At 40.8% G+C, this 72,089-nt stretch overlaps 1 long non-coding RNA gene and 1 pseudogene across 1 annotated transcript; one reads left to right on the forward strand and one right to left on the reverse strand.

The window, feature by feature from the left end:
- The first annotated feature begins 18,041 nt into the window (after positions 1-18,041).
- LOC119726603 lies at positions 18,042-20,239 on the forward strand (annotated as a pseudogene).
- A 7,941-nt stretch (positions 20,240-28,180) lies between these two features.
- LOC119739125 lies at positions 28,181-29,209 on the reverse strand. Its single transcript, XR_005272539.1, has 4 exons — positions 29,112-29,209; positions 28,849-28,914; positions 28,576-28,639; positions 28,181-28,320 (listed from the first exon to the last, which is right to left on the reverse strand). It is a non-coding gene; the product is annotated as an uncharacterized LOC119739125 (long non-coding RNA).
- Between the last annotated feature and the right edge of the window lie 42,880 nt (positions 29,210-72,089).

Raw genomic sequence — 72,089 nt, forward strand, 5'->3', positions numbered from 1 at the left:
AAAGAAACACGGTGATGTTTTGCAGCAAGCAAAGTTGGTCTTTGTTTTATCGTGTAGGACCATTCTCAAAACTAAAAGCATTGGAGAGGCAGTTTGGAATCAAATGCTTCAAAAGCAGAAAGATTTGTCACCAATGTTAATAAACAATTACTGTGTGGATCACCCGGGCGAAGTGGTAGTTCTTGTCGACGACTGCAATGACAAAGCTGACGTCGAAGGTGTAATTGAAGTCCTTAATGAACAGGGTCTTCTTGGATGTAAAATGGTTATGACAACAAGGTATGGGCAGTGGGCAAAGGATATCTGTATAGAACGAAACTTACGGCATGTTATTAACAACGGGCTTAAGGCAAGTGATATAAATCAGCACGTAACCAATGTGTTGAATATCACAGAAGCAAGTAGCTGTAGTGACTCGGATACTCTCTCTGAGTATTTGCGTGCAGATATTCTGCCGCCAAGGCTTTCCTGTCTTCCAGGCATTCTCCGCACTTTGTGTAAGTTGTCAGAGTGGACAAAGGGAACAGCCTTCAAAGATTCACCAACCATGACCGATTTGATTACCACGTTAGTGCGATGCTTGTTTGACAAGAGTCAACCAACTGCTGAACAGGATACACACATTGGGGAAGAAAGATACCCAAAAGACAGGCTTACAAATGAACAACTTACTGTTGTGGTTGGACTTGGTAAGGTTGCCTTCTTCAAGATCGTTGACGGCTCTGGAAATTCTGTTGCTTTTACCAAGTCTGATTTTGTTGATGCATCCGAAAATGGGCAGAGTATCCTCGACATTGGTGCGAAGGTGGGCCTCATCTGTTGTGATGAGGAGGTAGACTTACAGTCTGAAACAAGTGACGAGCCTTCGTCATGGAAAGGTAACAACTGTCTGTGTTGCACCCGTGGGGATGCTAGCAAACCAGAAACTGGAACCGAGAATGCGGAGTTGCTTCCGCTGCAACATAAAGCTGGTGAAGTCGAGTTTGCACTGGAGGTTCTCGAAGAATATTGCGCTGGTATGTACATGTCACACACAAGAGAAGACATCTCCACATTGATGGATGCAGTCAAACAAGTTGATGTTCTAAAGAATGTTGACAAACTGGCCAACGTGTTTGCTTTTGGAGGAGGGGGAAGTTCAACTGCTTGTTCTGCACTCGTGAAACATCTAGTTAACGTTATCACGGAGTCTCGGCCAAGAGTACAGAATATTTCAGACGTTATACAGTTGCAGAAATTGAGGGAGTTGTGCCTTCAACTGAACTTCGAAGGCAAATGCGATGGTTGTATGAACAAGAAGCTGCGTTCACTGCTAGTCTCCTGGGGGTTACTGCTGGTTAATATTTCCGACCACAAGTTGCGACTTCTTACCTATCTTCTGAAGCACGATGAGCCAAAGAGTACAGAATTAAGCTTGAATCTAGAGTCAATTGAACTGTTTCAGTTTGAGAAACATGCTTTTGATGAGATTGAGGAGTACATGAGTACTTTCGCTTTGAGGGCAAACAAGAACATACAATTTGAGGTCCTGGGTAACCTAACTTCGAAAGAACTGAAGATGCGTGATAGGATAGAGTCAAGAGACAAGGATGAGCCACTCTTCCTGAGCAAAGAGTTGAAAAATACTCACAATATCTACACTTTGGAGTCCGTTGCTCTGCACAATCTTAGGCAGTCGGGAGACCGTCGTTTGTCCAGCTCGCCTAAAGATTTCGTTGCAAGTCTTTTGAGTGTGGTAAATGTAAAAGAAATCGTTCTCATCGGGTCGATATTGACATCAAAGAACATTTGCAACTTTGTCAACAGCCTTGGGACCTTTCATCATCTACACAAAATAGATTTACGATTGAATGAGGAGATTGATGACAAAGCCTTCCTGGCTATAGTGATGTCACTCAAAAAATACCCATTCCTGACTGATCTCAGGTTGTCTGTTTCCAAGGTAGAAAGCGTTGGGTTCGATCGAGCAAAGAGAGCCATCACAGAAAACCCTGGCTGGTCAGGCTTGAAAACTCTGTATCTGCTTCATGTCGCCATGCCAATACCATTTGCATCGTTCCTTACAGCCACTGTTAAGCACCTCAAGCAACTGGAATACCTTCACGTATCAGGATGTGAAGGTCATGACAACAGTGTACTAGAGGAAATTCCCAAGGATTTTGAGAAAAGCATGAACGAATCAAAGCTTACCGAAAACGTTGAGTTCGTTTTCCAACGGATGGAGTCCTCGAAGACAAGGGTTCCATTAAAGATTCCAAGGGAAAAGGGGCCAAGCAAAGCACATGATCCTCCTTTTGGAAGCATTGTAACCGAAGCTCCACTCTAAACACTGTGTTTAGCAATTTAACACAATTTTGCTATCACTTTGTAAACATGTTTAGAAGCTAAACATTGCGGTCAATTCTTAAACATCCATGCTCAATTGCTAAACACTATCCGTCCTCCCTGTTAACATGTTTACAACCTGAATGATAACAGAAAAGTGTTTAGAAAAGTGTTTAGGCTTAATTGTTAAACACAGTTTTTGCAGTGTAGGTTCGTTTCTTGATTAACAACAATCAACTTAAACATTCTTAAAAGAATCAGTAAGATTTTAGGCTTTGCATTGTCGAGATACTAATGAATGAAAGGTTTGCGGAAACACCAATGTGGACATGATTTCTTAACTAAGAGGATGGGTAAAAAAAAAACCAAAAAAAAAAACAACAGACGTATAAATTCGACGTTTCGGTCAATTTGCTCTGACCGTCTTCAAAAGAGTGCGTGTCCGTCTCCTGAATACGGTCAGAGCATACTGATCGGAACGTCGATTTTATACCTTTGGTTCTTTTCAGAACCATTCTCTTAGTTTGAGAAATTATTCCCACATGTTGTTTCCGCAAACCTTTCATTCATTAAAAGAATCAGTTCGGTTTCCACTTTAATAGCGGACTTGTTTTCTGTGACATGCTTCATAGTTGTTTCAACCCGTAAGGTTCCCTTATGACATAGTGTTGATGTAAACCGTGATGTCTCCTTGTTTTGTTTTGTTTTGGTTTGTTTTTGTTTTTGTTTTTTGCTTGCATTGGAATACTCATAGTGCATTTCTTTTGATGGGATACAGTCCATTGAAATACCGGGCAGGTGACCGAGGGATTGTACTACTTGAATAAGATGAATGTTTCAATGAAGTTTGCAGAGTTGTATTGTTCCCGGTGAATGGAAATTGGCCAAGGTAACTCCTATCCACAAAGGTGGTGTACTTCATGACCCTTTTCAATACCGACCTATATCAGTTATATTCGTACAGTTAATGACTGCCTAGCACAGGAACAACCGGTCTTCAGACCTCTTCATTCCCCACAAACAACACCCCTCTCATACGTTTTACTCAAGCAGGTAGACAGTGGTACATTTATTGGAGCAGTGTTTTTAGATCTTCGTAAAAATGTTGACACTGTCAATCACACAATTTTGCTTAACAAATTACACAATATAGGCGTAAGAGGTCTGGAGCTCGACTGGTTCCAGTCTTACCTTCATGGAAGGACACAGGTAACTAACAGTGGGAAAGTCTTATCGAACAAATCCGATGCTATCAATTTTGGAGTACCACAAGGAACTATCTTGGGCCCATTGTTTTTTTTGTAAATTTATTAATGATATCACGTGAGTGACTGAGCATACTAGAATTGTCCTTTATGCTGCTGACACTTCTTCTCCTTTTTTTTAATCAAGTAAAGATATTTACCATATTAACTTGTATCCAGACCGTGATCTGCAGAAAAATCAATTTGGCTCATTGACAATAGATTAAAATTGATAGATAGATAAATTAAAAGCATGTTGAAAATAACATTTGCCTGGAACAAGTAATCACAAGATAAATGGATAGAACATATTGACTATTATTGCATCTTCTGTCTCTAAAACAATAGGTATTTTGAATGGACTCAAAAATGTCTTACCTACACAAACCCTTTGTTTTATTGTGAAACGCCTTATATTTCCTCAGTTTAATTATCGTGATCTTATATGGAGCTGTGCTTTCAATATATCGTTACAACCACTGCTCGATGTACTTTTGAACGAGAGCGGGAAGGACTATTCTTAAGGTCTCACCTAGAACATCAGCATCAGCTGTACGTAGTGAACTAGGTTGGAATACTCTTAGCAATGTGGTTCTTCCACTCGCTAGAACAGAAAATGGAAGAAGAACTTTTAACTTCAGGGGTGCCAAGGCTTTAGAATAAATTACCGCAACATTGAAAATCTCCACATTTAACAAGTCTTAATCGCTTTGTCAAACTACTCAAACAGCTCAGTAAAAAAAAAGCCAAAAATAAAACGCACAAAAACAAATGGGGGGTGTCATCTTGCAGTGATTTTTGTATTGTATTGTAAATGTCTGTTGATCTGTGGAATTCCTATTTTATTTAAGTTTAATTAAATGAATTTTTAACATTCTTACATTGTACTTTTCATGTTTTAATCGTATTTTAATGGTGGTTTTGTGTGAGCTTTACTGTTTATCACCAAACAGATGTGTATGCGTGCGTATTGTTAGCCAAGATATGCAATAGTGGTAAAGTGATGGAGCTGTTAATGGTTCTATGCGTTTCTATGTATATTTGTTTTGTTTTTAAATAATTTTGTTATCGACTTAATGTCACTTTGTACAGGATTTGTACCGTATTGAAAACGCAAAGTAATTCTTATCAGGACGTTGAAGGTTTTGCATATTGCTTATGGAGATCTATTGAGATCTTATTATGCTTCATGAGTCTTTAGTTGTACTATGGCTTCAAGCCCTTCTTTTTCTTGTTGTGGTTTCTGAGTGATCTTTGCGTAGCTACTTTCAAGTTCATGGACCGCACTTCTGATCAGTGACGTCGTTGATAATAACATAAATCACTTTCGAGACTCTTTTCGTATTGATTTTGAAGAACACCTGCATTTCCAGTCAACATCGATGAAAAACAATTGGCATTACAAAAGAAATAGCTTTCGAATAGTTATCGTGAATTTATACAAGTTGTGTAATTTCTATGATCCGAATAGTTCCAACTCTTCATTGGTGCTTCCCTTCACTAATGTAAACAAAACAAATACCATTTGAATCTTACAAACCTTTCCGTGGATTTCTCTTTTATTGCTTCAGGTATTTTTTGTTTCCAAAAGCAAACTGCAAAACTGAATATTAGGTGATAATTGACAATAACGTTCACATGATGCAAGACGTGTTTTTGGCCTTCAACGTATGGTAAGCAATCTTTGATGCGACCAGTATTGGTTGAAAAAGGTAGATTTGGCACAACAAGCTACCATATATTTAAGTATTAAGATCTAATGCTTTTTTGTTTCAATACGATGGTACATTTATTGACTTAATTAATCAAAATTACGCACTGTTTGTGAATACAAATATCAAACTTCGATTGATATATGTTTATTTGTCTTTTAGTATATGTAAAATATATGTTAAATATCTCATGTACTGTTATTTTTCCTTCTCCAAAATTACTTGTAAGTCTACTCAAATTTAAAAACAATCATAATATTTATGTATAGACCATGTGCTCTGTAGCGTCATGCCGTGAGGCGACCGCTAGGCAAAACAAAGTTTGCCAAGATTAAGCCACTCACTTTTAAACCACTCACATTTTGAAGAGATAAACATGCAATGCAGGAAAGAATTGTTTCCTCATCATCAGGCATAAAGTAGCCGCAACATTCAATTTTATACAGTAATGCTCAATGATGGGTATTAACGGAAGTCAAATATGCCCACCGATTAAGAAATCTGCTTTTGCCTTACTGTGCATTTTCGTTGTCTGTATTTGAATATAATATCAAATGTTCCGTTGTAGAATGACTGACTCTCTAGTTTTTGATCTTTATTTTGTTTCGGATCTTTAAATGTATGAAATCAAAAGTGTTATTCAACATAAAATTGTAAACTGCACATACATGTATATACAGAACATCCAAACTTCTACGTGTTTACAGATATCATTGCTTAAAGTTAAAAAGACTGGATTTGATTCATCTTGCTTGTTGTGCCATTGTTTCATTATTCGATTTATTTGCTTTGTAATATCTCAGAGTAAACCTGAATTTGTGTGCACTTTACATTCCGCATGTGCTTTTCTTAAGATTCTAACAACAACTGAATTATAAGATTTGAGGCTTTGCATGGTGGAGTATCAGTATCGTCAGTCTCCTGACGATGACTAGAGCAGGCTAGTCAACACGTTAAGACCAAAGACAAGTTCCTTTAGAACTTAAAACAGGACTGTTCTTATCAGAACAAAAACTACTAAGCGAAGTTGACAATAAGCAGGACAAGTTCTTTTCAGAACTAAATATATCCTAAGCAGTAGTTATTACCACATGGTGTCACCGCAAACCGAAACAATAACAACTGAAATAAATGTCGTTATGTATTGTACAAGCCAAGTATACCAAGCCCTCGTTATCATTCCTTCTTTCGCCTGGTTTTTTTCATCCAGTCCTTTAAAAGTTTGTCCATTTCACTCTTGCAAGCACGAAGTAACATTAGCGATTGGAATCAAGTCTAAGACGCGGTCACGGAAGCACGGAAGCACCATACTGGAACATGCCACAACGTACCACGATGCGCCATTTCATCTTTAACAATCAAAACCGAATAACTGTCAAGTGGTCCACTGAAATCTATGACTTCAAATACACCTGATTATTAGCCGCTACATCATTGGTAGTATTGAAGCTCCACAGACTGTGTAATAAACTTGACCTGATTATATTACACCCAAAGCACTTAAACTTTTTTTTATGAGCAGTAGGTAAGTTCGTCTCTTATAACAGAGCATTAGAACTAAGCAGTATAAAAACTCATTTGTTTAAACAGCAAGTCATTTTAACAAGAGATATTTCAAAATATCCTTCTGTTCTCGTTTAATTTTGTATTGGTTTTATTGCTATTTTTTATTAGTAGTTATGGTTGTCTATGCCATTTTCAATTTCCTCAAGTGTGATAATATAGTTGGTATCTGTTTAAGTATCAATAAAGGACTTTGGACCTTGTTTATTGGGCATAACAGAGGTGAGCATGCGGCATTTCCGCTCATGTCAATACTTCCCGTGGCTTTTGATCTTGATTCTGAACGAAATTCTAACGTTTGCAAGAACAAAACATGTCTTCTGAAGTAGTAAGGTCAACCGCAACAGCGCTGTGACATGCCCTTGAGCTTTTGTGATCTTGGTGAGTAGCTGACTGTTTTTCGTCGCTTCATTTCGCATGAACGATTATTATAGTCAGAAGTGGCGTAAGGCAAAATCTTATGAAAGGCTTCTACTTTTTTTCCATTGCTCTGTGGTTAGGCATAGCTATGGCTGCTTTATCCCAAGATAGGAAGACCTGGCACAACGTCATGGATCAGAAGCCATCACACAGTTCCCAGCTGGTGTGGACGGCTTAAAGAAAAGTAAGTAAGAGCTTGGTGTTCTTTTCCTTCCACAGACCTAGCTGCTTACGGACGAGCTTGTTGACCAAAAAGGACATGCTTCTAAGCCCCTGTTGCTCAAATGTTGGCTGTACAGTGTTGAGAGCAGAACATGCCCAGCCAGTTCTGGTAAAGCAATATTCTTTTATACCTTAGTCCCGATTATATGTCCAAATAAAACAGGAGCTGGCAAGCCTAGAAAAGCTGGTACCAATGCGCAAACAAATTATGGAAAATTGATAAAGAATAACAACGATCTGTAGAATACGCTGAAGTGTTATCGTGATGGAAAATGAAATGTAACAAGACAAGTGTAATTTTCAAGTGACAGTTAATCAGCGACAGACTTGTCGATCAGTGAGGGAGTGAATCCGTTGTTAAGATACTAAGAGGATGGTAGGTTTCCTCGACCAGCAATCACAAACATTACCTATACACGATATTGATTGTTATATAACCGACATACAGATCCTTGTCATTTGATTGGTGGAACTCACATCACGTGACATTCGTTATTGCTCCTATTCATGCCGCGGCTCAAAAAGTACTATCCGCCCATGGGGAATGGGAAATACTATTCAACAGTTAGGATCATGACGCAGTATGTGTCTGCAAATGCATGCTGGTGAGCGCGTTCAGCGTTGCGCGTAGTACGTATTGTTCCAAAGAGCCAGCGGTACAGCGTTGGGTTCAAACATTTTAGTGAAAGGGTGGTTTGGAATAGAGAAATACATTTTCCTCCAGTTTTGTATAGAAAAAAGTTCAAATATATCATATGACAAGGATCTATATGTCAGTTATATAAAACAAATATTGAGTGGCCTTAAATTGTGAAATGGGAGGAATATTATCGCTCGGTAAAATCTAGACGTTTCCATTTCAATCGGCTTCGCCTCGTGAAATGGAAATTCCAGATTTTAACTTGCGATAATATTCCTCACATTCCACGCTGAGCCTCTCTATATTTGTATAATGATAATCATTTGTTGTGGCCTTTTTCTAGTGGCCTTCTTTTTGAACTTTTTCATAATAGTAAAACAAACATATTTACAACAACACCGCCGCCTTGCATTCCCACCTACTACTACACGCATAAAGATGTATTCGTACTGTGGAGTACATTTTCTAACGAACCAGTCTAAGTTTTATCAGTTAGTAAGTTTTTCTCCTATTGTTGCGGTCGGTCTCCCAACCTAAAGTCTGCCTCGGCCCTCTGAAATTGACAAGCAATATACGGGCCTATTGATATGGATTCGTTTTTGTTGTTGTAGTGTACCGCTGTCGCTTCGAAGATGATGGGTGGAAACACACGGTATTAATAAACAATTACAGGACAACAGGAATTATCCGAATAAAGTCCGAATAATGAACTTACAATAAAGTAAAATAGCTGTTTATATAATGAAATTTTTATATACTGTTTTACATACTATACTACATATTTTTCCTTTTCCTTTAAGCTACACATTTGTCTGATTCATTAAACAATTCGCTCTCATCAACGTCCCATCAACGGGAAAAACACATTTCTCTGTCGCAAAATACTGTGACTGAGAAGCAGGACATTCTCGCAAGAGTACCGCTTTGTAGGGGCATATTTGCAATTTGCTGTGTTTGTAATTATGTGCTTACGGGATGTTAAACTTTCATCAAAGTCGTACGGAGGGCGTTGTGCGAGCGAAATGCAATTTCAACATCGGCAGAAACTTGAATATGCTGCATTTCTAAAAAAAAAGTTCTCTTAGAAGCGAGTCCACAGTGCAAAAAAGTCCCTCCACTTCACAAAGTATACGCTATACAATTATGAACCCAGAAAGCAACCAATGAAAAATGTTCATAAAATTTCGTGTATGGTCTAGCTCATGTACCGTAAAGACCTCGAAAAATCTCTGAGTATTTACATAAGCATGCAACCACTTTTTATGCCTGTATTCATCAAGTTGTAGGCCTTCAACAAGGTTTTTTCGAGCTCAAGATTTTACAATCATGAATAATTATTTTGAAAAAAAGTAGAAAAGCTTTACCAATTAAGGCAAAGGACGTTTGAAAAGGCCTTTTTTGCGATTATATTGTTTGTAATTATTTTGTAAAGTAACGATCGTAAAGAAAAAACGCCAATTATTCAACATCTTTATCAAATCAACTTTTTTTCTACACTTAATATTTACAAAAAAAGATTTTTAAAATAGTTTTTGAATTACCTATTGACTGCCCAACAAAATACGTAAGTTACTTGCAATGTAGTACATGTAATTGGTTTGTTCAACTATATTTTCATTTTAATAATTACAGGATCAATGATACCGTATTTAATTTGCAAAACTGGGTAGTAAACAAGTTTTCATTGAAATACCTTTATACATTTTGTGTCAGTTTGTATTCGGTGTTTTGAATCTTCTGAGGATGTACTAGTTTTGGTCCAAGACTAGATTTGACTTTCCCCCTTAAACAGCTGGTCCTTGACAAGTAGGCCTCTGCCAACAAGATGAATCAAATTCAGTCTTTGTAAAATTGGCAGCGCTACCAAGGAAGCTCCGATCATACCCCACGCGCGCTGCATGTATTCATATCGAGCTATGCATGAGCGTCAGGTATGCTCAGAATTTCCTAAAATATGGGAATAAATATTAAATTCCAGTCGCCGACCAAGACTCAGGATGCATTCACTTGATGCTTTACCAAATTAAATATTGTTCTGATAATTTGAAAACACGAAAAATTATGTTATACTCTACTGATAAAGACACGAAATACTGACAATATTGAAAATACAAATTGAACGATGTCAACTTTCAATATGAGAAAATAGAATTGTGATTTAGATTTACACCAGTTAACATGAGAGCTCCTTTGTTTCAGATTGCCTGACTTTGTAAAAAAAAAAATGACAGAAAAAAATCGCAATTTTCACGAACTGTATAATATATCCACGAGGAAAACAAATCATATTAAGATGCTGTGTGTAAGTTAAACTGAAATCTTTCCCCAGTCAAAAGAGTGTATTTATTGGCTGGTCAAGTACATGACAATTGAAAGCAACTTAACCTTCTCAACTTTCAATCTGTTTTTGATGAAGTCTGGCAGAGCTGTGACAGAAGCTTCTGCATGTCTCTTGGTGGTCGTTCGTTCGGTTGGTCGGTCGCTCAGGCTGTCCCCGAAAATTGACGAACAATATTTGACCAAAAATATTTAACTAATTGACTAAATGCCATGCCGTCGTCAGTAAATGCACTCTTGATGAAAGTTTTCGTAACAAGGGTTTTGTTTTGATAGATGCGCATGTGCGTTTATTTTGCATATATGTCTGTCTCCTAAAATTGACCAAAATAAGCCCCTTCATTTTTAAATAAACCTACCAATTTGAAATAAAAAAAAAAGAAAAAAAAAGAAAAATTAAAAGGCCTACTTAAAGAGAAGATACAACATTTGCAAACATCAAAAAACAAAATAATCAAATTATCACAAAATATTTTACTGGATTGTTAGGGAATGACTGTATGAAGGATCCTGTAAAATCGTGGCTCCTTGCGTGCTGAAATTTTCAAGAAAACTTCTTTTATTCCCAACGCTTCAAAAACTGCTCCAAATTGTTCATATTTAGTTATTCTGCACATTCTTTGCAATTGATTACACACTTGTGAATGGGTATGAGCCTGCTAGACAGATTCTTTGACCTTACGATTCCCCGAAAGTCTACAAGTTGCTCCATTTCATCTTAAGTGGGGTCAGGGAACCAGACTACAAGAACATGCATCATAGTTAGTTATCTTGGATTTTCCAGCATCTCCATACCCAAAACGTGAAGCAAGTCAGTTTAACAATATTTTCTATAACACATTTATCCTCCAGATCCATTTATTTTTGAAAATTGCAGCAAAAGCAAATGTTGTATATTCCCTTTAACCAACATTGTTTGTAACAATTCGGAACTATGTTTATAAACAGTTTGTAAAAGGATGCAAAATATGTGGGGTAATGTCCCCAAAATTGATCAAAAGTATGGTGTTCCATCATGTGCCATCGGCGTCGCACTCGCACTTGTTTTTCACTTGTGCACAATCGGGGTTGTTGTCCCCGCAGTTGGGGTTTCATACAGATGTGGCATTGAGCTAGTTCTAGGATCCGTGGAGCCACTGCGTAGGGCATCCTCGTTGATGACTGTGCTGTATTCATGTAACTCTTCCAGCACGACCTCGTGGTCAGGGTTGGACGGTCTTGCCGTGGGTATCTGGTAGCCCTCGTCATCGGTGTTCTCTTCCAGGGAGTCAGCCCTTGCTTGGTCATTGGGTATGGCAGGAGAACCCTCTCTTTTTCTACATCTTAAGATATCATAAACAAAACAAAACTAAACAACGTACGTGAAATTGTGGTTGATAAGTGCAATGTCATCCATGAGTAGCATAAGAACAATTTTGTGACAAGAAGCAATTTGCAACCTAGGCAACCTTTCCTAGAAATCTCCAAAGAGGAAAACGGCAGACACATTTTCAATTCATTGTCATGTTCTGAATTTCCATAATCTGGTAAAGAAAATGTATTGTGTTTTTGTCAAGGGGTCACGTACTGAGGTGATTCTATTGCTTTGCAATTCATCGTATAAACCACAAAGGGAAACTGATTAGAAGTTTTATAATTATTATTGTTAAAATAATGTGTCCTTTGAAAACGTTATAATATACATGGCCATCCGGGTGATTTTTCCAATGAACTTGTAAATAAGCCTGTGTAGGCGTAGACGTACTGTCCGATTGCCTATCCGTACCCATTGCTTTAGTGTAAAGGAGATAATAGTTACCTGGTGATGGAACAGTAAATGCCAATTGCGATAGCACTGGTGACCAGGATCGCTGTACTCAGGATGACGAGAACCAACCTTACATCTGTACGATGGAATTCTGAAGAAAACGTGGGCATCATTAATTAGTCTTAGTGAACAAGCTGCTAAACAGCATAAGGGACCGGCCAATATCAGTCTTAGAGCCCAGGGGCAGACCAGTCAATCAATTCCCATAGGGCACAGTGATAGTAAAAACAAATGTTACGCGCACTTCTAAAAATATTTTAAATACTCATAATTCCGCTAAGGCACCCATCAAATAAAGCTTGTATCATAATTCATTATCTTTCATTTTCTGTTCACTTTTTTTTTTGGGGGGGGGTGGTAATACCAAGAATTTTGGGAGAAAATCCCATCAAAACATGATTACCCCTAAAACTGGTCCTGTTGCCCATCGCCATTTTGGAAAAAAAGGTGTGCGCTCCATTGCAAAATAGAGCAATTTAGGACCCAGTTTAATCCGAAATTCGCAGAAGTGTCATTTACCAAGATCAGCCCCTCAACAATGATGTATGTAGACATTCTGTATTTGTACATGACCCGATAGTGCCTTTCCTGTTAGACACTGGTTCCGAGGTAAACAGCCTGCCGATGGTGTTCTTCGGATCAGTTTCCCAGACAAATCTCTGCAGCCGTCCCCTACGAAACTCAGTGGCTTCTTCGGTGGTAAAGCTACCACTAGGCCAGACCAAATTGATGTGAAAGGTGAAAGGCAAGACACTGCCGTTGCAGTTCTTCAAACCTAGAAAAAGGGGAACCAGTCATTGGAAAGCAAGCCTATGAAGGATTGGGACTGTTGAAGCGCGTCTACACACTTATCAGTCACGATGGTGTGTTTTAGGGTCCCGACTAAATGCACAACCATCTAGTGACTATAAAGATTGCAGAGAACATCACATCCTACTACTCTGCAGAGTTGTAACGAGTCACTGATTTTTGTGACTCGAGTCGAGTCGAGTCATTTTAAAGAAGTGACTCGAGTCGAGTCGAGTCATTAGGTCAACAAGGTCGAGTCGAGTCGAGTCACAGAGTGTGGTCGAGTCGAGTCGAGTCGAGTCAAGTATTTAGCTCGAGTCAATTCGAGTCACAAATATTTGAACACTAAATTACAATACAAAGCAACAAACACAAGAGAGAAAAAATACAGGGCACCAGTCTATTACGGAGATCCAAAGACATAAAATATGCTGTATGGTACCCAACCAACAGTTTCCATTGCTAGCTCACGTCACAGATAAGAAGATGTGAAACTTCGGTCTTATAACTGGTTTTGCTTCGGGCTTAGATTTTGTTGTTCGCTGATCGCTGACAACGTTGAAACCTAATTGCCTTATACAAAACTGTTTCTGATTATTTAAAGGTGGGCCCGTCCGTATCTCTTTTTTGTGTGTGAAATCGGGACATGAATTTAGCCAGCGTTCCACCAAGAACTTCAAAATCGCCCGAAACCAATGATGAAACCACGGATTGAGAAATGCGTTTTAAGTCTGGTTCCGGGTTTAGCATTACATGCTATAGAACCACAATGTGGGAGTCCGCGACACGGTGTATGTTTGTTGTTTCATTATAGAGGAAGGAAACAGACTGCCGCTGTATATAAACGTACATTATTCGCGAACATTAACGTGACGTGAACAAAAACTGGCAACGCGAACGGCGCAGCGTAAGTCATTGCAAATATTTTTTCGCAAGTAAGTTTTGCTTTTATTTTGGGACTCGGGTCTTATTAGCCTTCCTCGAGTCGAGTCGAGTCATTCTGATGAGGGACTCGAGTCGAGTCGAGTCATTTGCTCGCAGTGACTCGAGTCGAGTCGAGTCATTTACCCGTCGGGACTCGAGTCGAGTCGAGTCGCCAAAAAATGTGACTCGAGTCGGACTCGAGTCGAGTCATTGACTCGAGTCATTACAACTCTGCTACTCTGTCAATGCCCTCCCCACCTCCCCCGTCGGATTTCCCTGCCGCTTGTGCCTCAACTCAAGAAAGAGCTGGAAAAGCTAAAAGTGCAGGGAATCATAGCACATCAAGGTGCCAACCGACTGAAACGCACCCATTGTCATAGCACCAAAGACCAACGGCAATTTTCGATTTCTAGGTCGTATCTCTGGTGCACAGATCTTCTCACTACTGGATGCCAAACATTGCTTCTGGCAGGTGCCACTTAGCGAGTCAATTAAAAGCTGACTTCCTTCATCACTGCGTTCGGGCGTTTTTGTATTGACAAACTGGTTGTTAAAGGGGCCGACGATTGGTAACTGTGATCGAAGGGCATTGCGTATTGTTTCACTAGACATTTTAAATTGCCGCGTCACACTTAACAGTATTGCTTTCATTGCATATATGAATGTTTGTGCCAAGTTGTCAAACGATTGCACAATCATATGATCAAGAAATGGAAAGGTGTCGCGGCCCACATTTGTGAGCGCGATCAGCTAGATTGACAGCAGTTTCCGGGACGCGAATTATTTTTTTTTCACAAAACAGTTTTAATGGATGGTTGTTTAGCGCCCTCTATGATACTCATATTATACGTACGCAGCTATTTACTGTTTGCTGTCAAGCCCTCCGATGGCTCTGCAGGAAGTTGCTTTGATTTTGATAAGTGAGTTTGAAACCAATTTTTTTCACTGTTTTTCTTGTCTTACTTGCGGCTTTTGAGTATTTTATTTAAAGCGAATTAAATCAGAATTTCATTAGGTTCGAATTAATTTCTTTTTTATTATTTTTTTCTTGTGTATTAGTAACGTTAAGTCCAAAACCTCATGGCGCACACCCCATTTTCTAAATGCCGTTTGGGTAAAACAAATTGGCGTCCGGGACACGTTCTAATTCAGCAGATTGCAGCTGCATGTTGTCATGCACGCACCTGTGTTTCGTGTCTACGCTTCTCGCGCTTCGCCGAATGGAAAAGTATCTACTAACGGAAATGTCCAAGAAATGCGTCTTTAGAGGCATCGTTGGAAATGGCCTTCCTTCCCTGTTTTCTTTAAAATGACAGCTCGCTACAAAGAATAATTTTACAGAGAGTTTAGTCCTATTTATATCTTTAGACCAAGTGTGATTTATAACATCTCGCCTCGCCAGATACTGTTCGTTTAGCTGAATGATGGACTGTAGCTTTAAACATCACCAAATCAATCAAAACATCAGTTAGAATATTGACGAACTTCAATCCTAGAGATGTCACACATTAACTTCAGCTTGTCTTTCTTTTACAATCATTCGATATCGACGAGAGTTCCCTTACCCCTAGAAAGTCAAATTTTGTACAAATAAATTACATTCCACTGAACAGATATAAAACCCACTTAACTTGACAGGTCCGACCACTCTGAGATTACAAAATAAAATGTTATTTATAGTCACAAAAATATTTTATTTTTTTTTACTTTCGACGGAAAAATCTAACCCCCAAAATGCCTTTAAACCTGTTTTCCAGGGAGGGGAAACGGTGTGTGGACGTGGGCAAGTAATGCTTGTACAGTCGTGCCCTACTATACATGAGGACCGGCCATTGTGCCTGTTTGGCTCCATTTGTTTGTACTTTTCTCGACAGCTACCGTGATGTTTGTGCACAAAACTCTCCCGAGGACTAGTGCCTACGGCCCTGGCAAACTCTCGCAGGGGCTCCCATCCCCCCTCCCCCCTCGTCAATGTTGTCTCTCATTGCACGGTGTGTGCTCCACCCGCTGGAGAGAACACCATTGACTAGGGACCAGGAGCGGAGGAGTGGATGACCGTGGGAGGCTAAGGTTATTTACAAGTGTCCCAATCATTTTGGCAGGCATTGTAGGTCCTTGGGCTCACGTTTATCACTGTTATCGCACATACCCCATTGCCCTAAGCCGATCGTATAGGATAACATCTACACAATGCGTTAATTGTGAATATACGCTCGAGGGCATTGCTTTGTGTTTCCATTTGTCCCTGTAATAAAACACTATCCAATACACTAAGCACATGACCGTGCAATCGAGGACAGATTTTAACAAAAGACCAACTACGACTGAAAGAAACTTCAAATTCCCTTTCTGTATCAACTGTCGATCATAAGCCAAACAAGATCACACATAGAGAGGAAAGGCTTCACCACAAATTGTTACTCTGTCATTACTGAGTAAAAAGACAATGTAACAACCCTCAATAATATAATACAACAAAACAAACAAAGAGACAACCCCAACACCCCAACAAACAAACAACCGACCGACCGACCGACCGATCGACCGACCGACCGACCCAAAGTAGAATACACAAACACAATCTTTAGTAAATCAAAAGCATCTTATGTTTCTGTCATTTCCACACAACTTTCTCCTTTCAACTGTGAAGAGAAATAAATACACTTTGAAGTGTAGTTTATACTGTACATGGGTGGTGCATAAACAATGCCTAGATGAATATAAATGCATGTATACTTTTGGTTTTGTTATTAGGACAACATAAATAAACAAAGACGCCAAATGTGACAAAGGTAAATGGGTAAAGGAGAAAGGTTTCAGGTTTTAGGTACAACGTTTTCAGGCTTGAAGTTTACTGTTGTCCTACCTCATGAATGTAAAACAACGAAAAGATGAAAATTACGCAAATTGAGTGGTGTAGATTCGAAACCCAATGAAGTAAACAGAATAATCCACATCTTCAGGCTTTCATGCACAGTTTGTTACTAATAACCTGAGAAATCGGAATTAAATTTCATAGCTTATATTCAGAACTCAGAGAAAACTAATGAAGTAAATCTCAGGAAAGCTCGTCCCAGAGCGCAACATTATTATTATTTTTTTTCAGTTGCTACAGGTATGCAAAAAATAACCAATTGGAAATTCCCTTCAAAGTGACAATAATCCCAGGCATAAGCTGCGTAATGTTTCAAATTATTATAAATAAACAAACTATATGCATTGGAGCTTGAAGTGACAGTAGTGTTCATGCTGTGTGCATTGCCGCGTATGTTAACGCTTTCCGTAGGTATTTTGTCTGGATTGAGAAAAACAATCCCAACAGTAGATAGACAGGCTCGGGCCCGCTACTCGACGCAGTGGGCTAGAGGCAGACCACTTTTTTGTTCCAGTAGGCGGGGTTTTATTAGGCAGTATCGAGAATTTGGTTCCAGAGGGGGGGGGGGGGGGCTTTTGGTACTTCGACGTGCTATTGATGTCAAAAAAGGGTCATTTTGCACGCGAGTGTAAGGAGATTATGTTGCGGTGTTGATTGAAGGGTTTAAATAGAGGGGGCCATTTTAAGACAGGTTTGTGGTCAAATATAAATTGAAAATTTAATGCTTTATTGCGAGGGTTTTCAAAATAAAAACTGTCTGGTCTTGGCACAAGTGGGCGCGTTACTTGAAATTAGGAGAGACACTCATAATTATTTTGTACTTGATTATAATTTTAAGTTATATCTCATTATCTAGACCTCATGATGGATTTTGTACGCTGTTGGAAGATAAGGCATAAAATAGAATAAATGAGATCAGAAGAAATCAAACAAAATAAAATAATGTGGGAAGGAATGAAAACAAAAAGGAAAATGTGAAGGAAACAATTGAGGTAATTTGTGAAAATGGATGGGGACAAATGCAGCTCCCTAAAAAATGGAAAGAGGATGGACCTAAATGAAGCCCTAAAAAGTGGACAGAAGGCAGGCATATATGCAGCAAAACAAAAAAATAAAAAATACGGAAAGAGGATGGAAATGAGGATGGAAAAGGGGATGGACCTTAAATGTAGTCTAAATTGAAATGGAGGTTGGGCCAAAATGTAGACTAAAAGGTCAAGTGGATGAACTTATTATGTAACCCAGAAATGAAATAAGAAGATGGGCCTAAATGAGGGAAAATAAATGAGTAAAAAAATAAAAAAAAAAAATAAAAAAAATGCAGCCAACATATGGAAATAGAGGATGCAGCCTGAAATGGGTGCAAGGATAGGCCTAAGATACTACCAGCGATATTGAGAGAGTCTGAGGGCCTTAATACAGCCTGAAATTTTAAAGGGGGAGCCCCAAGGACATTAAAGAAATAAAAAAAAAAGAAAAAAAAGACGGACCGCTGAATGCAACCTGTTAGTGCAGCTTCTTTTGTTTAGATGAGAATCAATATGTTCTCTCATTGCAATTTTGTTATCAAAAAAAAAATATATATAGGGCCTATATATATAATGACAACAGACAACATTGAAATGCGTGGATAAAAGATTGTTGGTTTTGGTTTTGGAAAATGGAAAAGGAAAATGTGAAGGAAACAATTGAAGTAATTTGTGAAAATGTTATTACATTGTTGTTTCTGTTAGATAAATTAATCATCAGTTGAGGCACGATAAATACGGCTACTTTCATGTACAAAAAAGGCAGAAAACGAGTGGAATGTCACAAGGAAGCATTCAGGATGATTCTTTGCTTTGGTATATCTGTATCTTCTTCTCATTCAGGAATATTGCCGGTATCTGCAGATATTAAAGAGTCATGGTTTGGAAAGCTCACTGCAGACGAAGTTTGACCCAGTAGCTGCTGATGTTAACAGGCGGCAGCAAGGTGTGGTCTCATGGGTTGACATAGCTGGGAATCCCGCCAGTCCCCCGGACGGGAGTGCTCCATGCCCGTCGGATGTGTTAGCTGGGGCCTGTTTGCCAAATATTGAATTACTTCGTTTTCGGGATCCAGATAGTTTTGTTGCGGGTGGTTTGCACGAAAATCCGAAAATGTTCAGAGGATATTCGTATGGTTAGGAACTGGCTGCATAAAGGAGTGGACTTATATGATTTCTTTCAGCCCTTTAAAGGTCATACCGTGGAATGGTTTTTGTTTCAATTGTTCCTCCGCCAATGTATTTTGCTAATGCGCCCGTGTGTAAAGAGTTTCTCCCCTTCATTAGTGAGACCATAATGAAGCGTATCAAGGAGGGATCAGTGAAGTTGTGGGGTCCAGTACATGAGGTCACTCCCCCAAGATGCGTTAATGCCCTGTCCATGGAGCCAAAAAAACCAAGGCGGGTTTTGTCAATGAAGGGCCCGAACCTTTGGTGTAAGGACACTCCGTTTAACCTTACCCCTCTGGGCGAAATTGTCAGGTCGGTCGACAGGGAAGGTTTTCTCCGGAGCAGACGACGCTCAGTGATATAAACAGGTTCGGCTAACAGAGAGGTCAAGGACCCTTTGTGGATTTGAATGGGCTGGGTTTTACTTTGTAGACGTAACACTTCCTTTTGGTTTTAAGAGCAGTGCATATATATACTCTTCCATCGGATTCTGTCTCTCAACGTGGCTAAAAAAATAGGGGGAGTACACACGGAGATCTGGATAGATGACCGCTTCATAGGGGAAGCAGGAGGAAGCGGAAGCTTTTGGGTTGAAATTACCTTACGTCAATTTGTACTTATTTGCAGTCGGGGTGGCGGTCCAGTAGAGTCCGCATACATGAGAGATTCGAGAGCCTTGAATGTAGTGTGTTGCATGCAGTCCCATCTAAGATACTTCGTGAATCTGGAGAAGAGTCATCTATACCATGGAGGATGGAGCGCCACTTGAGTTTACAGCTGTGCTCGGACGCATCTGGATATAGATGGGGAGGAGTGTTGTCCCTCGGAAATGGTGATGTCACCTTTGGGAAGTTCAACGAATAACTGCACGTTTGCTACAAAGAAGCACTGGCCCTGTATTTCGTGCTTCTCTCTTTCATCGATGTCCTTTGGGACCGCAGAGTGGACGTGCAAGTTGACTCCCAGAGCCTATATCAGGCTTGGACCCATTTAAGGGCGAAGTCACCTGCTCTCGTCGGAATACTAAAACTGATCTTTGCCTGATGCTGGAAGTAAATTTCGATTTAAAGTTGGAATGGGTTTCCTCCGAGAGTAACCGGGCTGACGGTCCCTCCAGTGGGTTATCGAGAGCTGATTCCCGACTCACATCATCTCTGTGGCTTTTTATCTGCAAGGGGAATTAGGGGGCGATTCAGGATTCACGTTCGACCTCATGGCACTTCCATCAAATGTGCCTAAAGGCAGGGATGGACGCAGTCTCAAGTTTTTCTCGAGGTATCCCGTTCAGGGTAGTTCGGGAGTTAATGTCTTTGCTCAACCTTGTCCAAGAGGGCACGAGTTATACGTTTTCCCGCCATTTGTGCTCCTCCCAGCAATGATAAAGCTTCTTCTTGAGTGGGGTGGCTTAGTTGTAACATTGGTGGTTCCTAAGCACAGTTATCCTAGGAGTTGGTGGCCATGTTTGAAGTCTTTTGCAAGGCAATCTCTACGACTGTCGGAATCCGACCAAATTGAGGTTTTGGAATTCCCTTCTCATAGTGGTTACAGATGCAACGAAGCCGGTCTTCCATTTGAGCTGTGGGCCTTCAAGTGTTTTTTTCCCAATGAGCGAAAGCATTCCAATTAAACCAAGTCTACCAGAGCGAAGTACGGTACTGTTGGTGTCGGATTCCATATTTAGAGGGCTGGTAGCTTGTGGTTGGCCGTCGGCTTTGGATGTCAAGCTTGAAGTGTGTAGAGGAGGAAAGATGGCAGCACTTTGCAGGGTTTTGGCGTCACTTTGTCGAGCTAGGGCACCAGCTATAGCGATTTTGCACGGGGGAATCAATGATTTCAGCAGGAGTACGAATTGTTTTGGAAAACTTCACGGACATACTGAAGGTCTTTGAGATGTCGTCCAAACAACTGAGGGTTCAGTTTCGGGCAGTTCGTTTTGACATGTCCGGGATCTGTCAAACGGCAGACCAAGACACATATCGGGTAGTTGCATCGGTCAATGTAACATTCAAACATTTGTGCATGCAAAATAGCTGCTGGCATTTCCTCGCCAATGACTACATCTCCCAAGAGGATCTAGTGGACCAGGTTTATTTGGGGAAGCGCCGACTGCAATTATCCTTGCGGTCCATTTTGGAATTGCGAGCAGGGGTAGATATTGGTGTCTTATGAGGTTGGTTGTAGCTTCTCGCACTTTTAATGGAATCTACATTTCATTTTGTGTCTAGGCCTATAGCTCATTTCGATGACTGCGAGGCTGAAGGAGCTAGATGATAGATTTAATGGACTGGCCTACAGCAAACAGAAAAGCAGCCTAGCTAGGAGCTTGGAGGAGTTGAATCGCAGTTCGGGCTATTGCACGGAAGGTGCCAGGACTTTGCTTCGGCCGCCCCGGAGGATGTCGTTAAATTTCTCGTTGACCGAGATACGAGGGGAAGAACGCAAATTCACAGGATGGGCTGTACTAATCTGAGGCAGAGTGGTTTTTGTGCCTGATGTGGCTGTGCGAGGAGGTTAGCGTCTGGAACAGTGGATTCGTATGTTGGCCAACTAAGAGCATGCTTTAATTTTATCGGTAGAACACAGCCTTGGAGACAAGAGGGCCGTTGCAGAAATCCTTGCATATCGCACCGCGTGCAGAAGTACTTGAAGGCGATGCGATTGGAGCAAGATGAGGCGCATGTTACCCCTCGGCAAGCAGTGCCAATATTTTCTGACAAAATTAAGTGGTTATCAAATGAAATAAGGAGGCAAATTTCTACCCATGCCTTAGTGACTGGAGGAACCTTCGTTGAGCGTTTTATTCTTCACAGAGATTTAGCTCTTTTTTTTTTCTCTGTCTCTGGTGGGCGGGGGATCGAGCCGCTGATCTTGGTCGGGCAAAAACCTGTGAGATAACTCGGATAGAAGGCGGAGATTTATTATTCAATCATACCATAGGCAAAACGGTGAGAGAGGGGGACTCTTCCTTGATAATCATCCCAAAGTTGGACGTTGGTGAAATGGATCCGGCGGGTGCTGTAGATAGGATGGTGCAGTTGGCTGGAGAAAAGGGACACGATCTCATCGACGGCTATCTTTTCCGCCCAATAACTCCTGGCAGGCGATCACTGGCAAACAAGCCCTTCATTGGTAGCGCCCCGGGAAATCGCAGGAAGCTGTACTTTGCAGATTCGCCTGACCTCAACGATCGAAAACTCAGGCCACATGGGGGCAGGGCTGGAGTAGCTGCTACGCTGAAGGTCCTCGGAGCGACGGATCAACAAGTGATGGCCCACTGCAGGTGGGCGACTCATCGCACCTTTAAACATTATACGCAGTTTGAGAGGGTCGAGAGACACCAGAGCACGGTACGAATGCTAAGGGAAGCGGTGAGCGCTAATGGAAGCGACCATGCATCAACGGCGGACTTGGCGGGAGGCTTCTACAGATTTTTAAATTCCGGCTTCAGAGTAGAGAGGGCGTTCCAACGGTGAGACTGTTAAGTTGCTTATCAAGTAAACCAAGGCAAAGGGATTAAGGGGTGGGTAAGATATGGGTGGTTTTGAGGGGTCCTCCTGAGTGTTCTATAGCAGATGTTGATGCAGGATTGGTAGTTTTGGAGCGAAAATCGTTTTACGCCCATACCTGAGACTTGTAGAAGCCAGAGCCCGAAGACAACACAGCGATGCAAATAGAATACTAACGATGTACGTGATGCTAAAGGAACAACTACAAAAAAAAAAAAAGGGGAAAGAGAATGCGCCTGTGGACTGCAATCATGGAGATTAGTCACATTTCACGACAGCTCCCAGGGGGGGGGGGGGCACAGGGGGCGTCGCGACGCCCGACAATGGACAAAACCTGTTTCGGACTGATGCCTCATAAGTCCAATGCCCCGAAATGCGTCGGACCTATAGGGTGTTGGACTTATGAGCGGACCCCTGGCACGCGGGGAGTGCGTGCACTGATTAGCACGCGCATTGCGCGGGTACGCACGTAAAATATTAGATTATGAATGTGCACGGACCCACGTCATCTTTACGTGAACGTCAGGTGTACATAATACAGCTACGAGCGTTCATGGGTCCTCTCTAAAAACTTCGTTACCGAAATATGAGGTTTATACACTCACCATAAATGAACAACTGCATCGTTGACCACGGTCCACTAGGTGGGTAGTACTTGCATGTGTAGTTGCCTTGATGTGTTTCATTAACTGGTCCAATAACATGACTACACTGTCGGGCTGACGAGCCAGTACCAACTAATTCCGAGTTGTTGCAAGAATGAATCAAGTTATGGTAGAACGTCATCTGCACGACACTGTGGTTATCAGAGCTGTTAATAACGCACGTAATGTTTACGACTGTGCCGACGACTACAGAGCGTTGTCTTTCAGGGGGTATTCGAATTGATGTGGATAGAGCTAGTCCTGTAAGGGAAACGGAACAGAGGTGGGAAATTTAAGTGTGCTGTAAAAGAATCGCAGTTTTGCTTTCACATTTCCATCGCTAAAAACATGAAACGAGATGGCCACAAACATGTCTAACTTACCTGTAAACTGCAGAAAAATTGCAATTACCATGAGGCGATATAAATTACCCATATCTCCAAATGGAAGTAAATTTTGAAGTATCGAATATTTCTGTAGGTAGTTCACCGCAACTTTCTTCTTCTGTGCAAAAAAGAGAAATTAATACATTTTGACATGTAGTTTATACTGCACATGCCATTGCATAAACGATTGCAAGATGAAATTAAATAAAAGCTTATACACTTTTGGTTTGGATATGCCTATTGGCGAAACAGAAACCAATACAGGCTCCAACTGTGACAGAGGTAACTGGGTTAGCAGGAAGTTTTAAGATTTCAAAATCAGGTTTTGAGTTCAAATGTGAAGTACATGGAATATTTATGAGTAATGTATATTTGCAATAATAAATCACACGGTAGGCCTACCTATATGTGAAACATTGGAGAGATAATAACGCAGATACAGTTGTCTCATTTGAAACCTAACAAAGGAAAAAAAAATGACAAAATCAATATCTTTAGGCTTCAATAGTTAGTTTCCAAGAACTGTGGTAATTCGAAGTAACATTTTTAATTCATTATTTATATCTCAGAGGAAAACAAGACCGTAACCAATAAAACTTAAGTGAACAAACTCTTGGCAATCTGTTCAGACTGGTTTATTTCATTTGAAGTCTGTTCACGCATGCGTGTTACCTGTACAATAAGCCGGATTCAGCCTATTCATTGGCACTTCTTGACAGTGGCGTAGTCAGGAATTTTTCAGTTGGGGGGGGGGGCGCCGGGGGGGGGGGCTGGAACATTTCATGGGGGGGGGCGTCATGTAGGGGCGTCAATCGCTTCTCAAAAGTGTGGATGGGGGGACATACCTTGATCAGAACTGATGCGAGCGCGAAGCGCGAAGCCCTTACGGCGTGGGGGGTTGGGGGGGGGGGGAAATTGGATTCCAAATGTTCTGTGGTGTGATCTGAAGCAATTTCTTACTACTTTTCTCCATGCTTTAACTAATATTTTCTTAGCAAAAGATTATTATTTGAACATCGTTTTCGAGGTTGGAGTCATTGAATCAGCTATCGGTATTCTGAGCTATAGGCGCGGGGTTCGGGCCCGCTTAAGGGCCCCGAAAAACATGGATTCTCGATGCTCTGTAGTGTGATCTGAGGCAATGTCTTACCACTTTAACCAATAATTATCGTAGCACAAAAGATAATAATTTAAACACAATTTTCGAGGTTTTCTCAGCTAAAGACATAAGAACATTTTTTGAACATTGTTTTCGAGGTTGGAGTCATTGAATCAGCTACCAGAATTCTGAGCTATATGCGTGTGGTTCGGGGCCAGCTGAAGGGCCCCGAAACATTTTGGATTCTAAATGCTCTGTGGTGCTATCTGAGGCAATTTCTGACCACTTTAACCAACATTTTCTAAGCAAAAGATACATTGTAGTACATAATAGGGCCTTGTAAATGAGACTCGAGTTCAAAAATCTGGGGGGGGGGGGCATTTGATATTGTGTCCCCACCCTTCAAAAAGTGGGGGGGGGGACCAGTCCCCCTGCCCCCCCAGAATTGACGCCAATGGCGTCATGTAGATCAATGATATTTTTTTTAGAAACTCAAAATCTCAGGGGGGGGGGCGAATGGGAGGGGCAACAAGGTTTGTCGCCCCCCACCCACTCCCCCCCCCCCCCCGTGGCTACGCCACTGATTTTAAGGAATTTTAATTGGTCTATTATTATTATTTAACTTATATGAATGGAGGAAAAAGTTTGTGCGTGGCCGATTCGCGTGATATCGCTGACTGAAACTGTGTGACCGACGGACCACCTATAATACGTGTTCCATGGTGTGAGCGAGCAGTGCAGTGGGTGTTAATACGCATTTTATATTATCATTATGTGCTATGTCACGCCGGTTGTCAGCTTACTGGTCCGCGGTCGCCGGTCGAAGGGTCTTTTCTCAGTGGTCATCATGTGGATCATTCGCGACTATTTAGATTTAGATCAATGATAGTTTTTTTTAGAAACTCACAATCTCAGTGGGGGAGGGGGGCGACTGAGGGGGCAACAAGGTTTCATGGGGGGCGGTCGCCCCCCCCCCCCCACGCCCCCCCGGTAGCTACGCCACTGCTTCTTGGTAACCCTATTTCAAACTTGTCGGCCAATGCAAGACGTATGCAAAGGTAATTCATAAGTTGGAATCATTGAGTTGGTAATCATCAGTTAGGTGCCTCATTATAAGACTACAAGGTGGCCTCTCTGGGATGAGTAAAATGCCGATAATGTGCAATACAAATATTACATTTTCTATTAATACTATTGGCAGTGTTTAAACATTTTTTTTAACATTTGTTGTCCTTAAGTAGGCCTCAACATTGAACTCTTAAAATGCCATAATTTTATTCGTCGAATGCGAACCATTAATATTCAAAGGTGTTATTCCCCGTTTTATTAGTATTTTGTTTTCAATTGCTGCATGTAGGTCTATGTAGAAATAGCCAGATGGCAATTCCCTTTACAGTCTGTTGCAGCCCCGACATAAATTAAAGACTGTTGATATAACAGCTACCGTAAATACGGACCCTTGGACCCGTATACTGGGCGTATGTCTATGTGCATGTCTTTTATATACATTACCATATTGATGTATGCATTACCATTGATGCTCCACGTAGCCATTTACATTTAGGGTTATAAACGAAATTGGTTATAAGCGAAATTTTAACTTTTGCAGTTACCAGGACAAAGATCAATTTGAACGTGTGAGGTCAACCTCAGATAGTGTTGTGAGATACTCTTGAACATCGTATAAAAACTGGTAAGTGCCTGACTGTTGCCCCCTCCAATTCATTTCACACTGACTATTTATCCCGTGTAGTAATAATGATCTTCAACATATGTTATGTTCACAATGTGCCTCTATGTTCTTTCCTAGCTCTATGTTTGGGCATAGCTAGCTATGGCTATAAAAATTCTGACGAAAATGTTAAGGGTACCTGTACATACGTTCGAGGATGTATAGTGAAATAAAATGTGTATGAAGTATGAAAACGTAAACCAAGCGAAGGCAACAAAGAGAAACCAGTTCATGTTTTAATCAATGATGCACTTGGTGTTCCATTCCTTCTATAGGTCTGCTTGCGAACGAGCGTATGGACTCCGTGGACATGTTTGTTTCGCTCTTCTTCCTCATATTTGGGTTGTGTACTGTTGAGAGTAAAACATGCCCAGCCAGTTCTGGTAAATGAATATTGTTTATCATTTTAGTCTCGATATTACATCGAAATAAAACAAACAATATACATCCACAGTCTTGTAACTACCGGGTCCGACAGCACAAAACATTTTGTCAAATGTACATAATAAGCTGTGATGGAATAAGGTAACCCTGTTAATCCGCAAGTGACAGTCAGACAGTGCGAACATTAATCAAGTCTTCAGCAAGTCTTAAGTTGTGATTCAGTGAGTCTGTTTCTGCATTCAATAGGGGACGTTGAACAATGGAGGACAATGGGGTCCCCAATTCCCAAAGGTCCCCAATTTCCGATCGCAAACGTTTAAAACATATGGGAGGTCTTCCTAAAAAGTTGAAGTTTAAACAGAACAATAGGGGGTCCCCGATTGCAGGCAAATACACATGCACATGCTGCATTGTGTCTGTGTGTCAGTCAGGCACAAAGATATCTTCAGGCTGGCCCCATTAAACATTACGCCAACACGATATTTTTTCGATCATTCATAATGCATGTAGGCTTTAACCTAGAAGGCCATCAATTGTCTAACATTTCAAAAAGAAAAGATATTTCTTAAACACATTACTTCCATCTTGCTGCATTCCCAGTCACTACCATGTGCACCTACATGTGCTTATGGTATGTACCACAGATGACCTGTATAGTGTTCTTTGTCTTTGCCATTCCTAATGCAATGGCATTTCTAAAATGTCCCATCCTCTATTCTTCAAGGTCCATCGTTGATTGCGTGTACATAAGTACATGCATTTCACACTTGAAACTGTCCTGGATTTATATTTTGTCTTGCAGGATCTCTTAAATTACGACCATTGTCATTTCATAGAAACAAAGGTCCAAGATGTCTTCTTTGATGCCAACAATCAAGGGAACTTCCAACTCGGGTTGTGGCACCGCATTCCCTGTCGATCCTATCGTTCCGGGGAGAACCTGCTCGCAGTGTACTGGTTCTGGGGACAAAGCGTTTCCGATCCCAACAAAGTAGTCGTTAACGGTTACGCCAACAACCAATACTTTCCAATCAGCGATCGATACACATTTTTGTCAGAGGTTAGTCTCGTCGTCAAGGATGCCAGAGAGAGTGATGCAGGGAGATACATATGTCAAGTTGTGCCTCGCTCTACGAGTGCGAGGGACGACAAGACGGATATTCAGGTTATCGGTAAGGACTTTGACATTAACAGCTAGTCCGTCAGTAATCATATTACGAAATACACAGTAAAACAGTAGTTATTAGTTATTCGTGTTTGGTTGCCAACAAATTAAAAGTAGTTATAATTAATATTTATTGATTGCATTTGGAAAACTCGAAACACAATGACGATGTTGTGCATCACGTATGAACTCGGATCGTACGAGGGGCGTATACTGGCCTCGAAGCAAAACGAGAAAGCCCCTATCCAGTAGTTTAACCACACGGCACTAAGAAGTAAACTGGAAGACACTTGAGTTGAAATTACTCATCTTTAATCCAGAACTACTCCCTTGCCTAGATACGGTAAAACTGTAAGAAAAATACAAAAAAACTTGTATCGGTTATGCATGTCTACATGGTACATGTACATATATATGAAAAAGTAAGGATTCAATAAAGACCTAACACAGTTTAAGAAAAAGACAGATACATCCTCATGTGATCATACAAAACAATCAAATACATCGGGAATCCAAAATAGTGAGAAATTCCGTGAAACCAAAATAATTACAGGTATGTGTACATGAAATGAATAGCTACCATGTCCAGTCAACAAAAACTTACAGACTTGTGGATTTCCAATCTTCCTGGAAAATCAGAAGCTCTATGGATGTGTCATGTAATCACGCTGTAAAAACAATCCATAAATGTAGGCCCTTCAACAATGTGTGTGCAGTTGAGATGATTATAACAACGCATTATACAATACACAATATAGAGCATGTCAAGGGTCGCACAAGAATAGAACCAAAGTTAGGCTTCTAACGATAATTTAAACAAGATAAATATAAACAGTAACAATTTAAACATTGACAAACTTCAAAGGTTAACACTCACAAGGTTTAGAAAACCTAGCATACTCTTCCACGACGTCTGTCCAAACTGCAGAATAATGTGTAACTCCTGCAACAAGTAATAAAAGGGGACTCTAAATAATCATAACACGAAGCCTAACAACGATACATGTAGAGAATCTACGAGACATAACATGGCTTATACAAGAAAAGAAGCTTAAATTTATCCCACAAGAATTCCACAATTTAAGCACCCAAATCATCTACTCTAACTATCTGAGAGCAAAACAAATGATGTCAACTTACATAAGGACATGTGGATGCAGAACAAAAGGCAAGAAACTCTAAGAACACTCATAATTTAGACGTTCTATTTACATAGTTGTCGAGACTGCGCGAACACGAAAAACACAGCCCGCTGCCACAAGGTTCAGCCAGGTAGGCGCATGCGCGATGCCCTTCCAAGCATGAGTATGGCACGCCTGTGTATGGAAGGCATACACAACAAAAAGGCGTACAGCACAGGGCGAGCTTTGCTGCGTTGCAAAACTCGTCGTCGTCTCCATTTCGGATTTACCTTCTATTTTGGTCCCTAACTTTGATGAGTGCAGCTCAACTTAAATTTTTCTTTCAAAATATAAACCGTGTGATATATGAAGTGTGTTTAGTTTGCTAAAAAAGACGTCTTGGGGCTGAGGAATTGCCAGGTCAAGGAACCAGACTAGTTTCTCCCCAGAGCAACACAAACCCAGTCATTTATTTATTTATTTAGTTATTTGTAAAAACCATGGCAGGTAAATATAACCTATTTTATACCCCAAAATACCCGGGCGCCATCCGAGATTGTCGACGAAATGCATTCGGCAAATTTCGGCCTTTTTCTTTGGTCACGTGCCGTTATATATATATTGTAGTGGTTACCTGACCCAAGATTCATCAGAAATGGTCAGCATTTTCTGGTCTATAGGAACCAGACTAGAAAGAACTAGTACATACTCACTCATTCCCGACGCTTGTCAAGAGACTTACAGATTCCAACTGGTTTTCGGGTGATGCAGGCAGACAGCTGGAAGCAACGAAGCGTCACGGTTTGAACAAATAAATTACTGAAATTGAATTATTAACGTAGACCAGTAATATAAAGTAAACAAGTCGATGAATAAAGGGTCCCTGAAATTTTACCCTGGAGCATATCCATTCCCGGAACATCTGGAATGCTTACAAATTATGAAACATATCCCTTACCAAAAACAAATTTGAAGTGCATTTTTTTCAAACGTTCCAAATGTTTCATGCTTTTCCTGACAATTGTGGGCGTTGTTGCTGTGATTTTACTTGAGGAACACGCTCTTTCGGTTATGTTTTTTTTTTCGTTTGTATTTGTAAATCCCAAATTCTGCTGTTGAAAACATTTCCTGCGTACAGTGTCCTCATCATGCTGTCCTTTACTGAAATAACAATGAAGCATTGGAAATAGAAAATTAGTCAGGGAAAATGCTTAAACGTCTTCTGACTTTTTATGCTGAAGCATGTGAAACTAATACTCTCTCGAAAGACATTACAGAATATGCCCCAGAATATGAAAATTGTCATTAGCATAAAAAGGCACCAAATTTGTTTTTAAAATGGCAATGTGAAGATTAAAAATACATTTAAATGTAACCAAAGATATATTCACATTACATGGGCCCTTCAAACAACATCACAGGCAGTGGCTTTATCGATTTTCATCGGCAGAGCTGTCTGCACTCACAAACTACGTTCAGATCAGTCCCATATGTATTTCCGTTAACACCATTAGAAAAAAATGTACGTGACGGCAAGAATAATAAAAAAAGGAGATGAGGCAAAAACATAAAATTGACCGACGTAAAAAGCCTAAGCTACGGTCAATGTTGTGTTCATGTCGAATTGTTACATTGCGCTCATTTTTTTTTATCTTGCATGTTGGCTGATTACATGTACGGTTAAGGCAGTGTTGGTTACTACTTTGCGTACATGGAATATTATTTATTTGAACCCATACTCCTCTTGTACATAACAGTCAACTGTTCATAACAGTTCAATTCTTTTACGTGATTCCAGGTGACACCTTTCCAGCCTGCACCACGTACGCGTCATCAAATGCAACTTTCCAGCGAGGACGCAGACAGACGCTACCGTGTGAATGCGCGTCACAGGTGCCAGATGCGCACATATCCGTAGTGTATTGGTCAAGAGGAGAGGGCGTCACTATAGAGACACAGATCATTGGTGCACGTTTCTCTGATGGTACCTTGGTTCAGTTGCAGGATGGCGGAGATTACAGTATTAATAACGATTCTTCCCTCGCAATCAACTTTTTAAGTGGACTTAGTAAAGCAACCCGTTTTTGGTGTCACGTCTTCATGGCAAATGTTCCAGAGCGCAACTGCTTCTACGATGTTCATATTGAAGGTAGGTTAATGTCATAGTTCACATATGAAACCCCTATATATCAAAAACAATCTACTCTAGTGGAGTGCTACAAAGACAGCATTTTCCTCCTGGTTGTAGATATCAAGCCTAGTGTTCCCTTTTCACCAGCTCTTTTATAGCCAGCCCAATTTGTACACATGATGTAGGAACAGACTTGTAAGAATAGCCAGTTGAATTGAATTGTGTGTTCTCTGAGACCAGTTTTACTATGATTGACTTATCCTGGTTTTTTTTTTCCAGAGGAGAATCCTACTGACTACCGTCTACAAGCATCGGCCACATCTTTCTACCTTCAGGAGGGAAGAAATCAAACCATTCCCTGCATTGCATGGACGCCCGGTGGTCACTTATGCCTGGTACAGTGGTTTAAAGTCGACACCTCGTTGGGTCGACATCTCATCCTCAATTACTCCCTGTCGACTGATGGCACTAACGCCTATCCTGGATTCGGTGTCGGTGATGGTTTTGGTTTGTCTATCAAATCCGTTAATGACACACATGCAGGAAGGTATATGTGTATCATGGACAGCAATTCCACACACGAGGGAACAATCGACGTTCATGTATTCGGTACGCCACGCATAATTATGATTTTAAATAATGCTATTATGTTGATTGGCAAATACATTAAATTTGAATTATGCTGTATTTTCATAATCTCGAATAATCGTACTTATCTGTATATATTTTGCATATACACTTATAGAGTTTACTTTCATTACATGTGTGCATTTTTGTTTAAATCAGAACAGATTTGATTAAATAATCACCTGAACTATGCACGTATTATCACAAATAAGCGGTTTGTTTTCAAAACCCAGAGTTGTAAATTAAAGTTTCATGCACTATGGTTTGTTCTCATGCATTCTTAAAATAGGTGACACATTTCCTCTGGATAACGGGACAGTCATCATGAATATCACCGTAACCTTTGACCCTTCTAATATACAAGAACTAAATTGTCACTCTGGTACAAATGCCATCGGTATGAATAAGTCAACAGTGATCTGGTCGTATGGCCCGCCAAAAGCGACAACGACCACCATAATTGGTTGGCAAAATCTACCAACTGGTACACCGCAAATGTCGCAGCTTGGAGGCAGCGGCTGTTTCGGCATAACATCTGCAGGAAATCTCCTCCTGAACAAGTGTCTCCAAGATTCTGACGTGAGGTACTGGTGTCACGTCTTTCCCTACCGTGATGTGTTGCAGAGATCCTACGTTGATGTTATCATCAAAAGTAAGTACACATGAATTAAAACAAAATATAAGACGAAAAATTCTTTAATTGTATTTGAAATTGATTGAAAGGAACGGATGACGGATTTTGTCCACTAATCAACGCACTATGTCTTTAAAAAAGCCCCTTTCAAAGGGTGCCGTCCACTTTTAAGGACAATGCAAGTACAAAGGGTAATCTTGCATTTCACATAGAAAACACAGACCAGCCCTGAGATTTGGCAATCTAGCTATGGCAAACACTAATTAATATCAAAATATTTTAATTCAAGGCAACAACCCGCTATTATTTTGTAATTTATATCGACAGGTGCGACCCAGTATACACCTGCTACACTAGTTATAGTCATCTGTGTCTGCTTATCTATGATCGTCATTGTGGCTGTTGGTGTGTGCTTGGTGCGGAAATGTCGCAGACGATGCTCGACTGGTGATCAGGAGCAAGGAAGCTACAAAAAAGCTGGTGATCGGGAGCAAGGAAGCTACGAAGAGGTTGGTAACACAGGTATGTGACTTTGTTCTCCCTCAGCCGGTCATCTTTGTTTGACAACAGGAGTAGGTTGTCAAACAAAAATATGTCATGTCACCATACGCTACTTTCACCATGTTGAAGACATTTGTTCACCATGTGAATAAATCTCTTTTGTGAGTATGTGTGGTTCTGCAAAGAACCGGACTCAACGTTTCGAACAGTATACTTAAGTGCCTGTCGCCATGTTTTCACACTTGAGTGGGAGCAGCGAACGAGCAGTCGATCAGCTGTTTCGAGCACGCGACATGCATGCGAGTCGACGTTCAATAAATAATTGTCATAAATGTTGCTTTTACTCCTGTTTGTTTGCGTAATTTGTACATCAAAATCTGAAAAATCCAAGACAGAGGTAAAACAAAACAATTATACATCTGGGCGCATAGCACCCTTAGCTTCGCCTTGAGTGCTTTTCCCCCTCTCGCGTGTTCAAAACGCCATACCCCACCTCACAGCAGTCAACAATTGTTAATTTTATCATGTTTAATGTTAAATTAACATTTAAAAATGCAATCGAAAAAAACAACAACATGTTTTCAACATATCCTTGCGTTGTTAAAGTGTCCACTGTTTATCTCTTATTGTGTTTAGATCCAGAATTGCACTTCCTAAGACTGGTAGAAGAAGTCAAACAGTTTATCAGAACAACCGCGTGCAGGCTTCCCACTATGTCATGGCCTTCAGGAGACGATGCCAGCTTCGCTCCGATGGATGATTTATTTACATCGCCAGAATTATTTGGTATCTCGTACATCAAAGGTAGCTCTGTAAAATACAGGTTGGATTCAATAAACGAACTATTGTCTGATAACATATCTGATTTGTCAGGTCATGCTCTTTTGCAGGGGAGAGTCGGAAGTGGTAAGACCACCATCCTCTATAAGATGGCTAACGACTGGGTAGAAAAGAAAAAAAGTGCTGTTTTACAGCAGTCAAAGTTGGTCTTTGTTTTATCGTGCAGGACCATTCTCCAAACTAGAAGCATTGGAGAGGCAGCTTGGTGTCAAATGCTTCAAAAGCAGAAGGATTTGTCACCAAGGTTAATTAACGATTACTGTGTGGATCACCAGGGCGAAGTGGTAGTCCTTATCGACGACTGTAATGACAAAGCTGACGTCGAAGATGTAATGAAAGTCCTAAATGACCAGGGTCTTCTTGGATGTAAAGTGGTTATGGCAGCACAGCATGGGCAGTGGGCAGAGGATATCTGTATAGAACGGAACTTACGGCATGTTATTAACAGCGGGTTTAAAGCAAGTGATACAAATCAGCACGTCAATAATGTGTTTGGTATCACAGAGGGAGGTGGCTCCGTAGTCTCGGATCCTCATGCGGGTGTAACAAAGATTCTGTTCGCCACGTGCAACACAGCGGTTAAGCTCCAAACATATCTTGCATTCCTTTAATACCTTTTCTGGTCGGGTGCACCTTACGGGTATATAAGGCCGGTGCGCGCAATTGGGCGTTGGTCATTCTTTTATTTGCTTTATCACACTGTTACGTTGAAGTTCCGTTTGCTGTGCGCTCTCCTCCAGCCACGCCACTGCACTGGTCTTATAGTTTGTAAGTTTCACCCAATATTATATTTATCTGCTTCTATTAATTTACTCTTGGTTTATCTTTGTAAATAGTTATTGCGTATATCATCAAACTAAAATCTGGGAGGCGCCCCCGAATTCTGTCTTGCTCACTGTGTGTTTTCTTTGGTTGTTGTTTTAATTAGTAGCCCCGCCACGCCCCAGCCTGCTCGGCCCGTTACAAATTTTGGTGGCAGCGGTGGCCCGGATCTCATATCCGAGTTGAAACTTATGTTTTAAGCACATGTATTAAAATTATGGATAGCAGGCAGACTTCTGGGTTGAACCTTTCAGATATGGATCATCCTCGTTTAGAACGATCCACACCAACTCATGTAAAATCCATTCAAGATGAAATCGCTCAATTAGAGGCTGAAATAAGTACCATTCATTGTGAAGTTGTGCAGGGAGTGGCTCGAGGACAGCACCGTTCCAATTCCCGTGATGTTGGAGAAAAAATTGTTCAATGAATGACCCCCCAACAGAACAGACAAATCACAGTCGTAATGCTAGTGTAGTGTATGTAGATAAATCCAAACAGCGTCTTCCTGGCAATTTTGACGGGACAACAAATTTTAAAGATTGGATTGTACATTTTCATTTGTGTTGTGAAGTCAATGATTGGAAAGGTGGTGATAAAATTACCCAACTTGCTGTCAGTTTAAGAGGTGAAGCACTTAGACTGTATCGAAATATCCCAGATGTACATAAACATGATTATGATTTTGTTGTTGGTGAACTGCGCTCTCGCTTTAGCCCAGCACATAGCGTAGATACATATAGATCACAACTCAAGCAGCGTGAACGCAAACAAGGTGAAAAGCTAGCAGCGCTCGCTCAAGATATACGCAGTCTTATTTCTCATGCATACCCGCAAATGGAGACAGCAAGCACTGATCATTTAGCAGTTAGCTACTTCATTGATGCACTGCGTCCCTCAACCATTAGGGCAGAAGTGCGGCGCGTAAACCCACATACACTTAAAGACGCTCTTCATGCAGCACAACGCGAAGAAGACATTTTACAAGCTGAAGCTAGCGCGACAGGCATGACAACATCTGCTCTGCAGCAGCAGCGCGTTGCAAGCTTACAAGAGCCAAATTCACCAGCATCAGTGAGTGTTGATGAAAAGATCAGTAGATTAGAGCAAAAACTTGAAGAGAATATCAAAATTGTTCAAGGTTTGGTAGAAACTCTGAAACGTAAAGATAGGAGGTGTTTCAATTGTGGAAAGCCAGGTCACATTCGTAGGTTTTGTAAGTTGCCTCCACAACAAAGGGAATCTGAATCGAATGTCATGCCCACAGATAGAAACCTTGCTGAAACAACTAACAGTCAAGCGTTAAACTAGATCAGGTTGTTCGTGGAGTCGACGCTCAACCACCCAGTATGCAAAAGACTCAACCCAATACCAGTCTATATGTATTCACTGTTATGTATGGAGTTGCCGTAAAAATGCTTATTGACACTGGTTCGTCTTATTCAGTCATTCATCCACGGGTTTTACAACTTTTCCCAGATGAAGTCAAAAACCAAATTCAACCATGCAATTTGTCAATGGTTACTGCAGATGGAACGTCAATTAGAATAAATGGGCAGATTTCAGTAAGCTTGCAAATAGGGAAGCTAGAAACCACGCATAATATTGTAGTGGCCGACATAAATCCAGCAGGTATTCTTGGAATGGATTTCCTAGACCTCCATGAATGTATGATCAATGCGAGTAAGAATTACCTAACAGTAGACGGTGTAACAGTACATACAGTTAAAGAGGCTAATTCCTCTCATTGTTGTCGCATTGTTGTAGATCACACTGTAACTGTACAACCCGGGCAAGAGGTTATTATCCCCGGCAGAGTAAGGACAAGAAATGCACTTAGTAAATCGGGCATTGTTGAACCAACCTGTAATGTGACTAGAGGCAGAGGCATTTGTGTAGCCCGGTCCTTGGTTCATACAGACAACAAGTATGTCCCAGTGAGAGTATTTAATGTACAGCCAGAACCAATTGTACTCTACAAAGAAACCAATCTAGCTTTACTTCAGCCTGCTCACGATGTTTCACAATTGTCAGACTACATCGAGACCAATGAGGTATTAAGTGATTGTAAAGATGAAGAATTCGAAGATTTACTAGATCGTACATGTGCCAAACTTGAAAAAGATCAAGAGCAAAAAGTTTGTGAGTTACTGCGTAGCCATAAATCTGTGTTTGCAAGAAAAAACGAACTTGGTCGTACTAATCAGGAACAACATAAGATTTATTGTGACAGCCACCCTCCTATCCGACAAGCTATTAGGAGAGTACCTTACCATCAAAGATCAGAGGTTCAGGATCAGATAGATGATATGTTAGACAAAGGAGTTATCAGTCCATCACAAAGCCCATGGCTATCCCCTGTAGTACTAGTACGTAAAAAGGATGGTAGTCTAAGATTCTGTATAGATTACCGTAAACTCAATAACATTACGAAGAAAGATGCATATCCTCTTCCAAGAATCGATGACAGCTTAGATGCTCTCCATGGTGCTCAGTGGTTTAGTACTCTAGATTTAGCTAGTGGGTACTGGCAAGTGGAGGTAGATCCCATTGATCGTCCAAAAACGGCCTTTTCAGCTGGCACAGGCCTCTTTGAGTTTAACGTAATGCCATTTGGCTTATGCAACGCTCCAGCCACTTTTGAGCGTTTGATGGAGCGCATTCTAACAGGTCTTCATTGGAAAACATGTCTAGTATATCTTGATGATGTAATTGTATTTGCAAACTCTTTTGATGAACATCTCGCTAGGCTTAGCACTGTTCTGCACACATTAGAACAGGCAGGTTTAAAACTAAAGCCAAAGAAATGTACACTGATGCAAACTGAAGTGTTGTACCTTGGTTATGTTGTATCTAGAAATGGAATTTCTACCAATCCTGAGAAAATCCAAAGAGTAAGAGATTGGCCAATACCATCTAACGTAAAAGAACTCAGAGGCTTTTTAGGACTTTGCTCTTATTACAGACGTTTTGTGGATAACTTTGCCCAGATAGCCGCACCTCTTCATTGCTTAACTGAGAAAAACACTGAGTTCGTTTGGAATGATAAGTGTGAGCAAGCATTTTACCAGTTAAGATCCGCTTTAATATCTGCTCCCATACTTAAGTACCCAGATTTCAGTCGTCCATTTATTTTGGACACTGATGCCAGTAATGATGGTATTGGGGCCGTCCTCTCTCAGCAGGTAGATGGGAGTGAGCATGTAGTGAGCTATGCCAGTCGTAAGTTGACCAAAGCTGAACGTCGACACAGTGTTACTAGAAAAGAACTACTAGCTGTAGTAACCTATGTCAAGTACTTTCGACATTATCTTTATGGTAGAAGATTCACAGTGCGCACTGACCATGCTTCATTGCAATGGCTATTCAATAGTAAGCAAATAGAAGGACAGATGGCACGATGGTTGGAGATACTTAGTACATTTGATTTTGAGATCCAACATCGCCCAGGACGTAAGCATCGTAATGCAGATGCTTTGTCCAGACGCCCGAGCGATGAACCTGATTGTAATTCCAATGTTACTCACGGTGTTTGTTGTGGAGTTTTTCTTACTACAGGTTGGAACCATGAGACTGTCCGTAAAGCACAGTGTGAGGACCCCATCCTGGCACCAGTAATGCGTTGGCTTAGCGATGACAACAGGCAACGTCCCTCTGGTAAAGAAGTCACAGGTCTGTCACGAGAAACAAAGTCTTTGTGGTTCCAGTGGGACCAACTTCTGTTGAAAGATGGTCTTCTCTATCGTCGAGGTCAGTTCAAAGACAGGTCAGTCAATGTTCAGTTGGTTGTTCCGTCAAGTCTGCAAAAAGAGGTCTTGAAACAAAGTCATGACACCCGTACAGGTGGTCATCTTGGTCAAAAACGCACCCTAATAAAGGTTCAGAAGAATTACTATTGGGTAGGTTATCGCCATTCAGTCGAAATGTGGGTCAGAAGTTGTCTCGCATGTCAAGCGCGGAAAACTCCCAAACAAAAGTACAAAGCACCTCTGCAGTTAGCACCAGCTGGCGCGCCATTCGAGCGCATAGCCCTAGATATCATGGGTCCTTTTCCTGCTACTAGAGAGGGTAATACATATGTACTCGTAATAATGGATTACTTCACCAAATGGGCTGAGGCCTATGCGTTACCAAACCAACAAGCTGAAACTGTAGCGATTGTGTTGGTTACACAGTTTATTTGTAGATATGGCGTACCAAATCAAATTCATAGCGATCAAGGTACAAACTTTGAGTCGAAATTATTCAGTACACTATGCCAGTTACTGGAAATTGATAAAACTCGAACCACTGCTTACCACCCTCAGTCAGATGGTCTAGTGGAACGTTTTAATCGAACATTACAAATAATGCTTAGCATGTATTGTAGCAAAGATCAAAGTGACTGGGATCAGCATTTACCATATGTATTAATGGCATACAGGGCATCTCAACAAGAAACCACAGGAGCTACCCCAAATAGTTTAGTATTTGGGAGGGAGATTAATTTGCCTGTAGATATACTTGCAGGTCCAGTACCAGAAGCAAAAGTACAGCGACCCGAGTCCTACGCTATGGAGGTCAAGACAAGGTTAGAGGAGGCCTTTGAGGTGGCGAGACAGCATGTTGACGGGCAGCAGAAACGACACAAGAAACTGTATGACAGTCGTTTGTATGGAAGTCCATACAAGCCTGGAGATAGCGTGTGGCTGTTCTGCCCGGCGAGATACATCGGACTCTCTCCAAAGCTCAGAAGTCAGTGGAAGGGACCTTGCAAAGTTCTCAAGAAGTTTTCTGATGCGAACTACCTAGTCCAAGTACCGAGTACTACTCGCCAGCGTCAAGTCGTCCACTTTGACAGACTGAAGCCGTGTACTCTGAGGGAAGTCGACAATCCCGTGATCCAGGGCGAAAGTCAGGCTGACAGACAGCCAACCGATTGGTCCGCAACTACCGATGGAGAATTCGCAAGCTGGACTGACTCTGACGATTTTGGCCAAGTCGTTGGGGATATTACAACCGGGGATCCAACTCAAGAGGACAACACCTTCTGTCATCGTCGGACCCGAGCTGGACGAGTAACGCGACCTCCCAACTGGATGAGAGACTTTGTAACTTAAATTCCCTGTTCGCTGTATCTTTTATTGTGATTAATCTTGTTTAACTGTCCCAAGTCATTAGATATTCTGTGTAAAAACCGTACCATTATTCATTGTGTAAAAAAAAAAAAAAAAAAAAAAAAAAAAGCAACATTACGGTGAATTTGGAATGTTAATATCTGTAGAGCACACACATGAGATTTTTGTGTTATTACTGAGTAAATTTTAGTTGACCCATGTAATTGTTTTCTAGTATATTTTCGTTAAACTTTCGAAAAAAAAGAGTTGAACAAGTGTTTTCAAAATATGCCGATATTGATAATATCGAAGATTTAATTGAAGAAGAAGAAAAAAAAAACAAAAAAACCAAAACCATAAAACGTTTGATAATGGAATTTTAGGGAAACACTAAAAAGTTCCTAAAAATATTTAAACGTTTAAAGGTAATTTAATTATGGAATTGATGAAAGATTTACGACGTTTTTATGACATTGCTAAAAGTTAAGAATTGGAAAATTGAGTTTCATTTATAAACAAAGAAACTTTAAAAGCAGTTTATGGACTTTTACTTGATAATCAAAGATGGTTAAAGATTATTGAAGAATTATATATTTGAAATTATAAAATTAATACAAGTTCTTTAGGTCCCACTTTTTGTAATAATTACTAATTTTTTGTTGCACAGACACGGGACGTGTCTTTTTGGAGCAGGAGGTGGTGTAACAAAGATTCTGTTCGCCACGTGCAACACAGCGGTTAAGCTCCAAACATATCTTGCATTCCTTTAATACCTTTTCTGGTCGGGTGCACCTTACGGGTATATAAGGCCGGTGCGCGCAATTGGGCGTTGGTCATTCTTTTATTTGCTTTATCACACTGTTACGTTGAAGTTCCGTTTGCTGTGCGCTCTCCTCCAGCCACGCCACTGCACTGGTCTTATAGTTTGTAAGTTTCACCCAATATTATATTTATCTGCTTCTATTAATTTACTCTTGGTTTATCTTTGTAAATAGTTATTGCGTATATCATCAAACTAAAATCTGGGAGGCGCCCCCGAATTCTGTCTTGCTCACTGTGTGTTTTCTTTGGTTGTTGTTTTAATTAGTAGCCCCGCCACGCCCCAGCCTGCTCGGCCCGTTACACGAGTCTCTCTGAGTATTTACGTGCAGATATTCTGCCGCCAAGGCTTTCCTGTCTCCCAGGCATTCTCCGCACTTTGTGTAAGTTGTCGCAGTGGACGAAGGGAAAAGTCTTCAACGATTTCCCAACCATGACCGATGTATTTACTAGGTTAGTGCGATGCTTGTTTAAAAAGAGTCAACCCACTGCTACTCGGGATAAACACATTGGAAAGAAAAGAGATCCCCCAAACCTAACAAAGAATCAGCTCGACATAGTTGTTGGACTTGGTAAGGTTGCCTTTTCGAAGATTTTTGACGATTCTGCAGATCCTGTCGCTTTTACCAAGTCTGACTTTGCTCATAAATCCGGAAATGGACAGAGCCTCTTCAACATGGGTGCGAAGGTGGGCCTCATCTGTTGTGATAAGGAGGTAGACTTAGAGTCAGGGAGGCGAGGCACCTGTTCTGATGAAGCTGAGAAACTAGAAACTGGAATAGAAATGGAATTGGCTCCGCTGCGACCTCAAGGTGGTGAAGTCAAGTTTGCTCTGGAGGTCCTGCAAGAGTATTGCGCTGGTATGTACATGTCACACACAACAGAAAACATCTCCACATGGTTGGAAGCAATCAAAACAGTCGATGTTTTAAAGAATGTTGAAAAGCTGGCCAACGTGTTCGCTTTTGCCAGTGGGGGAAGTTTAGTTGCTCGATCTGCACTGGTGAACCATCTAGTTAGCGTTATCACCGAGTCTCGTTCAAGAGTACAGACACTCACAGAAGTTATGAAGCTTCAGAAAGTGATAGAATTGTGCCTTCAGCTTAACTTTGAAGGTAAAAGCGAGGGTTCTTTGAACATTGAGCTGCGTGCATTGCTTCTGGACGGTATGGTACGTTTGATTGGAATTTCGAGGCACAAGCTGCGGCTTCTATCGTACCTGCTGAAATATGCGGAGCCAGCAAGCACAGGTTGCGGATTAAATTTAACGTCAGTTGAGTTGTTCCGGTTTGAGGATTATGACTGGGACGAGCTTCAGAAATACCTGGATGATTTCGCTGAAGAGTCCACTAAAGGTATCACATGCGAAAACCTCGGCAACTTGAAGGGAATTCCTAAACAGTCGTGTCTGGAGGAGAAAATGAAATTAAGTTATCAAAACCAGTCTCTGTTTCTCCGTCAGGAGACTGACGAGGCCACTGCTGTGTCCACCGTGGAGTCTGTTGCTCTTCATGATCTTAGAGAGTCACAGTATGATGACTGTTTGATGTCAACGTCATCGGAAATGCTTGTCCTCTCCCTCTCAGATGTAAAAACGGTTTGTAGCATCATTCTCATAGGAACGATATTGGGTTCTGGCGAAATTTGCCATTTTGCCAACAGTGCACTTCATCATCTGCCAAAATTGCAAAAATTAGATTTACGTCTGAATAAAGCGATTGATGATAAAGCATTCTGTACACTAGTAAGTTCGGTGCAGAACTGCAAATCTCTGACCGACTTCAGGCTGTCACTTTTTAATGTGACAGACGAAGGTCTCTCTTTAGTGGGACAGGTGATGAGAAAGAAAGACTGGGTAGAATGGAAGAGGATGGCGACGCTGTATCTTCTTCACTGCGACCCAAGTGATTTATTCGTGAAATTCCTTACAGGCATCCTACGGTACCTTACAAACCTGAAAATCCTTCACATATCAGGTCGTGCAGGTCTTGTGGAGAAAGTGTCCAAATCTGTCCTCGAGGATTTTGAGAAGAGCGTGGAAGACTCAAAGCTGACTGAGAATGTCGAAGAGCTTATTATTGACAAGATGGAGTCCTTAACAGCAGTCACATCAAAAGTTAAGATTCAACAGCAGTCAAGAGGGCAGTCAGTCGTCGTGTAGCGTGTACTTCTTCGTTAAAGTACAATATATGCAAAACGTCAAAAGATGGACATGTGAGGATTCCTAGTTGCGAAGAAACGTTTTACCATATCGTACGGTGGCTCACAACTGTCACGGCAAAAGCAAAAGCGCCACGGCAAGCGCAAAAGCGCCGCGGCAAGCGCAACAGCGCCGCGGCAAGCGCAACAGCGCCACGGCAAGCGCGAAAGCGCCACGGCAAAACAAAAAGCGCCGCGGCAAAACAAAAAGCGCCACGGCAAAACAAAAAGCGCCGCAGCAAGCGCAAAAGCGCCACGGCAAGCGCAAAAGCGCCACGGCGAAAGCAAAAGCGCCACGGGTTTATTGGGAAGGGGCGTAATCATACATGCCGCTACTACATAAAAAAAATAAAATGGGAAGGAGAATGGCCGCCACAAGGAATTCTTATTAAGCACAGAATTTAATTCTTTGAGAAGTGATTTTATGGCTGAGAAAATAGCAAGGAAAACCGGTCAGTGAAGCAACGTTCAGGGACTGATAAATCGTCGATATTAATTTGTTGTAGGATGATTCCAAGTTTATCAGAGTTTATAAAGGAGAGGGAAAGTAGGACTCGCTATATCAGCACCATCAGGGCCGTTCCTCATTTCTTTACATTTCGTGGGATGCAAACAATTACGAGGACGGGAGGCTCTGTGAGCTGATGCATTTTTGAAGACATTTTTTTCCCTTCCGACTAGCATGCAGAGACCCTTTTTTTCACAGGCGTGTATACCAGTGTAGGCACGCAAGTGAGCTGCCCAGAGTGTATGAGTTAGGTTTTTTTTCTTTTTTAGTATATCATACACATCTAAGAAGTCGATTAAGGTTCTCCTGCAGGGCTGTGGTAGCGGGTGGGTAAGGCTTGTCAACACGTGTTATCGTTCAGATGCACAGTTCTAAGCTCTTCTATGAAAATTTGGTGGCTCTGAAAAGAGCAGTTTGCTTTGTTTCGAGTGAATACGGAACTATTTGATGCCGGAAACAAGCCCTCTTTCTGCCCTGCAGGCTGATTCTGCGATGATGTGGAAGGCTGTCCACAGGGCAACTCATCATCGCTATCTATCGCTAAGCATCATGAGGTCTTGTTCGGCTTCTTGGTTTCTTGAGCCGGGGGTGGGTGGGCCAATGAGTTCTAGGTTCTAAGTTAATTTTTTTCTTTCTAATTCTATATCCAAACTCTGGGCAGCTCAATTGTGTGCCTACACTGGTATACACACCGGTGAACTCATGGACGTCGCCAGGATTTTTTTCTAGAGGGGGCAAAAACATATTTTCCCCAAAAAATTCTTGTATTTCTGAACAAATTCTCGATTTCTCAGTTTTAGACGGGGGCAGGGACATTTGCCCCCCCCCCAACTCATAGAATTTACACCACTATGACTTCGCGCCTCTTTTTCTTTTCGTTTTTTTTCTCTCTTTTTTTTCCTCTCTTTTTTTTCCCCTTCCTTTTTTGTATGCTATTCCGGGGGGGGGGGGGGGGAGCGCCTCCTTGCCCCCCTCGCGACGCCCATGGGTGAACTAAGTCTAAAATTAACGGAACTCTTCTCTGCATGCTAGTCGGAAGGAAAAAAAAACTCTTCAAAAAAATGCATCAGCTCACAGAGCCTCCCGTCCTCCCTAATTGTTTGCATCCCACGAAATGTAAAGAAATGAGGAACGGCCCTGGTGGTGCTGATATAGCGAGTCCTACTTTCCCTCTCCTTTATAAACTCTGATTCACGGCAGGAACTCTCTTGGAATAAACTTGGAATCATCCTACAACAAATTAATATCGACGATTTATCAGTCCCTGAACGTTGCTTCACTGACCGGTTTTCCTTGCTATTTTCTCAGCCATAAAATCACTTCTCAAAGAATTAAATTCTGTGCTTAATAAGAATTCCTGGTGGCGGCCATTCTCCTTCCCATTTTATTTTTTTTATGTAGTAGCGGCATGTATGATTACGCCCCTTCCCAATAAACCCGTGGCGCTTTTGCTTTCGCCGTGGCGCTTTTGCGCTTGCCGTGGCGCTTTTGCGCTTGCTGCGGCGCTTTTTGTTTTGCCGTGGCGCTTTTTGTTTTGCCGCGGCGCTTTTTCTTTTGCCGCGGCGCTTTTTCTTTTGCCGCGGCGCTTTTTGTTTTGCCGCGGCGCTTTTTGTTTTGCCGTGGCGCTTTCGCGCTTGCCGCGGCGCTGTTGCGCTTGCCGCGGCGCTGTTGCGCTTGCCGCGGCGCTTTTGCTTTTGCCGTGACAGTTGTGGGCCACCGTCATATCGGGACACGCCGAACAGCCGAACCGACATTTTTTCCATGCACGTTGGCCCAGATGTCTTTTCTTTTTCCACATACGTTTTCCTACATACCGATAGTCCGTGTACATCAAAAGCAGTTGGTCAATCTGTCATCAAGGAGTCCCAAGAGTGCGAGGAGTGCAATGTTGTCCGGGGTTAGGGACAAGTTTCACTCACTATGGGCACTTCTTTGTACAGACCCCTTGCATCTAACGTCACATCTGATGAATGGTGTTTGTTCTTTTGTGTTACGCATGAGCACACACTTTGCTTTTTTAAAGCATTATCTCACCTCCAGTTGTTGGATTCAACAACCCTCCCCGTGGGGTTTACGTTTTGTCTTCATACTGCCTGTCTAGGCCAGGGTCTGCTCGTTCCGCACCGAGCGTTCCTGAACACTCCCGGTTAAATGTCATCATGATGTCGTACAATGCGCGAATCGAAAGACTGTGTGGCGCGCCACTCCTCACACGGACAGTAGGTGGCCGTTGACTCTTAAGGAGTACTTCTGCCTTTTGACAGTTTTGTTTTCAGACTTTCTGTGTGCTTACACGCCTAGTTAACCGGAGTGCACCAGGAGGTTTGTGGTCAGAGTTGTCCTTCTCCTAGTCAGTGTTGACAAAACTCGTGTAAACACACGCCATTGTAATTGTTTAAATGTTCATCCCAAGCTACAATACCAATTTATTTTGGCTAATTTTGCTAATTTTCTTTTTTCACAAAACTATGGTCGCTTATATCTTTACTATTAATTCTGTGTAGTACTCTAATCATAACTCTTAAGTTTTACAAATTGCTTTTGGAGGATTTTTGAGCTATTTTAATGTTCCAGGAGTCTGATATAACCTCAGTCGAAACAAAAAATTAAAAAAAATATTAAACACAGTCATTTTGAAGGCCCGTCTTTTAAAAAAGGGGATTTTATAAATCATGTTGTTTGCCTTACCAGGGTGGTTAATAAAGATTTTGTGTACTTCAGTTGTTGACAGTTGTTGAAAAAAGTATTCTGTGTAATTTGTTTTGTTCCAAACAGTTAGAATACACATTAAACTGCTTTTGTTTTTACCAAACAGGTTTTATGGTGTTTCAATGGTGGTATTCTTTAAACGGATTGATCAATTTCAGTATTTTTTTTTTCATCTCAAAGTGGCTTTCCGGTCATTATTATGTTTAGTGCTACATTTTGTTTTATATATGAAATATATTGTTTGAGGTTTGGGTTCCGCTTTTTTACTCACCCTGTATTTGACTCGCTTGTAATCTACATTATTCAGTTTTAAACCGTGCATTCTAAATGTGCTTCTTCTGATTAGAGGGTAATATTTGCGTAGTTGCTTAGTTCAGTCACGGACCGCGCTTTCATTCGATTCATTCCTTATTAATAACAATTTTATTCACTGTTGTTTATTACTCATTTCATTTGAACTGTTTATCTGCATTCGATTTTAATATATCGTGATATTAAATACTTAATGTAAAAAGTCTGTATTATTTGCAAGTGTAAAATGATTGAATGAATCATTGGTAATTATGAAATTATGAATGAAACATTGCTAATTATTACCTGAAAGGTGGAAGTTTGATTGGTCACCGAATGATGACTTGATGTTTGGCGTGTTTTTCAATTGCAATTTCTAGTACATATTTTACGGTTCGCCAACACTTTTTAGTGGAGATTTTTTTTTTAAATGTACATTCAACACAATGAGTATTCATGTTATTTTAAAGAATGGAAATTTGTTATTTAAAGGTAAAATATGTTAGCACATTCAATTAATTCGATGTGATTAGGTCAAAGCATGTTGTATATAATGCAAATGTCAGATTTCAATCGATATAGACTTATATTTACAATCATAAAACACTGAGTACAATCATATAAAATGTCACTTGCTTTTTACGAAATTTCGAACATATTAAGCCTATTGTGCCGTTGGTAGTTGTAAATGAAGAATTACAGAATAGTTTTCATAGTTTCCATGAAACGTGTCCCAAATAACAAAGCAACAGCAGGTTCATAATAATGTTACTACCGTGGGCAAGTTTTAAGAGATATGAAATTAAATTAAACATGACTTGTATGCATGTGATTATTATTTGAAATGTTCAGGTTCAGATCCATTGGCTGCCTTATTTGTAGTCAAAATTTTGTTTCTAATATATGAATAAATTACATTGGTAGTTATCTTTAAAAAATGTACATGTCCATTTCTTCCAGTTCATTTACAAAATATTTGTTTCGACTGACAAGCATTAAGTCACATGAGCGGCTGGAATTAAGTTCACTGCGGTTACGTAAGCGCTGACTGATATTAGTCACATCGCTGTCCGGTCCATGTGCGCCCTCACCGAAGTGGCGTCCACCCAGAGGCGTAACCATGGTAACAAACTAGGGGTGCACCAATTTTGTTTTAAGGGGGCACCGGAGGTAACTAATCAATATGTTGTTCTTGTGCAATTCACGATATAACATGATGTGAGGAGGAGGGCATATAGGGGCGGACTTTTAGTTGGCGGGTGGGGGGGGGGGGCTGTACGTACATGTTTCCTCCCCGTTGTAACGTCACTGCTTCCACCTCTGGTATCTCACTAGAGAATATTAATCTCTTAAGACCAAAATATAGATAACTGGAGCCCCAAAAAAATAAGTCGGTCTCTGGTCAGAGCACGCGTCGATTTTAATCATGCGCGTCGATCTTTTTTTTTTCCAAAATGTTCCGCGGTAGCTCCAACAGCGCCCTCTATTTCCGCACCTCCTCAATTTTTTTTTTACCAAAGAGCACCAAGGAATGGGAAATTGCACCAATGCAAATGATCGAAAGCACCAAGGCAAATTATGGAGGACACCAATGTACATGAGGACACCAAAAAAGCAAAATAATACCCCACCTTGTCCGTACAATCCAAGCTTGAAAAAAAAAAGCCGCATGGCCGCGTCAATTCCGGAACTTTGGTCTGACCAGAGACCGAATATTTTAATTTTTTTTGCCTAAAAAACATTCACATTATTCCGCTAACAATACAGTTACTAGAGAGATCCCATTGTAACGATGTCACAATAAGAAATGGGTCATTAATGACCTCGAACAAAGTAAGATCTACTTTTTGATAACATGGATATAGGCAGTGTCCATAAGAATTGTGTAAAACAAGCACCTGCTCATTATAATAGTTACAAAAAGTGTTTTGAAAAAGGCATCTCTAATGAAATTTGTAGAACACTCAAGATTCAACATAAATATCGGGCTGTTTTACTTAAAGAAATATTCACATCACTCATCATAATATTATTTATTATTATAAACAATAATACATAAAGCGTGTACTATTCTTGTTCTGCTTCTCGCTACAATTACGGTAGCCACGGTGCCCGTGCCGTAAAAGACCGCCTCGCTTGCGATCCCACTCATTTGACATTGCTCACTTGGGGAATTTCCCTAAGGTGTGCTAGTCTCCTAACCAGCCTACATATTTTAAGGAACACTTTTGCTACAGTACTTCGCCCAAGGTTGCATCTTGCATCGTTTTTTTTCAGCGAGTCTTCCGGCCTTTACAACTCCTTTTGGCATTATAGTTTGCACTGGATTAAATAACTTTCCTGTTTTAAAATGGGTCATTATCATTACACACTTGACATAGGGGTCACAAGTTTCATGAGGCTATGATCAAGCCGACTCCAAGAACTTCGCTGAACGCCAAACCGCCACGTTCGTTTTGGACATGCACAAAACAAACACCGCGCCTCGGCGTTTTGAGCAGAACATGGTAAAGACTCTGCGCGAACTCATCGCAAACGGCCATGACGTACTGGCAACGCGCAGAAAGACGGGAGCGACGTCTGACGTCACATGTACGCACAAGGTCGCATCAAGCGCACGATAAGGACTCCAGGGACGTCGTAAAAAACTTGTTGGACGCCATGAGGACGCAGCGAGGCCGCAGAGGGCGCTGCACATATTTCTAATTGGTCTTCAATGGAACTCATAAAGAACGCCACACGGACGTCCTAGACTTCCCGTTGACTTCACAGAGACGTATCTTGATCTCTGACGGATGTCTTGCAAGCCACTGGCCATTTTATTACCTTTTGAAGAATTTCAACAACGCAATACGAACCCATGCATGGACGTGACAGTGTGACAGTGTCTTTATAGTGGAGCTGCTAAGCGAAAAATTGTGCACTTTGTGGTAAAAGCATGAAATTTGGCATGTGGGGTCAAAATGGGCTGGGAATCATTTTAAGATCGGGAGCCATCCTGGATCTTGCCCATTTTGGGGGCGGGGCTTGTTTTTTTGAAAAAGGGGGTGCAAAAAATTAAAACTCACACAAAGTGTATTTAACATCCATTTCCCTTGTTTTTCTATGGTTTGACATAAACTTAAACATAAAATAAGACATTCTAGCATTTTAACACTGTTATTTTAGCACACATTTTGTGGGCGTGGCCTACATTTTAAAAGAGGTGGTATATATTAGCAATTTGGTTTCAATATGAGAAATACCATTCAGTTTGGTGGTAAAATCTTGAAAATTGGCATGTCTAGTGGAAATGGGCTGAAAAAAATGTTAAGAGGTGGACCCATTTTGGATTTTGCCCATTTAATGTCAATTTCCCTTTGTTCTTTATGCTTTGAAATAAACTTAGACATGAGAACAAGCATTCCAACATTAAAACACTTTTTATTTTCATCCTTTATATATAAAGGAGGCTTATATTTGCCAAAGAAGGGTATAAAATTGGAGCTTTCTGATTCATTTGAGGCATGCGCAAAATTTGCATTTTTGTGATACAAACACAAAACTGCAACATAAATTGTAAACGCAATTGTAAAAAGAGCGACCTACCCTTACAGGTGGAGCTAAGTGGGGTTGAATATTTGTAAATGTTCTTTACTGAATGCAGCTAAAATCTAGAGTCCTCAAAAATGTTTCATACCTAGGGCTACCGGTATGTGTACAAATAAAGGTATTACATCTCTGTGAGAGACGTGGTTTATTTTTAAATGTTATAGGCTAAGGTTCAGCCTACGTTTGGTGAGTATCATTTGAAGAAAATGATTTAAGTAATGTCACAGAGACAAGGTACCCAACCCCCCCCCCTGAATTTTGTTTATTTTTACTACTCCTCACAAGCCCCCTGAGCAGGCACTCAACTTTTGCTGCGTATAATTTGAAGAAAAGGATTTCAGTAATATCACAGAGACAAGTTACCTCACCCAGCATTTTGCCTATTCTTCCTTCTCCTGATGACAGTCCCCCGAGCAGGCACACAACAAAGTACACCTCAGTCCAGCTTTCCCACACTTGCAGCGTCCTCTACATGGCTTCTTGCAGCTGCAGTGCAATAGTTCAGAGCAGATCTTTGATGCTTCTGGCAGAGTGGTCCAGAATGGTTGCCACATTCCAGACACTTCAGTCCATCCCCAGTCAGAAGGACTCGGCAGCTGTGGGTTGGGATGCAGGCACAAATTCCAACAGTTACTTTGGAGACAGGTGCGTTTGATGTGCTGCTCAAGTGAAGCAAATGTCGGTGGGATGTTCTCTAGTGATCGAGACTTTTTGGCAAATAGATGTTTTCTGGAAGCATTGACATCATCCTCTTCACTCGTTTTACAATACAGGAGTACCACAAAGCGTTGCACCAACCTAAGTGATTTGTGGCTTAGGGTATCAGGCATGCCTAACATCTCCTCAAATGCCTCTGTGACCTCTGGGTAGACATTCCAAATATCCCATGCTGTCTTCTTCCCTATTCCTGTAAATGAAGAGACATTATCGCAGCCGGTAAAAGCATGGAATACTGGGAGTACAGCTGATTTTCTTGGACCAATTGATGCTGCAATGCTGTGAACCGGCACAAATCGGAAGTTGTTTCCTGCACCAAATGCCACCCAGAACTCGTCAGGTTTTATCTTATCCATTACTGCTATTGCCAGCACAACCACATCTGTGTCAACTGTACGAACCAGGAGCTTTCTGAGTCCTTTTCTCACAGAATCTGCTGCATGTAACATCATGCGGGAATCAGCTTCTTCATGAGAGCAAGGGGTAAGCATGCTAACATCAAGCACGGATGGAGAGCACATTACATGTTCTTGTTGTGTGGCATATATTTCCTTGCCCTGGATCTCCAATGCAGTGACTTGCATTGTCAAAAAGCTGAAGAGTTCTGTCTTGTTCTCATCAACACTCAGAAAGTCTTTCCAGTTTTTTGGTATTCTTGATGTTTCGACCACACGTCTGCGGATTCCCTTTCCTCTCTTTTGCCTCGTTGTAGCTTTTAGACTGTCTTTACGGTACACATCCCATACAATATCCAGCCTCATGGTGCTCTCCAGGTGCCTCAGAACATATGGAAAAAACACCTGCTGTGCATACTCCAGGAAAGTCTTTACTGTTTTAGGCACCAGCAACTGCACTACAGCTGCACCATCAAGGATTACCGCATCGACTACTCCTGACTCACTGCATGTAGCTACACCTGCTTCCAAACAGGACATCAGCTTTGCCTTTGTACCAAGTCGCTGTTGTCCTCTGTGCGACAGTGAAGGTGGCCATGCTTGGTTTTCGTGGGCAAAGAATTGGTCTAAATCACCATCCCTAGCTTGACATGCAACATACAGTCTTGAGAACAGGTTGCAATCATTTTTCAGTGACTGCATTTGAAACTTATGTCCTGATGATTTTTTTACAGGTGGACTGCTAAATCGTGGCAACTTGTTCTTGGCCAATTTGTCGGTTACTGGCTTTGTGCACTTCACAAGTCTCTCCTCGACGAATGAATTGTACTGCTCTCTTCCAATTCCTTCAACATTTCTAACAGTTGCCACTACTGAATCGTCCATGATGTCTTTTGTCTCCAAAACAAGTAGATCCTTACTCGTCTCCAAAAAAGGATTGCCAAACTCCTCCATCACGGTTTTCAAAGACTGGACGTCCTTCAAGAAGCGTTGTTGAAATGACGCAAACTGCTCATGATGATCATCACTTTCATTTGACTCTTTAGATGTAGACAAGCCATCTTCCTCAAACTCCAATAACACCCTTGCCACCTCAGGACCTGCAACCATCCATCGCCGTAGTGCACCTGGATTCTCTGTAAGGCCGACAGCACCACCTGAACCTTTAACAAGAGCGTTGTTTTGCTCATGACATTGGTCAATTGCCATTGCAGAGAACTTGTTTCCTGATTTGTGAACGACAAACTTTCCAGCACGAAATTCTGCAGCGATACTAGGATGCTTTTGCTCCAATACCATCATGTCACGGATGTGGACAGAAAGCCAGCGAGAGTAATTCGTGTGATCAAGAGCGAAAAACCAGGGCATGAGCTGGATTAGGGACTGGACGTACAAATCGAAATTTGTTTCACGGATGGAACGTACAAACATCAGCAGCTTGACCTCCAAGGACAGAACTTTCAGCCAGTAGTCAAATTGAGGACTCTTGCGTGCTTCCTGCATGCACCACTCATCCAAGCTTAGAGCCTGCAAGGCACCTGTAGCACTGCAAACTGCTCCTTCCATGCACCTTCCACCATAAGCATCATTGAGGAGTGCATGTAGACTTGCTGCAGTAACTTGATGTGCAAAACGAGTCTTTGTGACGTGGTGTGCCCGAATGAAAGAATCCGATGTGCCAGAGCTTGCAATATTAGCGTCTGTCAAGGCATTCGTCCAACCGCTATCTTCCAGCCACTCTCCAATGAGCTGTTATAAAACAAATTAAAAATGGAAAATGTTAAAGCAAGCCTTGATTGTATAACCCTTGAATGAATCCTAGGCGTCCCCCTTCTTTTTTCCAATGAAATAAATGTTATGAAAAAAAAGAATATTTGAATGGACACATAATGTTCAATGTGGAAATCATCATAAATCATTAGCAATGACACCCATTTGGAAATTGTGAAAACTAATTTACTTCGTGAGGCTTAGTGCAAAATCTCTTCCCCAGAAAATCTGGATCTGCCACTATTATGAAGAGACCAGAACGATCCTTGATTTCATTTGAATTTTATTCACAAAGTAAGAATTTATAATTAACAAAACAAGACAAAAACATTGCCTTATAATCAGTAGCCTAACTACTGTCTAAATTGCAGGTGTCACTTTGGACTCATTTTAGGTTTCAAATTATAAAAAGCAAAACAAAAATATTTGTGTCGTCTCCAAATTGTGCGGGATACAGGCCACCCTCTTTTGCTCTTTAGTGATACTACTGGTTTTGAATTTTTAACTTACCTTGAGGATTGCCATCTCAATATGGAGACCTCCCAGCATCATAACAATGGAGTCCTCTCCATGCGTTGTAGGCCAGGACCACTGCACTTGCTTGGCAAGGGCAAACAAAGGTTGATCTGCCGTAAGAATGGGTACTTGGCCTGGGTTTAGATGCCGAACAGCAGCACTAACAACATTCATTGAATGCTTGATCATCCCAACAGAATGGGCGCTATCTGGGAAGAGTGGCATTAAGGCGTTGATTGCTGGAGGGGGGGTTAATTCTTGCTGTCTGCTTGCATGGTACGCTGCCCATGATAGCCATGGTGTATCACCATCAACACCTTTCGTCAAGGCTCTTTGTACCGTTTCCATCCACTGTTTTTCGTCTGAAGTTGCCTTATTCACTGCCTGAAGGTGATCGGGCCGTACATACTCGTACCCAGCAACTTCTGGTGCAATGAATTCCTTTGTCTTCAAAGCAGCTGGTGGTACAGACGAGTAGAAGGTTGTTAGGGAGACAACTGCTTTGGTAGTGCTTGTGGTTTCTTTGCTGATCAGAAGAAGACTACGGTCAACGCCAGTATAGGCATGTGATGGATGCTGCATGAGAGAAATGCCTGTGCCGTGGAACGAATCTTGAGCTGTCATGGAGCTAGGATTATGGTCAATATTATCAACTGCTGCTGTGGTGAAAAGTCCATGACGCATTTTGGGTGGGCACACAACGTTATCGGCTTCAAATTGCTTGCAAACTCCATTTGCCAAGTCTGATGAAAGCTGCAGAAGCCTGTCATAGGAAACACACATTCCCAAACTGTAGAATGTGTCCACTAGGTTTCTTTTTCTTGTTTCACCATGCAACTTTAATGCGATGTACAATGTCAAGGGTGTTTCCCTCTCCCGTCTATGGCGCAAGTTGACGTCTGTTTTCTCTTGAGGTTTTGGTGCTCTTCTGACACTGTTAAACATCAAAAGTTGGGATATTGATAAGGCAGACGGTGTTCTTGAGGAGTTACCAGATGCCAGTTTTGACTGTTGCTCAATATTGGGCCCTTCCTGTATCATTCTCACCAAAGCCAATAAAGAGGGAGGAACAGAATTTTGCTGACTTCCTCTTTGAAATGATCCAGTGAACGATAGTTGATTCGTGAACATTTCACGACGTACAACTGATGCGGCTTTGGCCAAGTACATGGCATCATTGTCACAGTCACATGCCTTCTTCAAAGCAGCACCAAGAAAATGGTCACTTGTCAAGAGAACATCACGACCCTCTGTGTGAGCTGTGAGATGAGGAATGACTGCCAGTAGGCGATTTTTCAGCCTGCTACTGTGGACTTTTGTGCCACTTGATGCACCCAACTGTTCAAGTCGCTCTTGGTACAAGGCAACAAGATGCGATAATTTGAAGACAGGAGATGCATCTGCTTCCTTGAGGAAATCTTCAATGTAAGCAACAAGTTCTGCCAATGCAATACCATGGAGATGAGCATCAGGTTCCACAGTTTGCTCACACTTATTTACTCTGGATACCTTGTTGTACAAGCTTACCAAACACTTGGCATGATATCTTGCTCCAATAGCTATCATATCTCCAGTAGCCAACTTGTGAAGAAGCCTGGTATCTTGTAGTTCAAGGGCACATTTTCGAACCCTTGAATCCAAATCGAACGTGGAAGCTTGATGGAGATTTATTTTTCCAGCTGGTTCTTCGCAGAAAAAAACACACTGACTCGTACTCCAATTGCCTCCCACCACTTGCCCGCCGGGTTGTTGGCCGAGGATCAGATACATTTTCTTCTGAGGATCTCGTTTTGAAGGCTCGCTCCAACTTTATTTTACCAAATTTCAGCAAACAACTTTTGTGCCATACTGCAGAATTCATTGAGAGAGTTGCCTCTATGCCTGGGCCTTCGTCAAGCCTTCCGTATCTATGTCCATAGGCATACAGTTTAACTCCTGGAATGTTGAAAGTTTGTGGGTGAAAGATGTGTATCCGAGGCCCTCGGTTTCTTTCTTAGTAGATTTTGCCGGACACTGCAATGTTTCCTCACTGTCACGTTGACATAAAGCACAAAGTTCCCAGTTTGTTGAAGCTTTTTGCAATTTAGATGTGCTGGGTTGATTTTCATCAACCAGTACAAGACGTTTGGGCATGGTTATTGGTTATAGACCACTACCGGCCATGCACTCTAGTATCAGATATACGCTTTCAAGTATACATGTAGTGGTTCCCCAAAGTAATCAATGTTTCTATCACCACCATCAGCTAGGCAATCGGGATGCATAGGCTTGGCCTCCAAGAATAACATTGTTATCCCTGTGACTATGCTAGGCTGGGATTACTGTAGTACTGGATGCACATTGTGAATGGGCGGTCTGAAATGTAATAAGAATACAGAAGACCATAGATTAAAAAAAATGGTTTTTACCTTATGGGGGGGGGGGGGCCTAAAACTTTCCAGGGCATTTCTAATCTACATTAGACTTCCAACTAATTTTAATGGACAAATCAAACAAAAAAGATCATGGGCAATTCCAGCATTTTTTTCAAGACAATGAAATGTGACATGTCTGGCAGATCGATCCAGCAACTATTATATCTATTTAACAATTCAGAAAAATGATCCAAAACTCCTAGTCTGTAATATCCTTAACCACTACTGGATGGTGGATGTATAAGATATAATAGTTACATTTTCAGGTTAATTCACTGAGTTCTGAACAGCTCAGTCACAGATATTATATAATGCTGAAAATGATCCCCTACACTCATGAGACAAATGTACAAGAATACAACAATGGAGGCTGCCATCTTGAATATTTTATCCCCTCAAAAAGGAAAAATACCCAAACTGGATGTTACTTACATCTATAAGAGCGGTAGATATTATCACTACCACCTACAGCTATTCCTCCAGCTAGGTGCATAGGCTAGTCTTCAATGAATACAATCTGATTCTGTGACTATTTTTTGATAGGCCTACCATGTGGTACTGGATACACGTGAATTGTTGTCTGGAAAACGAAACAAAAAATGATACAGAAAACTTAAAAATCAAAAGTGGTTTCTTCATTCAATAGTTGCGCAACTAGCAGGAATTTTCTAATAAACACATAAACAAATAGTACAATCACTGTACAGTCATTCTCAATCATTATTATTTATTAAAAAATAAAACTCAATTTTTCATTTAAGCTATGACTGTGAGAATGGATGCTATCATTTAGAATTTAAAGAAATGGAAAACGCCCTTACATTTATAACATTAATTTTAATAGGGAGAGTACTCACGTCGTGGTGAGAGCTGTTATTATTATCACAAGAACCAGGGCTCCAGGCTGTATAGGCTAGGCTTCCAAGGAAAAATTATGACCGCCTTTCAACCTTTCTATATAATTAGGCCTGCTGCAGTATGGATGTCAACGTGATGGGCTGAGTACAGAAACAATACAAATTACAGGGTGATTGTGTAGGCTCTGTATTTAGAATAAGAGAACAATAATCTCCTTTATCGTACTCACCAAACTAGTTAGCAAAATCTAAACCAAAAGGAGAGCTGTCGATAGAGCGTAGAGTTTTTATTTTTGAGGATAATTTTTAAGTAAAACGACAAGAAAGACAGCAACATGTAATATAAAAGTAAAGATGACGATCATCGCGACAAACCGTTAATGAGCAAAACGGTGTTAATTCGCATAGCATCAACTGTAAGAATGTCACATTTGTAGATTCTGTTCAACATTAGATTCTGTTAAACATTAAGAAGAAAGGTGTCTTTCAAATCCAGAGAAGTCTGTTGTTGGGTGCAGAAATCATTTTGGAATGGCATGCCGATGAAAACACTCTTGACTTAAACTTGACCAAAACGAAAGAGGGGCCCGTGACTACGCAATCGTCATTACAAAAGAATTAGCCCTAGGCTAGGCCCTAGGCTAGGCCTAACTGTTAAAGTTAAATCTGCATTCCACTTTTTTACTGAACCATTCCTAAACCTTTCTAGATCCACAACAAATCAATAGTCGTTTACACTCATTCTGATAAAAGAAAAATGAACTCAAACTATAATTTAAAGCAAACAAATTCATAAACTTACCTGAAAACAACACAGCAGAAAACACTCAAGGAGGCTGCCATGTTGGATTGTAAAACAGAAAAGCGCCCTCAAGAGTTGGCTGCTACTACCATCATTACTATGATAATCATATCTTATCATAATTATATCATTGTTGGAGCATGAATACACTGAGATGAAGATTAGAAAACATCCATATTTGTCATATTTCTATACAGGATATGAACTCGATCTTAAATTCCAGCATTTCCTTTTTCCAAAATGTAATCTTTGCCAGTCCTTCCCCGCCTTTTTACAAATGTAGGCCACGCCCACAAAATGGGTGGAAAATAACAGGTGTTAAAATGCTAGAATGTCTTATTTTATGTTTAAGCTTATGTCAAACCATAGAAAAACAAGGGAAATGGATGTTAAATACACTTTGTGTGAGTTTTAATTTTTTGCACCCCCTTTTTCAAAAAAACAAGCCCCACCCCCAAAATGGGCAAGATCCAGGATGGCTCCCGATCTTAAAATGATTCCCAGCCCATTTTGACCCCACATGCCAAATTTCATGCTTTTACCACAAAGTGCACGATTTTGGCCAAAAATGGACCTAAGCAGCTCCACTATTAGCAGCTGTTGGAACTGGGCACCTAGCACTGGTAGGGTCTGGGTCTGAATACCCATACTTTGGGTGTTGTGCCCCACTAGTTTTGTCATTGTGTCCGGTTTGGCTGTTTACTTGGGTATCCAGCACAAAACTTTGTGGCTGAATAAAAACAGCTGGCAGAAATTCATTCAACAATTCTTAACTGGTTTAATTCATCGACGCCGAGTATAATCAAGGGTGTAATTCCCCGTCTAATTTTAAACCTGTTTTTCAATTGCCCCACGTATGCAAAAAAAAATTGGAAATTCCCTTTCACAGTCAATTGTTAAACATTAAACCCAGGCATAGACTGTTCATATAACGCGGAAGTGTAAATACTCTTGGACCTTGTATCTAGTGCGTATCAGTTGTGCTCATGTTGTATGCATTATCACTTATACTATTACTTCCCGTGGCCATTTCTGTCTGGATTCTGAATGATATCCTAAGGTTCACCATTTACCACCAGGTCCATGTTCATTTCTTGAAGGTGTGAGGTCAAACACAAACAGTTCTATGAGGTACTCTTGTGCTTTTTATGAACATTTGGTGAGTAGCTAACATTTTTTGCTTTGTGGTGGGTATGCAACAATAAAAAAAAAGGAAATTCCCTTCCACAGTCTATTGTTAAACATTAAACCCAGTCATGGGCATAAACTATAGACTGCAAATATATCGCAGTAGTGTAAATACTCTTGGACCTTGTATCTAGGGCGTATCAGTTGTGCTGATTCTGTATGCATAAACACTTACGTTATTGCTTCCCGTGGCCATTTCTGTCTGGATTCTGAATGCTATCCTAAGGTTCACCATTTACCACCAGGTCCATGCTCATTTCTTGAAGGTGCGAGGTCAAACACAAACAGTTCTATGAGATACTCTTGTGCTTTTTATGAACTTTTCGTTAGTAGCTAACATTTTTTGCTTTGTGGTGGGTATGCAACATTAAAAAAAAAGGAAATTCCCTTCCACAGTCCATTGTTAAACATTAAACCCAGTCATGGGCATAAACTATGCTCATTTCTTGAAGGTGTTAGGGTCAAACACAAACAGTTCTATGAGATACTCTTGTGCTTTTTATGAACATTTGGTGAGTAGCTAACATTGTTTGCTTTGTGGTGGGGGTGTTTTGCTCTTTTCGCTTTTTTTGCATGAGCGATTATTTTATGTATTTTGTTGTTGGCCATAAGCTTTCGCAATTGCCTCTATTGTGTTGCCTTGCTCAATATAACTAGGCAAAGCTATAGCTATAATAATCAGTGTCAAATATAAGGGGGAGGGGGCATGGGGCACGGTCTTCCCAGCGGATGTCCGTGCCCCGCCCGCCCCTATTTAAAATCTTTAATTGTACACGAACAATGTATACGTTACCTTCAGTGGCACCTCCCCATTAAAAAAAAATGGTGCACCTCAGGCGCCCCTCATAAAAGCTTAATAGTTACGCCGCTGATGAGAATCCTGATGGGAATATTAAGGGTAACCTCTACCTTCGTTCGAGGGAATATAGCGAGTTCGAATGCATGTAACGAATTCTTCGTAAAAAAAAATGAAGTGTGCACGTGTGTGAAGTATGAATACATCAACCCAGTGAAATCAACAAAGAGAAACAACTCCATATTTACTCCCGGTTGTACTTGGTATTCTTTTCTTTCAGTGGATCTGCTTGCGAACAAGCATATGGACTCCTTGGACATGTTTGTAACGCTCCTCATCCTGATATTTGGGCTGTGCGCGGTTGAGAGTAAAACATGCCCAGCCAGTTCTGGTAAAGAAATATTCCCTATTTGTTTAAGTCTCGATTATACATCCAAATAAAACAAAAGTAGGCAAGCCTAGTAAAGCTGGTCCCAGAGTGCAAACCATGTACAATTCACATAGAATAGCTTAAACCTTCGTAGAATTAGCGTAGTGATCATCATTAATTATTAGCCAATTTTTCCCCAATGGGCCTTCTGTTTGCGGGGATTTCAAATTCAAAAGATACTACATAAAAGCAATATCCCCAACTTGTATTCCCATCCACTGCCACAAACACACAACACAGAAGCGTACCTGGCGGGGGTCGGGGGGGGGGTGCAGTGTGGCAGATTGCAACAGGATGGATATTTGAATTCCCTAAATTATTATCAAGTGCATTTAAAAAAAATAATATGCTGGACAATGTTACTTATTTGTGCCGCCCTGAAAGCGCCACGTATTTTCTCATATGCTAGTGCTCATGATCATGCGGTTGGAATAGCGCCCCCATAGTAATATGGTGTTAAGCCCTCCTTCACTCGAACCTTTTACTATTTTAAGGAGGCCAGGTCCGCCCCCAATAAAAATGATCTCGTTACGCCACTGCGGGGTTAGTACGTGTCATCCAAAGTCCTTCCACCGTGGACCTTACTCAGTAGCTGATACTTTTTGGGAAGAATCACAGGACATACATTTACATACTGCCACGTACACAGTTTACGGGTGACATGGCTGTCGATTCATTTGCGACTTTTGTCTTTCCGGATCTCTTAAATTGCGACCACTGTCATTTCACAGAAACAAATGTCCAAGATGTTTTCTTTGATGCCAACAATCGAGGAAACTTCCAACTCGGGTTGTGGCACCGCATTCCCTGTCGATCCTATCGTTCCGGGGAGAACCTGCTTGCCATATACTGGTTCCGGGGACAAAGCTTGTCCGACCCTAACAAAGTAGTCGTTAATAGCTACGCCAACAACCAATACTTTCCAATCAGCGATCGATACACATTTTCGTCAGAGTTTAGTCTCGTCGTCAAGGATGTCATAGAGAGCGATGCAGGGAGATACATTTGTCAGGTTGTGCCGCGTTCTACGAGTGCGAGGGATGACAAGACGGATATGCAGGTTATCGGTAAGAAATAAATGAACGCCTAGTCTGTTTGTAAATACATCACGAAATACACAGACAGTTTTCATTAATAGTAAGTGTTTGGCTGCATACACCATGTGATAAAAAAATATATATGTTTTGCTTTGGGGAGAACTTAGTATAGTTCCCTGATTTTGACAATTGCCCGACGCCTTTACGTCTAAATCGTATATCAGGTAAACACCACCGGGCTAAACATAAACACGATGACAATTTTTTTTTCAAAGCTCGGTATCACTTATTAAATGCATATTCAGCTGTTGAAAACATTTTGTGGGTCACATTTGGTCATGATACTGTCCTTTACTGAAAAACGAACAAACAAAGGCGCATCAAAACAGAAATTAGGCCTAGCAAACTCTTAAGCGTCTTCTGACTCTTTATGCTGAAACATAATGTGCAACTGAAGCTACTGCCTTGAAAAAAAAATAAAGTTAAAGTTTTGCTCAAGAATGTGGACATTTGCATTAGCATAAAACACCCAAACATCTTTAAAATGGTAATGTGAAGTTTACAACGACACTTAAATGGAAGACACAGATTTAAACAATATCTCAGTCTGTGCATTGGCTTTATTAATTTATCATCGGGTCAGCTGTCTGCACCATATAGCCCTCTGCACTCACAAGCTACGTTCAGATCAATCCAATCTGTATTTCCATTCAGACATTAGCCCCCCCCCAAAAAAATAAAATAAATAAATACATAAAAAACATAGATAAATACATAAAATGGGGTTAGGAAGAAGAAGAAAGAATGAAAAGCATGTACGTGATGACAGGAGATGAGGCAAAAACATAAAACAGACAGTCGTTATAAGCCTACGCAATGGGTCAATGTTGTGGTTATGTTGAATTGTCATGCGCTCAATGAAGATTCTCTTTTTCTCTCGCCCGTTGGCTGATTACATGTACGATTAGGGCCACTTGATTACTACTGTGCTTTCATAGAATACGATTTATTAATACCCATTCTCCCTTGTACATAACAGTCAACTGTCAGATGGTTTCAATTCTTTGACGTGATTACAGGTGTCACCTTTCCAGCCTGCACCACTGACGCATCATCTAATACTACTTTCCAGCGGGGACTCAGACAGACGCTACCGTGTGAGTGCGCATCACAGGTGCCAGATGCGCACATATCCGTAGTGTATTGGTCAACAGGAAAGGGCGTCACTATAGAGACACAGATCATTGGTGCACGTTTCTCTGATGGGACCTTGGTTCAGTTCCAAGATGGCGCAGATTACAGTATTAATAGCGATTCTTCCCTCACAATCAACTTTTTGAGTGGAGTTAGTAATGCATCGCGTTTTTGGTGTCACGTCTTCATGGCAGATGTTCCAGAGCGCAACTGCTTCTACGATGTTCATATTGAAGGTATGTTAATGTCATAGTTCACATATAAAACCCCTATGTATCAAATCTACTCCATTGGATTGCAACAAAGACATTTCCCTCCTAACTTAGCGACTCACTCACCAATAGACTGACTGACTGACTGACTCCCCGACTGAGTGACCAAGAGAGAGAGTAACTGAGTGAACTTAATGGCTGGATTACTTTTATGGCCAGCCTTATTTGTTGACATGATGTAGGAAAAGTCTTGTTATGAACAGCCAGTTGAATGGAACTGTGTGTGCTCTGAGACGAGTTTTACTATGATTGCCTTGTCCTGTTTATTTATTTTTTTGTCCAGAGGAGAATCCAGCTGACTACCGTCTTCAAGCCTCGGCCACATCTTTCTACATTGAGGAGGGAAGAAATCAAACCATTCCCTGCATTGCATGGACACCTGGTGATCACCTATGCATGGTACAGTGGTTTAAAGTCGACACCTTGTTGGATCGACATCTCATCCTCAATTACTCCCTGTCGACTGATGACATTGACGCCTATCCTGGATTCGGCGTTAGTGATGGTTTTGGCCTGTCCATCATATCCGTAAATGACGCACATACAGGAAGGTATATGTGTATCCCGGAGAGCAATTCCACAGACGAGGGTGCTGTCGACGTCCATGTATTCGGTACGTAATGCATTATTGTGATTTCAAATAATAATTTTATCTTTGTTGTAAAATCAATTAATTTTTTTAATAATGCTGTATTTTTATCATTTCAAATCCATGTGCTTTTAGGAATATCTTATGTATATAAACATTTCTTTTTGTAAATTTGTACAGTTTACCAATAGTGACATACAGTTATGTAAGGAAATTGTTCATCAAATCAGATGAGAGCATATGGGGTATTCCCTCTGCAATAGTACGCTAATGACTTAGAAGTAGTTTGTCTGCAAAACGCAGAGTTGTAAATTAACGTTTAATGCTCTAATTACGGTTTGTTCTAATATATCATAAAACAGGCGACACCTTTCCTCTGGACAACGGGACTGTCACCAGCAATTTTGCTGTTACCTATGACCCTTCAAAGAAACAAGAACTAAATTGTACCGTTGGTACAAACACAATCGGGATGAATAAATCAACAGTGTTCTGGTCGTATGGCCTGCCAAAAGCGAAAACGCCCACTATAATTGGTTGGCTAAATCTACCAAGTGGAACACTGGAAATGTCGCATCTAGGAGCCAGCAGCTGCTTCGGCATAACATCTGCAGGAAATCTTCTCCTGAACAAGTGTCTCCAAGATTCTGACGTCAGGTACTGGTGTCTGGTCTTTCCCCACGGTGATGTGTTGCAGAGATCTTACGTGGATGTTATCATCAAAAGTAAGTGCACATAAATTGAAAATACAAATCCCTCAAATGTCTTGTAAAATTGAATGGAAACATATCATGGATGACGGACTCTGTCCGCCAATCGACGCACAAGGTCTATAAAAGAGCCACTTTCAAAGGGCGCTCTCCACTTTTTAGGGCAACTAATTGTGTACTCTTGCATTTCACATAGAAACACTGACCAGCCCTAAGGTATTTCGATCTGCGGCAATTGCCCATTAATATCAAACTATTTTGATTTTGATTTTAAGACAACAATTTTGCATTTTACATCGACAGGTCCCGACCAGTATACACCTGCTACACTGGTCATCTGTGTCTGCTTATCTGCGATGGTCATTGTGGCTGTTGGTGTGTGCTTGGTGCTGAAATGTCGCAGACGATGCTCGACTGGTGATCGAGAGCAAGGAAGCTACAAAAAGGTTGATAACACAGGTATGTGACTTTCAGCCGGCCATCTTTGTTTTACACAAGTGTAAGTTGTCAAACAAAAATATTTCATATCATCATTCGCTATTTTTACCATGTTTTCACACATGAGTGGGAGCAGCGAACTAGCAGTCGATCAGTTGTTTCGAGCACGCGACATGCATGCGAGTTGACGTTCAATAAATTGTCATAATTGTTGCTTTTACTACTGTTTGTTTGCGTAATCTGACAACAAATCCGAAAAATCAAAGACAGAGGTATAACAAAACAATTAAACATCTGAGCGCATAATACCCTTAGTTTCGCCTCGGGTGCTTTCCCCCTCTCGCGTGTTCAAAACGTCATATCCAACAATACAGCAGTCAACAACAGTCAATTTTATCATGTTTAATGTTAAATTAACATTAAAAAATGCAATCGGGAAAAAAACCCCATGTTTTCAACATATCCTTGCGTTGTTAAAGTGCCCACTGTTTATCTATCATTGTAAATAGATCCAGAATTGCACTTCCAAAGACTGGTAGAAGAAGTCAAACAGTTTATCAAGACAACCACGTGCAGGCTTCCCACTATGTCATGGCCTTCAGGGGACGATGCCAGCTTCGCTCCGATGGATGCTGTATTTACACCGCCGGAATTATTTGGTATCTCGTACATCAAAGGTAGCTCTGTAAAATACAGGTTGGAGTCAATAAACGAACTATTGTCTGATAACATATCTGACTTGTCAGGTCGTGCTCTTTTGCAGGGGAGAGATGGAAGTGGTAAGACCACCATCCTCTATAAAATGGCTAACGACTGGGTAGAAAAGAAACACGGTGATGTTTTGCAGCAAGCAAAGTTGGTCTTTGTTTTATCGTGTAGGACCATTCTCAAAACTAAAAGCATTGGAGAGGCAGTTTGGAATCAAATGCTTCAAAAGCAGAAAAAATTGTCACCAATGTTAATAAACAATTACTGTGTGGATCACCCGGGCGAAGTGGTAGTTCTTGTCGACGACTGCAATGACAAAGCTGACGTCGAAGGTGTAATTGAAGTCCTTAATAAACAGGGTCTTCTTGGATGTAAAATGGTTATGGCAACAAGGTATGGGCAGTGGGCAAAGGATATCTGTATAGAACGAAACTTACGGCATGTTATTAACAACGGGCTTAAGGCAAGTGATATAAATCAGCACGTAACCAATGTGTTGAGTATCACAGAAGCAAGTAGCTGTAGTGACTCGGATACTCTCTCTGAGTATTTGCGTGCAGATATTCTGCCGCCAAGGCTTTCCTGTCTTCCAGGCATTCTCCGCACTTTGTGTAAGTTGTCAGAGTGGACAATGGGAACAGCCTTCAAAGATTCACCAACCATGACCGATTTGATTACCACGTTAGTGCGATGCTTGTTTGACAAGAGTCAACCAACTGCTGAACAGGATACACACATTGGGGAAGAAAGATACCCAAAAGACAGGCTTACAAATGAACAACTTGCTGTTGTGGTTGGACTTGGTAAGGTTGCCTTCTTCAAGATCGTTGACGGCTCTGGAAATTCTGTTGCTTTTACCAAGTCTGATTTTGTTGATGAATCCGGAAATGGGCAGAGTATCCTCGACATTGGTGCGAAGGTGGGCCTCATCTGTTGTGATGAGGAGGTAGACTTAGAGTCTGAAACAAGTGATGATCCCTCGTCACGGAAAGGTAGCAAATGTCTGAGTTGCACCCGTGGGGATGCTAGCAAACCAGAAACTGGGACCGAGGATGCGGAGTTGCTTCCGCTGCGACATAAAGCTGGTGAAGTCAAGTTTGCACTGGAGGTTCTCCAAGAGTATTGCGCTGGTATGTACATGTCACACACAAGAGAAAACATCTCCACATGGATGGATGCAATCAAACAAGTTGATGTTCTAAAGAATGTTGACAAACTGGCCAACGTGTTTGCTTTTGGAGGAGGGGGAAGTTCAACTGCTTGTTCTGCACTCGTGAAACATCTAGTTAACGTTATCACGGAGTCTCGGCCAAGAGTACAGAATATTTCAGACGTTATACAGTTGCAGAAATTGAGGGAGTTGTGCCTTCAACTGAACTTCGAAGGCAAATGCGATGGTTGTATGAACAAGAAGCTGCGTTCACTGCTAGTCTCCTGGGGGTTACTGCTGGTTAATATTTCCGACCACAAGTTGCGACTTCTTACCTATCTTCTGAAGCACGATGAGCCAAAGAGTACAGAATTAAGCTTGAATCTAGAGTCAATTGAACTGTTTCGGTTTGAGAAACATGCTTTTGATGAGATTGAGGAGTACATGAATACTTTCGCTTTGAGGGCAAACAAGAACATACAATTTGAGGTCCTGGGTGACCTAACTTCGAAAGAACTGCAGATGCGTGATAGGATAGAATCAAGAGACAAGGATGAGCCACTCTTCCTCAGCAAAGAGTTGAAAGGCACTCACAATATCTACACTTTGGAGTCTGTTGCTCTGCACAATCTTAGGCAGTCGGGAGACCGTCGTTTGTCCAGCTCTCCTAATGATTTCGTTGAAAGTCTTTCGAGTGTGGTGAATGCAAAAGAAATCGTTCTCATCGGGTCGATTTTGAGATCGGACGACATTTGCAACTTTGTCAACAGTCTTGGAACCTTTTCTTATCTGAAGAAAATAGATTTCCGATTAAATGGGAACATTGATGACAAAGCCTTCGAAGCCATAGTGATGTCACTGAAAACATGCATATGTCTGACTGATCTCAGGTTGTCTGTTTCCAAGGTATCTAGCGCTGGGTTCTATCGGGTGAAGGTTGCCATCACAAAAAACCCTGGCTGGTCAAAGTTGAAAACTCTGTATCTGCTCCATGTCACCCAGCCAAAACCATTTGCATCGTTCCTTACAGTCACTGTTAAGCACCTCAAGAAACTGGCATACCTTCACGTATCAGGATGTGAAGGTCATGACAACAGTGTACCGGAGGAAACTCTCAAGGATTTTGAGAAAAGCATGAACGAATCAAAGCTTGCCGAAAACGTTGAGTTTGTTTTCGAACGGATGGAGTCCTTGAAGACAAGGGTTCCATTAAAGATTCCAACGGAAAAGGGGCCAATCAAAGCACACGATCCTCCTTATGGAAAATTTGTAACCGAAGCTCCACTCTAAACACTGTGTTTAGCAATTAAACACAATTTTGCTATCACATTGTAAACATGTTTAGAAGCTCAATATTGTGGTCAATTCCTAAACATCAATGCTCAATTGCAAAAAACTATCACTCCTCCCTGTCAACATGTTTTCAACCTGAATGATAGCAAGGAAGTGTTTATAAAAGTGTTTAGGCTAATTGTTAAACACAGTTTTTTTTGCAATGTAAGTTCGTTTCTTGATAAACAACATTCAACTTAAGCATTCTTAAATGAATCAGTAAGATTTTAATCTTTGCATTGTAGAGATACTAATGCATGAAAGGTTTGCGGAAACACCAATGTGGAAATGATTTCTTAAACTAAGAGAATGGTTCTAAATAAACCCAGACGTATACATTCGACGTTTCGGTCAGTATGCTCTGACCGTCTTTAAGAGAGTGCGTCTCCGTCTCCTGAACACGGTCAAAGCATACTGACTGGAACGTCAATTTTATACCTTTGGTTCTTTTCAGAACCATTCTCTTATTATGAGAAAATATTCCCACATGTTGTTTCCGCAAACCTTTCATTCATTAAAAGAATCAGTTCGGTTTCAATACTAGCGGACTTGTTCTCAGTGACATGCCACATAGTTGTTTCAACCCGTAAGGTTCCCTTATGACAGAGTGTTGGATGTAAACCGTGATGTATCCTTGTTTTTTTTTTTTTTTTTTTTTTGCTTGCATTGGGATACTCATAGTGCATTTTGTTGATGGGATACAGTCCATTGAAATACCGGGCATGCGACCAAGGGATTGTACTACTTGCATAATATAAATCACTTGCTTTAATATTTCAATGAAGTTTGCAGAGTGGTATTGTTCCCGGTGAATGGAAATTGGCCAAGGTTACTCCTATCCACAAAGGTGGTGTACTTCATGACCCTTTTCAATACCGACCTATTTCAGTTATGTCAACTGTTTTGACAATTTTTGAGCGTATTGTTCATAATCAGTTTCCTCATATTCGTACAGTGAATGGCTGCCTAGCACAGTAATAATCGGTCTTCAAACCTCTTCATTCCACACAACACCCCTCTCAGACGTTTTACTCAAGCAGGTAGACAGTGGTACATTTATAGGAGCAGTGTTTTTAGATCTTCGTAAAGATTTTGACATTGTCAATCACACAATTTTGCTTAACAAATTACACAATATAGGCGTAAGAGGTCTGGAGTTCGACTGGTTCCAGTCTTACCTTCATGGAAGGACACAGGTAACTAACACTGGAAAAGTCTTATCGAACAAATCCGATGCTATCAATTTTTGAGTACCACAAGGAACTATCTTGGGCCCATTATTGTTTTCTATATTTATTAATGATATCACGTCAGTGACTGAGCATACTAGAATTGTTCATTATGCTGCTGACACTTCATTTTTTTTTAATCAAGTAAAGATATTCATCAGATTAACTGGTATCTAAACCGTGATCTGCAGAAAATATCAATTTGGCTCATCGACAATGGATTAAAATTGAAAATTACTAAGTGCAAAAGCATGATGAAAATAACATTTGCCTGAAACAAGTAACCACAAGATAAATATCTTGGTGTTCACATCGATTGTAAAATGAAATAGATAGAACATATTGACTATATTGCATCTTCTGTCTCTAAAACAATAGGTATTTGGAATAGACTCAAAAATGTCTTACCTACACAAAGCCTTTTTCTTATTGTGAAAAGCTTTATATTTCCTCAGTTTGATTATCGTGATCTTATATAGAGCTGTGAATTCAAGATATCGTTACAACCACTGCTCGATGATCTTTTGAACGAGAGCAGGAAGGACTATTCTTAAGGTCTCATCTAGAACATCAGCATCAGCTTTTAACTTCAGGGGTGCCAAGGCTTGGAATAAATTACTGCAACATTACAAATCTCCACATCCAACAAGTCTTAATCGCTTCGTCAAACTACTCAAACAGCTCAGTAAAAAAAAAAGCCAAAAATAAAACGCACAAAAAACAACATGGGGGGTGTCATCTTGCAGTGATTTTTATATTGTATTGTAAATGTCTGTTGATCTGCGGAATTAAGTTTTATTTAAGTTTAATTAAATGAATTTTTAACATTCTTACATTGTTCTTTTAATATTTTAATCGTATTTTAATGGTGGTTTTGTGTGATTTGGGATCCATAGGAGATCAGTGAGTGTTTTTTTCACTAAATGGATCACCCAGGATAAATAAGAAATAAATAAAGTAAATAAATACATATCTTAAGTGAAAACGCAAAGTAATACTTATCAGAACTTTGAAGGTTTTGCATATTGCTTATGGAGATCCATTGAAATCTTATTATGCTTCATGAGTCTTTAGTTGTGCTATGGCTTCAAGCCGTTCAATTTCTTGTTGTGGTTTCTGAGTGATCTTTGCGTAGCTACTTTCAAGTTCATGGACCGCACTTCTGATCAGTGACGTCGTTGATAATAACATATTTCACTTTCGAGACTCTTTTCATATTGATTTTGAAGGACACCTGCATTTCCAATTGGCATTAAAAACAATTGGCATTAAATAAGAAACAGCTTTCGAATAGTTATCGTGCATTTATACAAGTTGTGTAATTTCTACGATCCGAATAGTTCTAACTCTTCATTGGTGCTTCCCTTCACTAATATAAAAAAAAACATACCATTTGAATCTTACAACCTTTCCGTGGATTTCTCTTGTACTGCTTCAAGTATTTTTTTTTCTGAAAACTGAAAAACTGAATCTTAGGTGATAATTGACCATAACGCTCACATGATGCAAGACGTGTTTGGCCTTCAACGTACGTATAGTAAACAATCTTTGATGCGACCAGTATTTGTGAAAAAGGTAGATTTGTCACAACAAGCTACCATATATTTAAGTATGAAGATCTAATGCTTTTTTCAATACGATGGTACATTTAATGACTTAAATAATCGAAATTACGCACTGTTTGTGAATGCAAATATCAAACTTCGATTGATATATGTTTATTTGTCTTTTAGTACATGTAAAATATATGTTAAATATCTCATGTACTGTTATTTTTCCTTCTCCAAAATTACTTGTAAGTCTACTCAAATTAAAAAAAAATCATAATACTTATGTATGGACCATGTGCTCCGTAGCGTCATGCCGTGAGGCGACCGCTGGGCAAAACAAAGTTTGCCCAGATTAAGCCACTCACTTTTAAACCAGTCACATTATGAAGAGATAAACATGCAATGCAGGAAAGAATTGTTTCCTCATCATCAGGCATCAAGTAGCCGCAACATTCAATTTCATACAGTAATGCTCACTGATGGGTATTAACGGAAGTCAAATACATTCAACATGTGCTTTTTTAAAAATTCTAACAACAACTGAATTATAAGATTTGTGGCTTTGCATGGTGGAGTATCAGTATCGTTAGTCTCCTGACGATAACTAGAGCAGGCTAGCCGAAACGTTAAGACCAAAGACAGGTTCTTTTAGAACTTAAAACAGGACTGTTCTTATCAGAACAAAAACTACTAAGCGAAGTTGACAATAAGCAGGACAAGTTCTTTTCAGAACTAAATATCTTTTAAGCAGTAGTTATTACCACATGGTGTTACCGCAAACCAAAACAATAACATCTGAAATAAATGTCAAGTTATGTATTGTACAAGCCAACTATACCGAGCCCTCGTTATCATTCCTTCTTTCGCCTGGTGGTAACAGTTTGTCTATTTCACTCCTGCAAGCATGAAGAGGCATTAGCGATTAGAATCAAGTCTAAGACGCGGTCACGGAAGCACTTCGACTGCCCTTAGATAGTATTAGGATCGGGCTGTCAGAGCCACGGCTACGTCTTTTGCCAGCATCAGCCCGCGTATTTGCAGCCGGCGAGGATTTCGACCTTTAACTGTAGATATAAGATTCCGATGCGGCATATAGACATTTAAAGTTTCTACCGTTATCGCTCTCGCCAGAACGACGTACAGTCCTCCGATCGTGTTGGTAAGTGGGCGTTTAGTCTGCTAGTGCTGGCTCTTTTTCGTCTTGCCGCGTATGTCCAAGATGACCGTGATGTTGTCTATCCGTTTCAGCAAAGAGCGACTCGCTTTCGATCCAGCTGTCAGCGTGTCTGATCTTTGGAGAAGATGAAATGCACCTTTCGATGAAAAGATTGGTAAAGGAAAAGTATATATATATAGTTCTATTTAGGAAAGTGACTGTAAACTTAATGCGTTATCTGGTATTTACAGCATTAATCCCATGTTTTTGAGCCAGTGAAGGGGTTCAGTTAACAAGGCCGGTATCTGGGCACAAATACAATAAATATCATAATCATTGAAGCATCAATTTATGAATTAAATTAAATTTAAAAAAGAGCATGTAAACTGTAAGTTGTAGCAAGATGTACAATATGTGCAGATGAACTGACGTCAATTACATCTTTAAAACGGTACCTATCATTATTGCGTCTCCAGTTTGCCGCAAAGCACGCAATGTTTGGACATTTCAAATATTGTAACTCTTATTTAGATTCCACGCGATGACAAAAAAGGCAAGCTCAGAAAAGCTCAACAAAGAGCTATAACAAAAATGCAGTCATTACCTTCAGGCGGAGTTATAGAGGGTATCACTGGGGTGATCACCCTTTGACATTATAACAACGCTCATAAGCGGCATACAGGGTATTAAAAAAAATGGCAGGACCATTGTTTGAATAAAATTTGCTTGTAGCACCTTAATATCTAGGATATAAAAGCCCAATTAATGAGCTTTTTATTTGTACAAGAATCATTTAAATCCGTTGGCATCACTCATTTATTTTTCTAGTTACGGAATTTTGAACACATTTATTACTTTTTCATGAATATGGAAAACACAGTTGGGCGGACTTAGTCAAATCCGTTGTCTCCATGGGGTTGTCCAATCCAAACTATTTGGCTATTGTGAGACGTAAAGCAAGTTCAATCCACGAGTGACA

Source organism: Patiria miniata, unplaced genomic scaffold (genome assembly GCF_015706575.1).
Source record: "Patiria miniata isolate m_02_andy unplaced genomic scaffold, ASM1570657v1 HiC_scaffold_1, whole genome shotgun sequence".
Lineage (NCBI taxonomy): Eukaryota > Metazoa > Echinodermata > Asteroidea > Valvatida > Asterinidae > Patiria > Patiria miniata.